At 34.9% G+C, this 70,170-nt stretch overlaps 1 protein-coding gene across 2 annotated transcripts; it reads left to right on the forward strand.

Moving 5' to 3' along the window:
• Nucleotides 1-17,599: 17,599 nt before the first annotated feature.
• Nucleotides 17,600-52,347, forward strand: LOC114282084 (protein DETOXIFICATION 12). 2 transcript variants are annotated; one of them, XM_082892496.1, is made up of 7 exons: nt 17,600-17,922; nt 44,327-44,871; nt 44,979-45,065; nt 48,655-48,711; nt 49,381-49,619; nt 50,230-50,435; nt 52,022-52,347. In XM_082892496.1, the coding sequence occupies exons 1-7, from the start codon at nt 17,680-17,682 to the stop codon at nt 52,082-52,084; spliced, it is 1,440 nt and encodes a 479-aa protein (XP_082748622.1). In that variant the 5' UTR covers nt 17,600-17,679; the 3' UTR covers nt 52,085-52,347. The 2 variants fall into 2 exon arrangements, with proteins under 2 accessions (XP_082748622.1, XP_082748623.1); XM_082892497.1 differs by lacking the exon at nt 44,979-45,065 and having other exon boundaries at nt 17,610-17,922.
• Nucleotides 52,348-70,170: the final 17,823 nt, after the last annotated feature.

Here is a 70,170-nt window from a genome sequence, read left to right on the forward strand (position 1 = left end):
TGCCATGCATATTGCATAGTGCTTGGGATAGGAGTTAGCCCAAGCAAGGGAAACGAGGGACGTTTCGTACTACGAGTGACGGAACGTGTCTCAATTCCCTGTCGCCGACACCCCGGATTACCCATGATGGAGTTTAGGCCTTGTTGTGTCCATATGTGCATTCATTTCATATTGAGTCGTGCAAATCGACTCCTCGGCCATCATACATCGAGATGCGTGATTGGTGGCACGAGGATCGAGGACTACACTCCCTAAAGATTAGTCATGCATACATATGTGAAAATACTGTGACATGCCCCTGTGTTGCTCTCTGTTGCAGCAAATCAGAAATCGGCAGCTTTCCGGAGCTTGGCACGCATCCCGAGAACAATTGCAAACAGAGGCGAACTGGGGCATCGCAATGGATTTCCGCGCAAGGCAACTCGAGCATGCATCATCCATTATTCGGAACAGAGCTGAGGCGATCCACGAATTTGCGTGCAATTTACTATTTTCCTATATTAATTTGCTAATTAATTAGGATTTTGTACTTATTCGGACTGTACTATTTATTCGGGACTGTATATTATTTATTCGGACCCTCCAAGCGAGGACACAACTATAATAAGTGTGCGTGTGTGTGATGTATGTCTTCCAACCCCACATCTTTCTCCCTTTTATTTACCTGCTTATGATTGTTAGATTAGGGTATGTTTCAATTAGCATACAGTATGATAGCATGTTTGCATTCATTTGTCTGTCTTGCATGCACCGGGCTCGGCGCATCATACTAACTGCATTTGTATCTCAATTCCAAGTTGAATACATGTTAGTTGTAGTATTTCACATGCCATCTTTAGAATAGCCGAGCCTATCTTAGTTGCATTTTGCATGTGTTTCATTAGGCATTTCTGTATAGTTAGGATCATGCATAGATTTCTAACATAGCTTTTGTTTTGGCTTGCAGTACTCGGTAAGTGTTTATGCTTTAGCATCCTTGCATGTGTGTGAGTGACTGCCATCATAGCATGCTTACCATGAGGCTATATGCTTATGTGATATAACTGCCTGAATGCCTGTGGGTGAAGGTTGGATTATTTGAATTGGAATAAATGCATTGATTGTGAGTTTTAAGCCCACTAGATAGTGGCAAAATCATGTTTTTCTAGGCCCACCCGAGGGTGGCAAATCCACATCTTAGCCTACTTGCGGGTAACACCATCAAACCACTTTCAAAAATAAACATCAAATGTTTTGTTCCAATTCAGACGATCCAGTCTATACTTGTATGTTGTGCGCATCACATAGTAAATCTAGACTAATAATCGGAATAAGAACGCATAATATTTTCAAAAATAGATATCATGGTTAGTAGAGGCCGATCTTTGATCGGGCGAGCGGGGGTGCTCACGAAGTGACCTTCCCCAATCGTACCCAAGTTCCTCAGCCGAGGCAACTTTGGTGATGACGGACACGTGACCTTAGGCAAACGAGTCAGGGTTTCCTAAATTTCCCCAAAATAAAACATTTAGGTGGCGACTCTGTATCTGGCAAAGCTGTCCATGTTTGGCACTTTTTTCAAAATCTGTTTTCTCAAAACAATTTGCCGGATTTGGACTCTTTGGTTCAGATTTAGAACCGTGACAATTTGAGAGTCCGAACATGTAGTGAGCCCAAACGAACAGAACGGGACTCACCCTCCCGGGACGTTCGGGGACGTCGACAGCAATGACGGGGAGAGTGGTCGTGCACACATATGTTGAAAATACTTTGCCATGCCCCTTTCTTATTCTCTGTTGTACTTAAATAAATCAATTCTGTTTGGGTACTAAACGACAAACAGAATACAAAAGAAATAAAAGAAAAGAAAGAGGATGTTTGATTACAAAAATCAAACTAGAAATAAAAATTAAATAAATAAAAATAGATTTTATTTTGTTACTAAAACAAAATTAAAATCTGATTTAAATAAACAAATAAAATAGAAAATAAATCAAACAACTTACTTGATTAATTTCTTCGAATAATAATCTGATCAAGTCTAGTGTTCGACACTGTGTCCTTAAGACAGATTCGTCATCTCCACGGTACTTTCAGAATGTAGACGTCTATCTCCTAGGATAAAATAATCAATCAACAAATAAACGCAGTACTACAATTTATTTGTTCAACGAACACACTTAGTGTATACACTCTTTCTGACAGAAAAATACTGGAATAAATGCAGTAAAATGCAGAGAAGAATTGCAGCAAGGATGGACGAAAATTGGAGTAAAGAAACAAATGAGAGACTTGTCTATTTATAGGAGAATTTATGGTTGTTGGGTTTGAATTAAACAGATGCAAAACCTGTTTGAACAGGTATGATACCTGTTCAGTTTTGAATAAACAGATACAAACCCGTTGGATTCAAATTTGAACAGATAAAAACCGTAGGTCTTGTTTGGGTGTAAGGAAAAACCGAAACAGTTTAATTCCGGAATTAATTTCAATTCTCAACAATTGGACAGATTTTATTTTAAAAAATAAAATTAAACCCAAATGTTTTTGGCCCAAAAAGATTAGTATTGGGCCAAACAAGCCCAACCCAACCTCACACCCGTGCCTAACTGGACGGACGGTGGTGCGTATGTGTGTGGTGATTTTTGGGTCCAATGGGTCTAGCCCACTTTGCCCATAACCTCTCCCTTCTACAAACTTGAGGTGTCCCTTGGGGCCCTCCCCAAGTTATAATTCCAAGCTATATAAACCCATTCAAAACTTTCCACCAAACCAATGTAGGACAAGCCAATTTCCAAACCTTAAGCAATTTTCACCAAAAACTCAATTTTCATGGAGCACACTTTGGCTTCAATTTCTCATTCACTCGATAATGGTTTTGAGCAACCAAATATACCACGTGAATCACAACGCGGCATAGAACGCGTTACCACTTTGACTTGTGAAAATCGACGCACGGATCTCACCTAAATAATATACCAAAGTTAGGAAAAAAATCTGATTTTACCCAGAATTTTCAAACAATTTCTAACAAATTTTTGACATGGGTCATTCATTCACCGGAAGTGTGTCGCACCGTTCATCTTACACGCCTCAACTCCACAACACATCTACGACGAACACGAACATGGATTTTCTTTTTTCACTTTTTTTTTTTTAAAAAAAAAATTAATGAATTTTTTGCAAAAAGATAAAATGTAAAAATTGGTAATAGGTAATTGATTTTCTTCATACACTTAAAAGAGTTTGTGAGTAATACGTATATTTTGATTGGTTGAGAATTGTAAGAGTGTGATCATTAAACTTCTTAGCTATGAGATTCATTTATTTAGATGAATCACATTTATGTATTGTTTACCTATTAAAAAAAGTGGGTTAACAAATTCATTTCTTAGTTTTAGTGTTAGAAATATGTCAACACTATCATTTTCGGGATAAATTTTGTAATAATTTGGATAAATTATACTTTGTCCCTTTATGTTTGGCCATTTTTCGATTTTGGCTCTTAAAGTTTGATTTTTTTTACTTTAACCCTTCATGTTTTAAGTTTTTTCTAGTTTACTTGTAAAACTAATTTATGTTCAAACTTAAACAGAAAGTGCCACAATAACTGGCATAACATAAAAAAAATATAATATTATATTAAAATTTGAGTTTGTGTTAGATGTGTGAATTATACATAATATTTTTATATCATATGACTGTCAATGTATCATTTTCTGTCTAATTTTTAACAGAAGTTAATTCTAGGAGTAAATTGAGAAAAACTTGAAATATATATGAAGGGCTAAAGTGAGAAAAATAAATTTTAAGGGTCAAAATGAGTGACCGAACATAAAAGAGGTAAAATGTAATTTATCCTAATAATTTTCATGTCATACTGACATTTTTTTGAACAATTACATCAATAATTTCTATAATTTACTATTATATATATATATATATGGTCTTTATCATTTGAATTGCATTAATTTTACACTATGTCAATTTAATTTAATTAATAACAACTCTTTAGAAATTAGATTGAATCAAAAGGCAAATGATACGAATTAGTTGGTTGGGAAATAGGCTATTTTGTAATTTTTTGACTTTTGACTAAACTATGAGGTGAAAAAAATTAGTATATTTGTGGTAACTTTTTTATTTTTTATGAAAAACGTTCAAAAAGTAAAGACACAGAAATCTTTGATTTTTTTAATAAATTTGTGGGGATTTTTTTTTAAGGTTCCTAGTATTAAGATTTTATAGCATAAAAAACACTCAATATTTTCATAATGTCTAAGGCCCCTCAACATCGATCCAGAGAAAATTCGTTCCAGAGAATTTCTCTGGACAAATCACAGAAAAAATTCCAAATTTCTCTGGACAACAATGAGGACTAGTGCTCTGCTTCAAAGAAAATTAGGTTGGTCTAGAGAAATTCTTTGGTTTGGACTGAATTTCCTCTGGGTTGAACTCCATTTTCTCTGGGTTGGTCTAGAGAAATTCTTTGGTTTTGGACTGGATTAGTGCTCTACTTCAGAGAAAATTGGGTTGGTCTAGAGAAATTCTCTGGTTTGGATTCAATTTTCTCTGAGTTGAACTCAATTTTCTCTGGGTAGTAGTTTTGGTCATATTGATCGTTTTTTAGTTCTCAAATTATAATTAGGACACTTCATAATAAAGTGTAGCATATTAGGTAGGGGTTAATTGTGATGATAGTGTTATTCATCGAACTTCCTATAATTGCTTAGTGGGATCTTTATGAAGTTAAATGGAGTAGGAAAAAATTGAAATACCGATTAGCTGTTACATTGAGAAATTGAAGACAATTAGTGGGTGAAAAATGAATACTTTCATATGATGTCAAACCTTTCTCACTTTATTATTTGCATTGTCAAAGTTGTATATGAACACATGTACAGACATTGTAATTAGAAATAATGCATTGCTATAAGGTTGAAGTTGTATCAGCTGATAAGGGAATGAGTTTTTATTTATTTATTTGTGATGAGCAATATTCTAATTAAAGCACAGAATATGAGGGGAAGGAAAAGAAGAGCAGAAATTATTTCTTTTATCTTTTAGATTCAAATCTAACAGTTCACACCTTTAAAATTCTATGCTATCATTAATTGCCATTGTGTTATGATGGGTCTGGTGTAAATTATGCATAGCTAACCATGGTAATAAGTAGATAGATGTGTGTCATGTGAGCAAAATATACTTGTTTGTGATACTTACAGTAAATGAATTAAAAAATTTATTTTAGTCTTGGTAACTAAATTTGGGAAAGAAATGTAGTAACTTGAACATGGAATGTGGAATCACACTTCATTATGCACTTTTTTTTTTCCTCAGACTACTGTTCCTAAATTCAAAATTATCACTTCCAAATGTTTGCAAAAGGTCCGAATTGGTGAACGGATATCATTAGTGAGGTATGTTATACTTTATAATATTTTGCTTACCCAGAGAAAATTAGTCCTAGAGAATTTTTCTGGACAAATCACAGAGAAAATTTTAAATTTCTCTGGACAACAATGAGGACTAGTGCTCTGCTTCAAAAAAAAAATTGCGTTGGTCTAGAGAAATTCTCTGGTTTGGACTGAATTTTCTCTAGGTTGAACTCAATTTTCTCTGGATTGGTCCAGAGAAATTCTTTGGTTTTGGACTGGACTAGTGCTCTGTTTCAGAGAAAATTGGATTGGTCCAGAGAATTTCTCTGGTTTGGATTGAATTTTCTTCGGGTTGAACTCAATTTTCTTTAAGTTGCTCCAGAGAAATTTTCTGGTTTGGTCTAGAGAAATTCTCTGATTTAGATTGAAATTTATCTATATCAATTTGAGAAACCTTAGACATTCTCTCCTTGGCATTTCATCAAACATCTTCTTTGCTAAATCCATGTCCCCAACTCTGTGCATGTTTTGCATATTTTCAAAACAAGGTTGTGCAGAATCAAAATCAAGTATTTTCTTTGATGAAATATGATCATTTTCAAATTTGAAAATTAATATAACAAAATTATTTTGAGGGACCAAAAGGACTGAGAGATTTGGAATTATTCATAAAGTGGTAAGAAAGCCCAAACCCTAGCTGGTTCTCGCTCCTCTTCACGCTCTTCTTCTCTCACTACCGCTGTTGTCTCCTCTCTTCCTCCTCCTCTTCTTCTGACGGTGCCAGGAAAGAAGGTGAGAACAATTTCAGATACTATTGCAAAGTTTGGTTCTTTCATTTATGTGGTTTCTATTCTGGATTTGTTTGTATATTTTGCTGAAGATCAAAAAGAGAGAAAGAGAGAGAGAGAGTCAAATTTTTCTGATCTAATATATGGGTGTGTGTTTAAGGACCTTAGATATCAAAAAATAATATTGTGGATCTCTTCCATTACTAAGAATGGGAGAGAGACCTTAGACTAAATTTTCCTAAATTTTTAGCTTTTTCACGTTTTTTAGTGATTTTTTTAACTTTCTATTTTTTTATGATTCTTTCCAAAATAAGCCCTAAAAATGTTTGAGAGGTGGGTGATTTTATTTACAAATAACAAATACCTCATATCCTAATATACAAGAATTATAATGCATATTATGTGCATAAGAAGAAATTTATTACTTGTAAATAGAAGTTTATTCACGAGTTAGAGGTCTAATTTGAAAAGTTTTATTTTCTTTAAATAAATTATTGCCTTTAGTTTCAGGGTACTTGGTCAAAGCACCCTTATAATAAAATTTTAATGTATTAAAGACGAATACAAAAAGTTTTCTTTAAAAAGTGCAGTACACATTATTATTACCAAAATATTATTAGTGACTAATTTAATATTTTAAAATTTAAAATGACAAAACTTTTGATCTAGATGTCGATTTTAATAAAATTAATATTTGTTAAATTCTCTCATCAAGATCTATCAAATAAGATCTAAGTTGACTATGAAATTCTTATAAAAAAATACCGTCGTAATTAATGTAAATAATAAAATTTTATTCTGTTTCATCAGTAAAATTTTAATCTGATTCACAGTAAAAATTTACTCTTGACGTTAGTTTGAATAGGGGAAAAAAAATTTAAAAGAATTTCATAATCACATACATGAATCTTATTTTATAGATTTTGACAAAATGACTCAAACTACTAATTTTATTAAAAATTGGTATATGGATCAAAAATCATATTATTTTAAAATATAAAAATAGTTATTAAGGGTAAGATTATCTATAAAAAAAATGAAAACAAATTTGTTTATCCTTAATGAAAGATGTGCTTCATTTCCAGGGGCTTAAAAATGAAAAAAATTTGGACGTTCCTTTTCACTTTAAAGGATCAATGAGGGACTTTTAGCCAAATATTCTTCAATTGGAACCTATAATTAATTAACAACCGTTACCAAGTGAACTAAATTAACATAATGTAAAAAATTAAAGAGTAAAATTAAAATTAAATTGATACAATAGGTAAAGAATTGAGTTTATCTCCAGTTAGGTTTGTTTTGGAAACATGGTTGAATGTAATTTTTTGATTTTTTTTTTGACTTTTTAGAGTCATATATCCTCTACTTTTTTGTATATTTTAAAAAACAAAAACAAAAACATAACTTTTAATTTACTTCCCAAAATAAGCCTAAAACTCAAAGAGATTGTAAGCTTCACAGTTCTTTTCCCAGCCTTTGAACTACAAAAGGTCTATAATTGTCATACTAGAAGGGATCATGAGAGAGGGCAAGAGTTTTGGCGGAGGGTGGTAGCCTGTGCTCTACAAGAGAAGGGATCTGGGCCATAATCGTAGGGCTTTCGCTAGTAATCTCATTACAATCTTTGTGGACAACTTGCCTGCTGAGATGGATCCGAAAAGGCTGTTTAGGATGTATTCGAAGTTCGGAGTTGTTCGCCATGTGTTTATACCCTACAAGAAGAGTAGAGTGGGGACGAAGTTTGGATTTGTAAGGTATGATTGTGAAGTCGCAGCGGGGTTAGCAATTCAGAAGACTAACGGAGTGTGGTGCGATAACAAGGAGCTGAAGGTCAAGCTCGCAGACTATGTCAAAAGCAGTGGTCGGAAAGCTGTTCTCACCAGCAATGCAGAGCCTTTGGGTGGTCAAATTAAGTCCCCTGAGGTTAATAGTAAGATTAATATCTTTAGGGAAGGCAAATCCTTTGCGGAGGTTGTAAAACAAGGAGGTGTTGAAGTCACTAGTTGCTTGAAGGTCTTGGCTTCAGATGAAGGCTGTGACTAGTTAGATAGTACTATGATTGTCCGTTTGAAGTCCTTGAATTTGGTGGGTAGTCTAGAAGCATTGGTGAAAAAATATAACCACAACATCAACATTAGGTTTGGGGGTGGTAACATTGTGCTTCTTTCTTTCGGGTCCAAGGTTGAACTTGATAAGGAATTCAGTTCGGTTGCTATGATTATACAGGATTTGTGCGAGGAAATTAGATCTTGGGGGGAGGACTTTGTATTAGAACCCTCTCGTCTCGTTTGGTTGCACTGCTTTGGTATCCCGTTTCATGTGTGGAATCCTAGTACGCTTCAAAGGATTGGAAACTTGTGGGGAGATATTATTAGAATCGATTCCTTGGATTCAAATTCTCTGGTTTGTGGGAGAATTCTAGTGCATACCAGAGTTATGGAGACCATTAATTCTAAGGTGTTAGTGGATTGTCATAACAAGCAGTTTGTTGTTTTTGTGAAAGAGGGGTTGTCAAGTTTGGATTTCGCGGAGGAGATTGGGCAGAAGTGGGGTCTCAGATCGATTGTCGATTGTCGGTCGAAATCTTCAGTTGCCGGCGGCAAAAGTAGGAAGGTGAAGAGTCAAGCAGAAGTAGTGGGCAATGATGAGGTAGTGCAGTCTCTATCCTCCTAGAAGGTAGTTGGAGTCCATGCATCTGGCATGCATGGGCATTGGGACTCGGTGTCGGCTGTTAATGAATCTAGCTCAAAACATGCTCTTCAACGGGAGGCTTGTGATCACGAAGGGAGAAGGTTTTTGAATTGTGATAGGCCTGATAAAGATATGGGTTTTGCTAGATCTCAGGTGGGCTTCATGAGGAGTTTTAGTAGATCTATTGGGCCCCAACCTGGGCTGAATTTAGAAGTCGTGTTGGGTGAACCTACTTTTGTTGGGCCTCATTTTGGCAAAAGGTGTACTATTACTGATATTGAGGAAGTGGCCCAGAATTTGCGGGTTGAGCCTCTTAATATTGGGGAAAATTTTAAGGTAAGGCTCATAGAGGAAGCTCTAGTTGGGTCGGTGGAAGAGGTTACATCTGGAAGCATTGGTAGTGCTAAGATCATGGCCAATCTGCAGACCAAATCAGAGATTAGGGATGTCAGGAAAAGATGCAAGAATTCAGCTCCAGTGAAAGTGTTCAAGGGCAGTTTGAAATATGCTAGGCAGAAGAGCCGTAATCAGTTGTCCACTTCTAAGAAGGGAGCCTCTCTAAAAGCTGCGATTGCGACATTTTCATTGGCTTCATCTTCTAAGTTGGGGTCTAGTAGTGGTCGAATTATTCTTAATGAAGCTCAAGCAACTGTGCAGTTGGGTAAAGCGTTGGGCATTGATTTGGATGATCAGAAGGATGCTATGCTTAACAGAATCGCTGATCTGGAACGGCAAGATGTGGCAAGAATCGAGCAAAGGAGGCACCAGCAAATCAGGTAAGTTTTTTGATTGTTTTGGGAGTGTTGGAGTATTTTATTATTTTACCATGCATCTTCTGTCCTGGAATATCCGAGGTTTGGGGAGGGAGATTAAAAGGAGGAAAATTAGGAAAGTCCTTAAGGATAAGAAAGTGGACATGGTGTTTTTTCAAGAAACCAAGAGAGATGTTATTAGCTCTGATATGGTGAGATCCATTTGGCCTTTTGATAGCTTTGAGTTTTTGGATGTTGGTGCGAATGGCTTTGCTGGTGGTCTTTTGTGCGTTTGAAATCCAGGAGTTTTCTCTCTTCATAGTAGTTGCTGTTCTAGGAATTTTATTGTGCTAGCTGGGAAGATTAATTCTGAATTTGAAGGCGTGTTAGTAAACCTCTATGCTCCTAATGATGTTGTTAAGAGAAGGGACTTATGGGATTTGGTCATCAGAATCAAGCCATTGTTTCCCAAACCTTGGTGCATTGGAGGTGATTTTAACGAGATTAGGTGTATGAGTGAGAGGGTTGGTTGTTCCAGGAGAAATGTGGGTATGCAGGACTTTAATGAGTTCATTGACAAGCTTGAAGCGGTGGAGCTATCAATGTTAGGGAGAAGGTTCACTTGGAGCAATTCCAGTGATAACGGTAAATGGAGTCGCATTGATAGGTTCATATTAGACTCTGATTGGCTTGCTGTTTTCAATTTTAAATGTTGGGGGCTGCCGAGGTCTGTGTTTGATCATTGTCTTATTATTATAAAGGAAGATAGTAGGGACTGGGGTCCTAAACCTTTCAGGTTCATGAATTATTGGGTTCTCCATTCTGGGTTTCTGTCTATGGTTAAAAAGGTTTGGCTTGAAGCTGAGGTTGATGGGTGGGCTGGGTTTAGACTATCCAAAAAGTTGGGTTTTTTAAAGAAGCATCTTAAGGAGTGGAATGTATCTGTTTTTGGTAACCTTACATCCCAACTAAAACTTGTTGAGGAGGAGTTCCATCAGCTGGACCTGCTAGCTGAGTCTAGAGAGTTGTTGGCAGCTGAGTTATCCAGAAAAGCAAAGTTAAGGGAGCTAATTTGGAAGTTAAGTAAGAGGGCAGAGTGGTTTTGGCTTCAAAAATCCAGGCAAGACTGGGCTCTCAGAGGTGATAAAAATACAAGGTATTTCCATTTGATGGTTAAATGTCGGCAGAACATTAATCTCATTAACTCAGTGGTAGTAAATGGAGTGGTGGTTAATGATCCACTAGCAGTTAAAAGCCAGGTCTGGAATCATTTTAAGAGTGCTTTTTCAGAATCATGGAAGGTTAGGCCAAAATTGGGAGGGGTTTTTCAAACCTTAGATGGTTCCCAAGTTCTTGATCTTGAAAAGGAGTTCTCAGAGTCAGAGGTTTGGAGTGCTCTGAAGGCCTGTGATGGGAACAAGGCCCCTGGGCCAGATGGTTTTAATCTTTTGGCTATTAGGAAGTGCTGGAAATTTATGAAAGGGGATATCATGCTATTTTTTAAAGAGTTTTTTGCTAATGGAAAGCTGGCCTCTGGCCTTATTTCTTCCTTCATTGCTCTCATCCCCAAGTCTGTGAACCCCATTGGCCTCAATGACTACAGACCAATTAGTCTTATTGGTTCCATGTACAAGATTCTTGCCAAAGTGTTATCTAGCAGGCTGAAACTTATTATTCCATCGATTATTAGCCCTTCCCAATCAGCTTTTATGAGGGGGAGATTCATTCTTGATGGGGTGCTTGTCGCAAATGAGGTGTTAGATTGGTGAAGGAGTAAAAAGAAGAAAGGGGTGATTATTAAAATCGATTTTGAGAAAGCATATGATTGTGTAAATTGGAATTTCTTATTTAATCTAATGGAAAGTTTTCATTTCGGGCTTAAATGGAGGAATTGGATCAAAAGCTGCGTTACCAAGGCTAGAATTTCTGTTTTAGTTAATGGAAGCCCTACAGATAAGTTTGTTCCTGAAAGGGGTTTAAGGCAAGGGGATCCTCTCTCCCCTTTTTTATTTAATATGGTTGTGGAAGGTCTGAATATTTTGATTTTGAGGGCTAGAGAGTTGGGAGTCTTCAAGGGGGCTGTTATCGGGAATGATTTGGTAAAAGTGTCACACGTTCAATTTGCAGATGACACCATCTTGTTCTGTGAGGCCAATCAGGAGGAAATTCTTTGTATCAAGAGGTTGCTTCGATGTTTTGAAGTTGTTTCTGGTCTAAAGATTAATTATAGTAAAAGTTCGGTTATTGGTGTTGGTGTGGAGGAGGTTTTTCTGGATCAGGTTGCTGATATCCTTAATTGTTCCAAAGGTGTGCTCCCTATTTCTTTTTTGGGCCTACCTCTTGGTGCTAGCCCTAGACTTAAATCAACTTGGGCCCCAATTGTCAGGAAGTTTAAAGTTAAGCTTGCCAGCTGGAAGAGAAGGCATTTGTCTTTTGGTGGCAGATTATCTTTGATTAAATCTGTCTTGAGTAACCTCCATGTCTATTACTTATCTTTGTTTAAGATCCCTGGAGGAGTTGCTAAAGACCTTGATCGCATTCAAGCCTCCTTTTTACGGGGGGCTTTTGACCTTAAGAAAAAGGTGCATTTGGTTAAGTGGTCTGAAGTTACTAAAGATTTTAGAGTTGGGGGTCTTGGCATTAGGAAAATTAGAGATGTGAATCTATGTCTTTTGGCTAAGTGGTGGTGGAGATTTGGATGTGTGGAGAAGGCTCTTTGGAAAGATATTATTTGCAGTAAGTACAAGTATGCCTCAAAGTCTTGGTTGCCTCCATCTGATTTTCAAACTTATGGCTCTAGAGTTTGGACTGACATACTGTCAGTAGTTGTATCCAGGCCTAATTTCTTTGATTTTTTGCATTCCCACATTAGTATTGCTTTAGGTGACGGTTATAGGTGCTCTTTTTGGAATGATTCATGGTCTGTTGTTGGTTGCTTGAAATTAGTTTTCCCCAGATTGTATTTGCTTTCTCAGGATAAAGAAGCATCTGTTTATGATATTTTCAATAGAAGATCTACTTCATCAGGGTGGATGTTGAATTTCAGAAGAAACCTTTACTCTTGGGAAGCTGCAAATTTATCTACTCTTGTTCATGTTCTTAACTCAGTCCCAGTATTAAGATCTGGGGTGGAAGATAGACTGGTGTGGACTTTTGGTACCTCAGGGGTCTATTCAGTGAAATCACCTTATGAGTGGCTTTCCTCAATTGACAGCTCAGGTCTAATGGCGCCTAGGTTGCTATGGAAGGGTATTTCTCCTCCAAAAATACAGTTCACCTGTTGGTTGGCTTGGAGAGGAAGATTAAAAACTTCGGTGTTTTTGCAGAGTTTGGGTGTTTTAGATCCCAATGGCTCCTTTCCGTGCTGCTTTTGTCATTCTAGTGCTGAAGATGTAAGTCATGTCCTTCTCCATTGTCAGTTTGCTTGGTGCATTTGGTCTGAAGTGGTTAAGTGGTGGAGCTTGGAGTGGGTTATGCCTCAGAGTATATCTCAGCTTTTGGATTGGTGGGGTGGTTTTAAATTTAAGAAAATGCTCAAGTGTATGTGGGATGCACTGCCATCTGTGGTCATGTGGTATGTGTGGAAGGCTAGGAATGAAATTAAATTTTCTGGTTCACAGGTAAACTGGTGTGGTGTCTGTGAATCCATTAAGATGCATATTGCTCTCGTGGTTAAGTACCATTCTAAGGGGGTGGTTTTCTCAGTAAATGAGTTGCTCTTTAATTTGAAATCTATCAGGGGGCTTTGAGTTGTGGTTGTTGCTGCCTTTCCTTTTGTTCTGGGATACAGTGGATGCTGCTGTCTAGTTGTTGTGTTGTTCTTCTTGGTGTCTGTTTGCTTCTTGTTTCTATTTTGGGTTGTGCTGGTTGGTCTCTCTCCAACTAGCTTTTGGCTTGTGTTAGCACATGATTGGGTGGCTTTCTTGTGCCAACTTAGTTGGGATGAGTATAGTTCACTATGATGCTAGTAGCACGGCCTTTTTGTTCCTTTATTGATGTCAGATGTAAGGATTTTTTCCTTGGTTCTAATTCAAAAAAGTTTTTTGTTGATCAAAAAAAAAAAAAAAAGGTCTATAATCTCAAAAAAATTAACCAGAAAAATACTCAAAATATTGTATCGCTGGTGTACATTTAGAGGATATATAGGATGATCTACATAAGTATATTTTTTTAATTTTTTATAAAAGATGTGCAAAAAATAAAATAAAATAGAGAGGTCATGTAATTCAAAAAATATAAAAATATAAAAAAAAATGTGTTAATATAGAGGATGCCAAATAGTGCCTTAAAATTGTTGTGGATCCATATTATAAGTAAATCTTGACTTTTGATTAAAAATTGTAAGTGATTTTCTAATTTATTTATCTATTTTTTTTATTTTTTTTTATTTTTTAAAGTTTGTTGACTGACTGACATAAGTCCAACTCATAAATAAATTAGAAGACGACTATAATTTGCCTTACTGTTTTTTAAATTAAGAGGTATCTTTATCTTTAGGAGTGTTTTGTTATAGAATGAATGCTTACAAAACGAAAGAAAATTTTAGGTTTAACTGATTTTCGAATATACCATAACAACCAGGGAGATGCTATAATATACACTTCAAAAAATGTGTATGTGGTTTGTTTTTGATAATTTTTTTTATAAAATTTCATAATTTAAATACAAAATGATATAACTTTTTTTATTATAAAAGTCATAATTTTTTTCATTATAAAATATCATAACAAAAATCATAAAATATCATAATATTATTATTCCTAATTTTAAAAGGCATGTCATAAATTTATTATTCATAATTTTACTAAAAAAAAATATCATAATACACACAAAAATAATTTTCTTATAATATCTTTGTAAATGGTGCCGGTCGTAGATTTCCCATCAACAATTAACAATAGAGGTATGTACTTTCTTGTCAAGGAATCACGCTACTATTCTATTTATTTAATTTTTTGAAAAATAATTTAGACTTCTGAAAAAAGAGTTCTAATAGAGTTTTAACTTGTCTTTTTTCTCCTCTTTTTTGTCTTTTACTTCACTATTTTTTTTTTTTTTAATTCATGGACAGCTCATTAGAGCTATACTGCAGCAGCTCTAATTAAAGCTCTGCAGCGGCTCCGTTATTTTTTATTTTTTATTTTTTATTTTGGATAAAAATTAATGATTAATTATTAGATTAATACTTTAAAAGAGTTGAAACTCACACTTATACACTTTGCAAGAAAATATTGCCCTCATATTTCTTTCTTAAAAGTAGAATCGAAAACCTCTCCTTAAGAGAGATTTGGTGACTAAAAAACTAGTCAACTAGATAAGAACCCGTTAGTTATATCTATCTATCTTTTATTATTTAAAAAAAAAAAAAAAAGAAGAAGAAACGTTTAGAAGTGTTTGTGTTTCATTTTTTTTAATTTTTTTTAAAAAACACTCTAATAATAGTTATGAATTTATTTTTATTTTTTTTAAATCTCTCAATTGTTGATATTTTTCTATTCATAAAAATACACCCACGCTCATCAAACTCTCAATAAACTCTCATCTCTTTGTCTTTCAGTCTCACTCCCAATTTTCAATTTTCAAAACACCCACCCTCCCTCACACACACACTCTCTCTCTCTCTCTCTCTCTCTCTCTCTCTCTGTCTTACTTCCCATCGCAACACCGGTACATCTCTCTCCGACGGTGATACATCTCTTTCCGACGACTCTCTCACAACCCAGCCATAGTGTTGCTTATCACCTCCTCCAGTTATCGCCACCGCACAATGCCATTTCCTCCAATCATCTCCACAGCTGCTGCTCATCACCACTGCCACCGCTCATCATCACCGTCGCCATGGATGGATCGACATCAGGCTACTACCAACGTTTCTGGAGAGCTCCTCACTCTCCTCCCTTCCTTTTTAACTCTCCATTCTTTCCTTACACACTGTCACGCTAACTTGGAGAGAGAGAAATCACATCCACATGTGTTGTGTGACTGTTTTAGAGAAAGAGAGAGAGAGAGAGACTGAGATTCAAGCGTCCGTACTCCATTAATGCTTCTCAGCAAAAAAGTGTGATCTGTTGCTTTTTCACATAGAGTCGTGTTTCAAAATTCACCTAATCAAGTGACGCTAGAGATTTTCTCAAAGCCTGAGCAGAAGTGGCTCTCTCACAGCATCGATGGAGGCATAACCATCGATTTTCTCGCTGGAGCCGCCTTGATACACTTGGCTTCGTTTGGCAAGAGCTAAACGGGGCTTTTTTGGCTATTTTAGCCACAAAAGACAAAATAGGCTATTTTAGTCACAAAAAACAAAATATCACATCCAACCCATAATCATTACATTCTCCTCTCACAAAAAAAGCCAAAAAAACCAAAAAGCCAAAAAGTCTTTCCCAAACCAAACTTTTTAGCCCAGGCTAAAATAGCCAAAAAAGCCAAAAAGTCAAAAAGCCAACCCACTTCCCAAACGGATTGTTAGAGGATCAGATCTGAGCTAAAATCGGCGATTCTCATTCTCGCATTGTTGGGGAATTGATGGACAACATGTGGTTCTGTGTTTCTAACCATCAAATTGATGTTTTTTTTTTTTTTTAAAAAACACAACACCTGAATCATATTTGTATCAGGGCCGGTCTTGAGATTTGTGGGGCCTAAGGCGAACTATGAAAATGGGCCCCCTCTAATATAGGCCAAGGTCGGCCCTGATTTGTATATGTATTTCTATATACATAGAGAGGGGGGGGGGGCCTTTTTTTCGAAGGTTACAAGAGTTGTATGGTTTTTGGGAATGGTTTGATTGTGGAGAGATGGAATGAGGTTTGCGTTTAGAGAGAGAAAGTTTTGGAGAGAGAGAGAGAATCAGACAATTTTGTAAAGAAACTTGTGCCTGCGGGAGACAGAAACGTAATGCCATGAAAAAGGTTTTATACATAGTTTGAATCACGCGTGTAACAAAACACTCACTGAGAAGAATCCTATACTTTTTAAGTGGATCCATTAAGTATTATTTATTAAAGAGTGTTTAAATAAAAAAAATGGTGTTTTTTTTAATTTAAATAAATAATTATAGTTTTTTTAATATATCTTTTTTATTTATAATAAAAATGTAGTCTCTAATTAAAAAGAGAAAGTGAGCCAAAAAAAGAGACCAATCTGAGACACAATAAATAATTGGAAAGATGAGTGTAAGATTGTTAAATTTTTTTATAATTAAATATGATGTAACTTATTTTTGGTTAGTTTGGTAGATTAAAATAATTATGAATTTGATATTATTTTAACTTATTTTGTCTTTTAATGTTATTTTAATCAAAAAATATTTAAATACATACGACTCACATTTTTTTTTTTTTTTGATAAATACACTAAAGTTTTTATATGACTCAATTCAACCACATTTTAAAATTTTAAAAATGTGTTAACACACCTTTGTTCAATTCGGTAGTAGTAACTATTTTAAATTCTATACTTTGTTAGATGGTGAAATTCTATAAAAAGTTCAATAAAAATTTCAAATACAAATTAATATTTTAATTTAAACTTTTAGCAATGAATTTGATAAATTATATTTTAACTTAAACGAACCGCTATCATACGATACTTGCTGAAGTCACGGCCGGCGGTGGTGTTGCCGTAAATGGTGGTGGAAGTCTTATGTATGGAGTTTTATATTGCAGTGAAATTATTGTCATCATGAACTGATTTATTATAATTGATTTCTATAACAGTGAAATTATTATCATTTTAAATTGATTTTTTTGTAAAGGATGTGATACCAATATTAATAATTTATATTAATTGATTCTTGTAAAATATATTTATCAATACTATTTACACCGTGCCTTCAAGCACGAGCGGACGTACGTTAGTTAATACATATCATACATGAATGTTTTGTTTATAAAATATAAATTTTAATTTTAATATAAATATATATATATATATAATAGATTAAAATGATATTTTTTTAAATTAAAATATAACTTTATGATAGTCTCAAGTGAATATGTGGATGAGAGGAGTCCATCTATGCCAAACTGCGTCTCTTTCTCTGTTGATAATTCCCATTCCAAAAGGAGCTGAGTGGGAGAGAGGAGAGAGATGGAAGAGGGATTGTTGTTATTGAAAGAGGAGAGAGAAGAGAGGAGAAGATGGGTATGGGGTGAGGTGGGGGAAGAGGTGAAGAGGTTGGGGTGGATAGCTGCACCGATGGTGGTGGTGACTTTATCACAGTACTTGTTGCAAGTTGTTAGTACCATGATGGTAGGCCACGTCGGTGAGCTCTCTCTCTCTAGCTCCGCTATCGCCGTCTCTCTCGCCGGCGTCTCCGGCTTCAGCCTTCTCGTAAGCTCCTCACTCTCTTACTTTATTCATGGTTATCAGAATCTTGATCCGGATCTTACGATCCTACGATCTTACGATCCATTTGAGTGTAATCGATCCGGATCGTGTAAAAAACTCTTTATAGTTAGGATCTTTCGATCTTGGTAGTGAGATCTTATAGGATCGTGGAATCCCGATCCGAATCCGATCCTATCCGATCTAATTTACAAGCCTTGTTTTGTATTGTATGACATATTTTGTTGTAAATTTTATATTTGTTGTCTAAATATCAATTTATGTTGTCAAAATAAATAATAAAAATTAAGTAGTATTGAATCAAATAGACTAAGAAAAACAAATTAGAAAACAAACATTCAAATATTGTGGTAATTTAAGAAAATTAAATAGTCGAAAAAACAAACTTAGCTTTAGCGGAGTCTAAGAAGGGTAAGATGATTGTAACTTTATCCCAATTTCTGGAGAAATTATTTTTGTGACTCGAATCCGCTCCACCAGGATGCTAACGGCAAATCTTATCATTCGACTAAGCTACTCTTTTGAGTTCTTAATCTATTTTCATATCCAATTTTGTTAAATATTTTTTCTTCACTTTTTATGCATTATTGTACATTGTAAAGTATTTTGTTATAGAATTCTTCTTCTTCTTCACCTTCTTTTTTGATAAAATACAGAACTTTTACCATCGAGTTTTCTATTGCATAATATTATATGTACATTTTACATGGAGTATTATATTTTTCACAATATCTTCACTTCTTTTTAATAAAATATAGGTTCATTTTGTGTATACTTAATAAGAAATATTTATTTAAATTAAATTATTATGTAATTTGTCTTTTTCGGTAGGATCTTACGATCATCGATCCGATTCTACGATCCGATCTTATAAACACCTCCAACGATCCAACGTAGGATCCCGATTTTAACAACCTTCCTTTTATTTATTTTTTATCATATGATAACATACTAAGAATTAAAATCTCAATGTTTCACTGTCTCAACTAATATGAATACTCATAATTAATTTATTTGTTTATAAATAATTATTACATAATTAATAATATATTGTCATATGATTAAGTGATTTAAAATGATGAAAATAAATAAATATATTTATATGTATAGCAGGCCCTATACATTATTTATTTACATTTTATTTTATTTCTTTTTCTATCACTCACTATATCTCTTTTTATGTGTGCATTTTTATATAATTTAATTAGTTAATTTGAGCTTATAATCAAATACAACTTTTGCATTACACTAATTTTTAATTCTGCCTCAAATAAAAATTAAGTTAAATTGGATTGTGAATTTTGTTAAGATTTTAATTCAGTAATGCCCCTTTTGAGTTAAGATTTTTGGCTCCGTCACTAATTTTATGATTCAGATTTATTCTACATATACATTTCATGCTACATAAACTTAATCTCTACCACAAAAACACCAATAGACAAATCTGGGTTGGTAAATCTGGCTTACTAATCATTTTGGTTATAGTAACGTTGGAGAATCCTATATTAGTTAATTACGCTTTTCACTAATACAATTTGATTTAAATTTTATTTTAATTTTTATAGTTTCAAATTGAATATAATTTAGTTCATACATTTTAAATATAATTTTAATTTAGTCATTCAATTCAAATTAGAGGTTAAAATTTAATACTTTTTATCAATTTTTGCTAAAATGTACATGTAGGTAAAATTAATAGAAATTTAGATGAAATAACTAAATTAAAACTAGACTTAAAGTATAGAGAAAAAATTATTCAAATTAAAATAATAGAAACTGAATTACAATTTTAATCAAACTATAAGAATGGAAAGTGTGTAAGTAACGTGGGCCACGTTTTTTTGTACGCACATAGGTCATGTTTGTTTGGGTGGACATGAGTTTGGAATTGGACTAATAGTCCAATAAAATTATTAATCCGGTGTTTGGTTAAACAATTGAAGTACGGATTAATTATTTTAAACTTGACTATTAATTAAGATAGGATACATAATCCAACAGATTCGTAGTCTTAGGACTATTAGTTATGAGAATGCTAATCCAGTCCGCCCAAACTATGTAGTCTTAGGACTATTAGCCATGAGAATGCTAATCCAGTCCGTCCAAACTATGTAGTCTTAGGACTATTAGCCATGAGAATACTAATCCAGTCCGCCCAAACAAACATGGTCATAGAGTCTACTATGCACACGTTTTTTTTTTGTTGTAGCTTTTGTTTTGTTTTTTTTGTTTTTGTCATTTATGTGTAGTTTGGAATAGTCTCCAACTACATCACGTAAATAACGTGGGCCAAACAAATTTTTTACCAACTAAAAAAATATAATCAGTATTTTACAAATAAAATAAAAAGATGTATTTGAAAATATAAAAAAATTATTTACAATATTGCCCACTTGTACATAATTTCTATTTTCTTATAAAAGTATCATCCTTAACACCACAAAAATCACAGAATAGGTGAATTTTATTCATTACAAAAAAAAAAAAATTAAAAATGTTAGAGACACCAAATATTTACATCACATAAACAACGTGGCCCAAACAAATTGTTTACCAACTAAAAAAAATTAAATCATTATTTTACAAATAAAATAAAAAAGTAAGATGTATTTGAAAATATATAAAAAAAAATTCTTACAACATTGCCCACTTGAACATAATTTTAATTTTCATATAAAAGTTTCATCCGTAACACCACAAAAATTACAAAATAGGTGAATTTTATTCATTACAAAATATTTTTTCAAAATATTGTGGACATCAAATAAATTATCACATATTCTATTGAACCTCTCATATTGTAGTGGGATTCACACAAATCACATGTGTGCAGGTTTTACATCCATGTGAAAGATTTGATAAAAAAATTAATAATTTATTTAAAATTTCTAACATAATTCAATATTTTTGTGGGACGAAGAGAGTTTATATTGTTACAAATATGTTTTGGAGTGAAAATCTAAAAAATTAAAAATAATAATAAAATATCACAAAAAACGTATCTGCCACGTCTGTTAGGCCTAGTTTGGGAAGACTAAATAAGTGTACTTTTTGACTTTTTATGAAATATGGATTGAGTTTGGGTTGGGTTTAAAGTGATGTGTTAAAGAAGTGATGTGACTTAAATAAGATGATGTGACTTAAATAAGATAGTGACTTTTTGACTTTTTATCTTTTTTTAATCTTCCCAAACTAGACCTTAGTATGCATGCCTTTCACATTAGTCAAAGTCCACAATAGTTGTGAATTCTACCAAAAACAAAAAACAAGAACAAACAAACAAACTAACCAAAATTCAGAATTGCCATTCCACATGAAGTGACGTTGCTCTGCACGTCTGGAACAATACATTGAATCTCACACTTTTCGATTTCCACCAATGGGCAAAATTGTAGGGTTTCTAATTTTTTTTTATATTATTTTTTAATACATTTTTTTTAAAAGCAAAATTAAAAAAATTATTTTAAATATATTAATTTTTTTAACTCATATTTTAATTAAATAATTAAAAAATTATTAAATTAACTTGTTTCCAACCGAGTCTTAATAAACAGACATGTAACAGTAGTTGTATGATGTTTTAGCGTCTTATGCATTTTCAAAATATATACATATATATATTTGAAAAAAAATAATTGATTAATGTAAGTTTGGAAATCCGCAAACCCATTTTATTCCCTAAAATGAAAAAAAAAACCTTTAATGTTGAAGGAAACTTCGGTAGCAAATGAAAACAAGTTCAGATGCAGGCACTGTTTGTTACAGTTTATTAATGTGGTTTGCAGTTTTTATTTTATTTTATTTTTATTAATTATTTAAAAGGATTTTGATAGAGACCCTCTCCAATCACCACCCCACCACCCCACACACACGTGGCGGATGGTGATTAGAAGAGAATGAAAAAAAAATAACAATTGACCAATCATTTTAAAAGGGGGTAAAAGGGTGTGGGGAAAAGAGGGTCTGGAACATTTTTCTATTTAAAAAATATGTGTTAGGGGTCTATTTTTTTTTATAACTAATGAGTAAGTTACAAACAACCTATTAAATTAATAATAAATTTCTAATTAAGAACTTCAAACTTATAATAAAATACATCAACCATAACCAAATTTTTATTAGTTTACTATTGTCTATTATTGAGACAATGATTAGACATTTTTGAAGAATTATGGAATATTATTTGCATGATATTCTCAACCGATCAAAAACATATATACACTGAGTTAGTCGTCATTTATTTTCAAACGAATGTGATTTAACATATTTCACTTGTAAAATTTTGAATTGATTTAAAACATCATTATATGATAGTGGTTGCATGGAGTTTTCATGTAGTTTTAGAGGACTTGACAAGATGGAGAAGGGGATGTCTTAGATATTTCTATTTCTATGTGTAGTATATGCATCAAGACTGTACGAGCACGGAATAATCTTCTTGTATAATCTTGTTGATGAAGTTTGCATTCTTCTAAACATCGTCGCTTTACTTCTTGAAAACACAAACGTGTGCTAGCCGGCGGGTGTGTGCCGGATACCTTTCCAATGCCTAAGTCAGCAAATAGACAATAGACAAAAAGTTCTGTGTTTTTTAGGGTAGAAATTGTGATACCTGTACATAGGTCCGCTTTTATAGATTCCGCTTGACACAATCTTAGTAGGACTTCAACTCTCTTTAGTAGAGTCCTCCTAGGAATCACAAAGATAATGCTTATCTTTTTACGCCCTCCTCACTGTTTAACCAAGTGAGATGGTTCAACCACGGTTTGGTAATAGCACAACCGAGCTAGCACTGCCTTGCCTTACACCAGTTTTAACCGCGCTCACTTAGCTCAGTGTTACCTTAGGCATCATCTAGCTCGGTTCTCCTTCAACATATATCTCGGTCCAGAGTACCCAGACAAAGCTACTAGCAGACATCTCTGACCGAACTGATGGGATCAAAGACAAAGCTATGCAGACCATTACCTCAGCCCATAGCTTGGTCCATTTCAACATCTGGACTTAGCTCGGCCCAAGTTCACACATAAATTACCCTCTCAATTGCCCTTTAATTCCATCGGCAATGCATGATTTGGGATTATTCCTCTCTAGCTGAGCTAAATGTTCAAGCCTCCAACCGAGCTCAAATATTACCGAGCTACCGATTTGCCCGGTCCAAGAACGTCTTGTTAGTTGCTCTGCACGTCGTTTCACTTCTCAAGCACGTCTGAATCGTTTTTCATTCCTCTGGACACATGGCTTGCTCCCACTAGTCAAGTACACCTGCTACAGCCGTTTTTTTACTATGAAAGTTTGAACAGTCCCGCCCATTCTCGTGTCTTTACAAAAAACCATTTTTTGAATCAAACACCCTTACTGTTCATCTTCTCTCCCTGGCCTCCTAAGTCTCCACATTCACTCATTCAATCTCAACCCAAGACCATAGCACCTGCTTCGCTCGTGTTTTTGCTGGCATTCCTGCTATTTGGTCTTTGACTTCTTGTTTAAATCTGTAAGTTGCTCAAGCCCCTTCTTCCTGTTTATTCTGCGAATATTATATATATATATATATATATTTATTTATTTATTTTAAAATGCATTACTTTAGCTCCACATACGTGTGTAATGACCACCAAGATTTTGAGAAAATAGCAGAAAACCCAAAAACCACGTGCTCAAACCCCAAAACATTTTAACTGGACTTTCAATCAGTCTAGACCACGAGCTTTTGATCTAAAATAATACTACGACCGAGCTAGGAACCTGTTTGCGGTAGGTTTGCGCATGACCGAACTAGGAACCTTTTTGCTCAATAACCGAGCTAAAACCATAAACCCTCCTACCTCACAGCCCAACTAAAAACGGGTTGTAACCCATTCACCCGATCTAGGGTTATGTTATTTTGCCTTTTTGCTTAGCCCAGTCCAGTCATCTGGGCATAACACTTTTTATCTCTACTTTGCAGACTTGACTAGGTTGGCCAGGCATACCTTTGTACCTAGTCCCCTTGGCGTCATTGCTCAACCGAGCCATCAAAGTCACCTCAGCACTGAGCTAGGCCGCCGTGCTAATTTTTATACAACCTTTAAGTTTAATGGGCAAATACAGATTCCTAGTAAACTCGCCCGGGGCCATTGTCGAATTCCAAAAAGACTACCATATCCCCGACGATGTCCACCTCTCCCTAGCCAAACTAGATACCATGACCTGGGAAAAATCGGACTTTGTGCCCTTCACCGTAATATCAATTGTAGAGGCAACCCAACTCTCCACAAATACCTATAGAATAATGAATGGCATCGCCGAGCTAAACCGCCGGCTCGGCCTCAACCTCGGATTGGCCGAGCTATTTAACCAATATTTGCTCGGCCAAAATAATAATGGTTGGGTGTACTATCTCAGGGTAAGAAGAGGCCAAGAGAAAATCATAAAAAATACACCAGACAGAGACTTAAACGATGACGATTTTTTTTAGGTTTCGGGCAACTTTGAAGATCAGGAAGCCCAGATACCGAGCTATAATATAAACTGGAATAAAGGTACTGCTGGTAAGAATACCTCGATTTAATTTTTCTTTGTTGTTCCCGGCTATAATTTTTCACCATGCTAACACAAGCGCTTTGTCTTTCTTTTTTGCAAACTTAAACCAACTTAAATCACAGTACACATACGCCAACCAAGATGCCTTTTACGCCGCGCTCCAATACCATCACCGTGATTGGGCCGAGCTACTGAACTTCAAACCGACCTACCGGTATAGCGAAAGGAGAAAGACCAAGGAAACTGATTTTCTTTTCGAACCATCACCAGAACCAGGCCCAAACCTACCCGAAATCACCCTCATTCCCCTAACTGAAGAATAAGAAGTGGCTAAGCACCGTGCTGTTCCCGCCCTAATCACCGAACAGACCACAGCTCCAACTGCCGAGCTGCAAACTGAGGCACCACAGGCTAGTCAGTCACCCGTGGTTGTGGTGGCCCTCCCCACAACCCGAGCTTCTTCATCTCGGCTAAGCAAACGGCCACGTACACAATGCCTGAGAGGCGAGGATGACACCGAGCCATCCGAGACTGAGCTTCAAGAAGCAACTCACTCCCAAGGTCACAACCGACCTAGCCCTTCAAATCCTCTCACACCGCCGGTGTAGGCACCGTCTGTCTCCTTTAGGGGTTGCGCAATAACGGCCTCTGACTCTGTTAGTGCCGAGAGGGATCATCTTCTGGCCTTTAATTTGGGGAAGAGCGTCTGCCTACCTGCTGAAATTGAGTGACATGAGGGCTTGATCGAGCTAAAGGCCATTCGCTCAGCATCTAAGTCGATGATACTCGTAAGCCCCAAAATCCCTGCAACTTAACAAATGATACCGTGATGGTCCCAATGCTTGGTTTTCCTATAACCGCTCTGAATGTTGCGCAGGCTCTGCAAAAGAGGCAAGTGGCTCATAAACAAGTGCTTGAGCTACAGAAGACGGTGTGGTCAGCTGTTGCTGAAGCAGATGCCAAGGCAGCCAAACTAAAAAAACTAAGGCCAAGCTGGCCGAGCTAAAAACTAAAAACGTAAGGCTAGCCGAACTGGTCAGCACGGCAGAGACTGACAAACAGAAAGCTTTAGCTGAGAAAAAAGACTGCTACCTGCGGGAGCTGGCGAAGTTGGAAAGGAAGAAGAATGCCGAGCTGGAGGAGGTAAAGAAAAAAATGCAAGGCACAGAGGACCGAGGTTTCAAGGAAGGAAAGGAGACCTATGTCCAACAGTGCGAAGCCGTCAAGGATATTTTCTTTAAGTGTGGTTGGAAGGCCATTGCTAAAAAGCTCGGTTATGGACATGACTCTGAGATTTTCCTGAATCTCCCTCCCCACTTCATACTGGGATACATGACCGACTATGCTAACGCGGTCCAACAAAAGTTCCTTGAAGAAGGGGAGGATGATGAGGTCCCTGTTCCACATAACGCCCCTCCTTCCAACACTCAGCTCGGCCGTCAATCTGTATCTCCAACTCCGGTGGACTCCAGCCAAGCCTTGCGTCCGGCAATTGACGAAGCGCCTGTGTGCGAGCCTAACCAGGGAGCAGATACTGTAACCGACTTACCAATGGGCGAAGTCCGGGTCGATTTGGACACCGACCTTGAAGATTTGTTTGCTTGATTTCTCTTCTTTTTTTCTTTTTCTTTTTTAAGAAAATGTAACCGGGCTGCACGCCCCTCCCCTTGTATTTACTTACTAATGAAATGAAAGAAACTTTCATTTTTGCAACTTTTTGTTCGGTTCACAGCCCACCTTTTGTAATCATCTTCCAATTAATGGAAAAAAATTTGTCTCTTTGCTCGATTACTGTGTTTCAATGTTTTGCATCATGTCAGACCGAACTAACTGGCTTAGCCTTACTTGATCATGCCAACCTTCTTTGGCCGAGATAGTCATCTCGGTCCAAGAGTTTGAAAAAATTTTGTTGGTTAAACCGACCAACCTTCTTCATCCTAGATCCTTATCTCAGCTGAACAAGAGAATTAAATGTTGGTCAAACTTGCCAACCTTCTTCATCCTAGATCCTTATCTCGGCTTGGTCAAACCTGCCAACCTTCTTCAGCCTAGATCCTTATCTCGATTGAAGAAGAAAAAGTGTTGGTCATACCTGCCAACCTTCTTCAGCCTAGATCCTTATGTCAGCTGAAGAATAAAAAGTGTTAGTCATACTTGCCAACCTTTTTCAGCTTAGATTCTTATCTCGACTGAAGAAGAGAACTAAATGTTGGTCAAACCTGCCAACGTTCTTCAGCTTAGATCCTTATCTCGGCTGAAGAAGAAAAAGTGTTGGTCATACTTGTCAACCTTTTTCATTGCCAACAGTTGGCAATAATTATGAACAACTTTTACAGTAGGAAAAATTGTGCTGGAAAAAACTACTTGCTTTATTCGAAAAAAGAAAAATTACAAGTGTTTTAAGGAAAAACTAAAAATAAAATAGTTTAAGATTAGTCATGTTCCATGGCCTGGGAATACCTTTGTTGTCCATATCTTCAAAGTGATATGCCCATTTTCCTGCTAAACCAATCATTTTGTATGGTCCTTCCAAGTTAGGTCCTAACTTGCCATCTCTAGGTACCAAAGTGTTGTTTATTACTTTGCGCAGTACCCAATCTCCAATCTTGAATTGCCTTGGGTGCACTGTTTTGTTATATTTTCTGGATAACTCTTGTTGGTATGAGACAATGTGAACTAATGCCCTTTCTCTTCTTTCCTTGGCAAGGTCGAGTTCCAAGGTTATAGCCTCACCATTCAAGTTTGGGTCAAAATTTTCGCTTTTAATAGTGAGGAGGCCTACTTCCAACGAGATTACCGCCTCCATGCCATAGGCCAAGGAAAAATGCGTTTCTCCAGTTGATCGTCGAGGTGTGGTACGATAAGCCCATAAAATATGAGGAAGTTCTTCAGCCCACTTACCTTTTGCTCTTTCAAACCTCTTCTTTAGACCGTCTAAGACAACTTTTTTGGAGGCTTCAGCCTGGCCATTAGCTTGGGGGTACACTGGTGTAGAGTTGTAGAATTCTATTTTGTATTCTTCGCAAAAGCCCTTGAAGATTTTGCCATCAAACTAAGTGTCGTTGTCGGATATTAGAGCCTTGGGTATGCCGAATCGAGTTATGATGTTCTGCCAGATGAATTTATTAACGTCTTTCTCTTTTATGGATACGAGTGCTTCTGCCTCCACCCACTTTGTGAAATAGTCTGTTACTGCAAGAAAGAACTTTCTTTTACGGGGCGCAGTTGGAAGTGGTCCTACTATGTTCAGTCCCCACATTACAAAGGGCCACATGCTGGTCAATGATAGAAGCTCTCTAGCTGGTTGATGTATTTGGTGTGCGAACTTCTGACATTTCTCGCACTTCTTGACATATTTCTTTAAATCTGTTTGCATGTATGGCCACCAATATCCTTGTGAAATTGCTCTGTATGCCAATGATCTTCCCCCTTGGTGGCTCCCGCAGACGCCTTCATGTATTTCGAACAAAAATGCCTCAACCTTACTGTGATGGACACACTTTAAGTAAGGTCCTGTGATGAAATTTTTTGTACAATGCTAGTGATGGAGAAAGCCAAAATCATTGTGATTTTGCTATAATTTTGTTGGCTTCTTTCTTTGCTTCAGACAAGGTGTCATCTTTTAAAAATACTATAATAGGGCCCATCTAGAAAGGGCCTAGCTCGGCACAACATGCTTCGGCTACTTTGGGTTCTTCAATACTTGGTCTAGATAGGAAGTCAATCAGCAATGAGTGTGGGATAGATGTATCTGCCATTAACGCAAAACCAGCCAGCTAATCCACCCTACTATTTTCCTTTCGGTCGATTTACTCTATCTGGACTACTTCGAACTTCATGATCTCCTTTTTGACCAACTCTTGGTACTTAGCCATCCTATCATCCTTTGCCTCATAGTCACCTGAAATCTGGTTGACTACTAACTGGGAGTCGCTATACACCATTAACTCGGTGGCCATCATGTGAAGTGCTGATTTTAATCCTGCTAGCAATGCTTCATACTCCGCCTCATTATTGGATGCTCGGAAGCCAAGGTTGACTGCATATTCAATTGTTAGGCCATCTGGCGAGATGAGGACTATGCCAAGTCTTGCACCGTGCCTGTTGGATGCTCCATCCACGAAGAGTTTCCACATCTCTCTGACAAATAGCTTCCAACAAGTGGAGGGATCGGATGATGTCTTGGGATTAGGGGTGTTACTGATGTCTTCTTCCAGGACAATGTCAATTATTGGGTTTAGATCTTCACTATTTGACTATCTCAAGTCTTTACTTTTTGGTGAGTCCTCGTTGGCAGTGTTGTGGTTTGTTCCTTCTTTCCTTTTCTCAAGCCTGAATGGCTTGTTATGCAGTTGGGCGTCCTGCTTTAGGGCTCTGCAATTCTTGCTTCACTTTTCCCCTTGCTTTCGGTTGCTCCAGTCAACTCGATCGGGCAAACATGATGACTTCCTGGTGTGAACTCGGCTACAAAGTCTACCAAAGCTTGAGTTTTTATTGCAGTTCTTGGTTGAAACTTAATATCGAACTGCCCCAACTCCACTGCCCATTTCAAGATTCGTCTAGAAAAATTCGCCCTCTCAAATAAAGCTTTTAACGGGAAAGCCGTTAAGACAATCACGGTGTGGGTATGGAAATAGTGTGACAACTTTCTTGAAGCCATCAAAGCTAAGACCAGCTTTTCCAATGGCAGGTACCTTATTTCAGTGCCTAGCAATGTCTTGCTAACATAAAAGATAGGTAGATGTCGTATTCCCTCTGCTCTGACCAACACTGCGTTAACTACATGCTGGGAAACTGCTAAGTACAAAAAGATCTCTTCTCCTGGTACTGGGGTTACTAACAACGGAGGAGAGGTCATGTAGTCTTTCAAGTTTTCCAGGGCGCGGTCGCACTCATCATCCCACTCAAACTTGGCCTTCAATGCCTGGAAGAATAGGTAATACCTGTCTGACGATCGACTTATGAATTGGTTGAGCGCGGCTGCTAGGCCAGTGAGATACTGTACCTCTTTGACCATGTTGGGCCTCTCTAGATCTTGGAAGGATTTGATCTGAGAGGGATCAACTTCTATACCCCGGTTAGTCACTAGGAAACCCAGGAATTTGCCTGACTCTATGCCGAATGCGCATTTAGATGCGTTTAGACGCAACTTGTGGGACTTCAAAATTTGAAACATTTCATCTAGGTTCCTGAGATGGTTCTTCTCATCTCTGGTTTTGACCACCACGTCATCTATGTAAGCCTCCATTGTTCTGCCTAACAATGGTTTGAATATTTTGGTGACCATTCGTTGGAATGTAGCCCTTGTGTTCTTTAGGCCAAATGGCATGACCTTGTAACAGTATAATCCTCTAGGTGTTGTAAATGACGTGACCTCTTGGTCCAGTTCATACATAACGATCTGATGGTAACCACGATACGCATCAAGGAAGCTAAGTCGGTTATGCCCTGCTGTCAGGTCCACCAGTTGGTCTATCTGTGGTAGGGAAAAACTGTCTTTTGGGCATGCTTTGTTAACTGTTTTGTAGTCCACGCAAATGCGCCATTTGCCGTTCTTTTTTGGCACTACTACAGTATTGGAGATCCACCTGGGATAGTGTACTTCTCTGATTGCTCCTACCTCCAGCAGGTTTCCCACTTCCTCCGCCACTATCTCTGCGTGGTGGAGTGCCAATCGACGAGTTCGCTGTATAATTGGTCTGGTAGCTGGATGGGCATTAAGTTGATGGCAGATGAAGTTAGGGTCAATGCCAGGCATGTTGTACGGTGTCCAAGCAAACACTTCGATGTTAGAGGTCAAAAATTCCATGACCTCTATTCTCTTAGTACTGGACAGAGACGAGCCGAGCAAAAAGAACTTCTCTGGGTTCTTTTCATCTATCCTTACATTTACTAAGTCTTCCACCGCCTTCTGTTCGGCTGCTTTGCCGACATCTACAAATAGTTCGTTGCTCTCTGGCTCCTCCACCACCTGTACAAACCCTTTTGCAGCCCGACTGCCGTTTACCATAATGAAGCACTGTTTCGACATGATTTGATCTCCTAAGACTTCTTTAATCACTCCTATTTTGTTGGGGAACCGTAATGTCTGATTATAGGTTGATGCCACTGAACGCATGGCGTGCAACCATGCTCTTCCTAAGATTTTGTTGTAGGTGGAAGGGACCTTCAATACCCAAAATTCCACCTGTTTCGTCATTGTTCCTACCTTAATTGGCAGAATTATCTTGCCAACTGGCCATTCTGGCATTGAGTTGAAACCAACGAGGGGAGATGTTGCGGGCGCCAAGTCTTTGTCCTCCAATTTTAGTTGCTTGAAGGTCTCGTAGTACATTATCCCGCACGAGCTTCCTTGGTCAATCAGAATCCGCTTGATGTCAAAATTCTTGACGCACAAAGTGACCACTAGCGCGTCATTGTGAGGGCAATGTAGCCTTGTTAGATCCCTATCTGAGAAGGATATGATGTTCGTTGCCTCCGTTTTTTCCCTTTTAACGTTAGGTTGTGCACTTAGTACCTCTCTCAAGTGCTCAGCTTTTTTAATCATCCCTCTGAGCTGATATACCTACTCAGGTTCGATAATCCCATGTATCACATTGATTACGCCTTGGGACGGACCTTTGATAAGCATCCCACTTGGCCTGCTGTGGTCCTGGGGGCCTGGCTGTGTTCCCTCTTCTATATACTGGTCTAGGTGTCTAGCGGCCACTAACTCCTCCAGATGTTGCTTCAATGGTATACAATTTTCAGTTCGGTGCCCATTTTCATCATGGAATGTGCAACAGTACCTCTCATCGTACCCTCTTTGTGCTTCTCCCAACTTGGTTGCCCGCCGAACGAAGGGTTCATTGCGTATCTCGCTAAGAATCCTGTAGATAGGTTTGTTGAATACTGTGGTAACGGCAGTGCGGACTTTCAACTTCCTTGTTTGGGGGTCCTCTCTGTTAGCTCGCCTGCCTCTCCAATTCTTGCTTGGTTATTTCATCGTGTTGACTTTCGCTGTAGTCTTTTTATCCGGCACCGCTGTTGTGCCAGATTTTGCTTTAGCTCAGGCGCTATCTTTTTCTACCCGAATATGTTGATGCACTCTCTCCATTAGGGCCTCCATTATGAGGGGTGGCACCATCGTCATTGAATCTCTCAACTTGTTACCGACCGGTAAACCGCGTTTGTACTGTGCGATGGCGAGGTTTGTAGGGCAATCCCCAATCTGATTGAAAGTTTCCCAATATCGACTGTTGTAAGACCTCAATATTTCCTTCTCACCCATGTCAATGGAGAGTAGCTGGTCAATCTCCACTGGTGTCTTGGTATTCGTTCTGAATCTAATCACAAATGTCTCTGCCAACTGCGCCCATGAGGCTATGCTGCCTTCTGGCAGCCTTTTAAACCATGTTAGACCTAGGTCACCAAGGCTGGAAGGAAACAAGATACATATTAGAGTCTCGTTCCGCCGATATACCGCCATAACCTGGCGAAAGTGGCTCAAGTGCATGTAGGGGTCTGATTTCTCCTCATAAGTAGTGAATTTGGGCTGGTGGAAGCCTGAGGGTAATGGTGTGTTCTTTATTGCCAGAATGAACGGCGAACTATGCAACCTTGCTAGCGCTTTGTCAGCTGGTTCATAGGCAAGGCGTGGCTCTAGCTTTCTAACCTCGACACTCCCATGCGTCCTAGGTGTCAATCGTTGTAGTACGGAGACTCTGCGGGGTCGTGCGCTCGTGTGTCTTCTCTCCTTCGATGTCACGACCCAAACCCGGCCCTATGGGTTTAGCACCGTAACCGGCCAGTAATCCGAGATTACCGAAGGCCTGCTTAACAGAAATACAGTAAAACAGAGTACAGGGCCTGGCGGAAGCCAATACAGTAATTAAACAATGTCCAATGAGCTGTGACAGTCTGTATGCAAAAGATTTTCCATGCATTCATACATAAACGGTACAGAACAGTATGAACAATATTCACATCCATTCAAACTAGGGACCCAACCCTACATAACAGTACAGAAAACATTCCGTCTGTACAAAACAGTACGGTCTATACAAAATTTACAGTCACACAGTACAGGGACCTAATCCCTGTATAACAGTACAGTAAACAGTCAGTCTATACAGAACAGTTAGACAGTACAGAAGACAGGCGGGGGAAACAACCAAAACACCCCCAAGCCATAGCATGGCAACTCGGAACCTCGCAGTGAGGCGCAAAGGCTGGCTTGACAAAACTGGAGTAACCCTGACGCTCCTAGCTCCGATCTGGTGCCTGTACACCTACATATATATATGAGCAGTGAGCTAAAGCCCAGTGAATAACATAAAGCGTAAAGGGGTTTAGAATGAATGTCCTTACAGTAATGAAAACAGTTCAATTCAATCAGTATTTCAGTTGTTCAGTACAATAAACAGTCATATGTGGTACATCCATTAGTATAACAGTAACAGTAGGTCTTAAAAGACCGAACAGTAATGATGGCCATCAGTCAGTAAACAGTAGTGGTTCCACGAGGGAACCGACAGAGATCTCTGTAACAGTAACAGTAACAGTAAACAGTAGGTACTAAGGATGCCACAGTACAGTTCAGAAATAAAAGACATACATTCATTCAGTAATACCAGTTCAGTAAACAGTTCAGTTCAGTATTCAAAAGATATCAGTTGAACATATCTTTACACAATTGTTACTCACAGAGTTTGGGCTACAGTATGCTAGAGCGTATCTCCTCAGTTGCCAACCCTACACAGTTCACAGGTTGAACACACACTAAGCTACACAGTTGGGAAAATATCATAACTTAATCCCTAATTTGCCTTGGTGTGTTCTACAACGATATCCTCATCTAGATATCTTAAACTAGGCCTAAGAATGCCTAGGATGGGATGAGGATGCAAAAATACACTTAGAAAATATTTCGCAAAGTTTGCTGAAAATAGGAGCCTCGCTCGAGCGAGACTTTCTACGCTCGAGCGTAAGTCCAAAATCAAAGGCTTCGCTCGAGCGAGGAATCCTTCGCTCGAGCGGTCTGCAAAACAGTAAAAGTACTGGATGCTGAAATTTTACGTGCAATCGTCGCTCGATGGTCGCTCGAGCGGAGCCCTGGACAAAGGTGCTCGCTCGAGCGGGGAATCCTTCGCTCGAGCGAGGAAGCCAAATCTGGAATTTCCAGATCTGCCTCCCAAGCTCAAACCAAGCATTCAACCACTCCAAACTCGACCTCTTGGGCCCAAATTCTGGAAAACATCATTAAATTTAATGTATAACAAGTTTCAAAGCTCAATTTATGAATTCAAGCCCCAAAGGTGAGTCAATTAAAACCACATTCAAACCCATTTTCAAGAACAACATTCAAACATGTCATGTATGAGTTTTAAACCAAATTAAAGCTCCAAAGCTTGATCAAATGAGCTCATTTCTTTTCAAACCAGTTGGAAACATGGTCTATAACAACAATATGAGCATGCATGCACTAATGTCCATGTAATCAACCTCAAAATGCAACAATACCAACATGCATGCAAGAAATGATCTTCAATCCATCATTAATGAACCAAATCATGACTTAGCTCTACAAATTAACATGAATCATGCAAGAATGAACTCAAGAACAGCAACAAGAAGATGGATGTCCTACCTTAGTCTTGTATTCAAGGTCTAGGAGCTCAAAGTAGCAATCACACTTCAATTCTCAAACAATTCCAAGCAATTTAAGATGAAAACCAACTCCTCAAGTCTCTCTCTCTCTAAGGTCGGTTGAGGCAAGAAGATGGCTGAGCAAATGTGTTTTGATTCAAGTATAAGGCTCAAGTGTGTGTATATGAGATAGTGGCAAAATGGTAAATATGGCAAACTCTTTCATTGGCTTATTTTAATCTAATTTAATCATACCTAATCAGTTTTCAGATAAATATACCATAAAATCACATTAATTATGAGGGTCACGGAACATCAATCGGTTTCTAATTCGGCCACCGATAAGGCCTTCAATTAGCAGTTTAAACATATAAACATGAACAGATAATCAGACAATCAAACAGATAGAATGAAATTAACTAACATATACTTAGTCAATTCAGTTTCAATTTCAGTCAGTCAGTTCAGTATTTCATTCAGTTCGATTATCAGTCAGTTATCAGTTCCGTTTAGCAGTAATCGGTGATTATCGGTAATCAATCAGTCCTTAATCAGTAAACAGTATGAGGGTTGTTACATTCGAGCCCTTTCCTCTAGCACTGTCAGTAGGTCCGCCAACCTTGGCAACTCTGTGTACCTAGACGTCGTTTGGTATGAGTGCGATGGCCTATAACTGCTTCTTTCCGTGTAGGACCTTTCAGTCCTCATTCTCTCAGACCTGGAGTAACGAATCCTGGAAGTCCTTGATTGTGTATTGTTTATCTTGAGGCTCCTACTTTTAGCTTGTGATGGTGTGACTTGTCTGTCACGATCTTCCGAGTGGTAAGAGAGAGTGTTGCCTCTGCGCCCTTCTTTCGTTGCCACTCCTTTACCCATTATCTGGCACTTCATAGTCTCCATGTCTGCCGCTATCCTCCTTATTAATTCATTTTGCTCCTTCACGTGATCCTCCAAACCCTGAGGATCCAACCTCCGCCTCTGCCTTTCAAGACTTTGGGAGCGACGAGGATTGGAGCCCCGTCTCTTCGATGTGTCCCTCTAGGAGTTCCGTCATTGGGGGTCTAACTCTGCCATGGGTGGGATAAAGGTAAGCCTTTACATCTCCCGCCCCCCTCCGAGGTTTGCCCATCAATAGCAGATTGCGGCAAATCTTCATTGTGTGCCATTGATTTCAACTAAAGAGGAAAATTTCATCAAAAGGTTTTGTTTTTTGTGTGTTTCCCATAGACGGCGCCAATTGTGCGAGCATAAAATAATCTTCTCGTGTAATCCTGTTGATCAAGTTTGCACTCTTCCAAACGTCGTCGCTTTATTTCCTGAAAACACAAACGTGTGCTAGTCGGCGGGTGTGTGCCGGATACCTCTCCAATGCCTAAGTCAGCAAATAGACAATAGACAAAAAGCTCTATGTTTTTTATAGTAGAAATTGTGATACCTGTACATAGGTCCTGTCATGAGCTTTTATAGATTCCACCTAACACGATCCTAGTAGGACTTCAACTCTCTTTAGTAGAGTCTTCCTAGGAATCACAAAGATAATGCTTATCTTTTTACACCCTCCTCACTGCTTAACCAAGTGAGATGGTTCAACCACGATCTGGTAGCAGCACAACCGAGCTAGCACTGCCTTGCCTTACACTAGTTTTAATCGTGCTCACTTAGCTCGGTGTTACCTTGGGCATCATCTAGCTCGGTTCTCCTTCGACCTATATCTCGGTCCAGAGCACCCAGACCAGGCTACTAGCAGACATCTCTGACCGAACTGACGGGATCAAGGACAAAGCTATACAGGCCATTACCTCGGCCCATAGCTCAGTCCATTTCATGTGATTTAATATATTTCACTTGTAAAATTTTGAATTGATTTAAAACATCATTATATGATAGTGGTTGCATGGAGTTTTCATGTAGTTTTAGAGGACTTGACAAGATGGAGTAGGGGATGTCTTAGACATTTCTATTTCTATGTGTAGTATATGCATCAAGACAATTCTAACTTTTTAGATTTAGGATTCGTTTGAAAACATGCTATTTTAGTATCTTTTAAATTTTTTATGAAAAGATATGTAGCAAAGTAGAAAGAATGATATGATAACTTATAGTGACTTTTTAACTAAAACTAAAGGTTACCAAACGAAACCTTAGACATGGAAAAAAAATTTAATGAGTAAAATTATATGTAAAAAATGAAGTGATTTTCATGGTATTATTTAAGGATGGAAATAGGTCGAGGATTTTTGAGTTTTACATGTGAATTCTTAATTTTAAATTTAATTATTTTTGATGATGTAATTTCAAAATTTTTAACCCAAAATCTTGGCAACTTTGACTTGTATATTTTTATAATTGGCCCTATTATTTTAATACCCTCCCAAATTTTTTTTTTTTATTAAAAACAAATTTAGTCAAATATAATTAGGTGGAGAAATTTTGCCATCCCTATTACTTAACAATGGAATTGATATTATTAATCATACAATAAAATTTTCCTTATCAATTTTTTAGTAAACCACCACTGTTATGAATGGATTTATTTAAGAAATTTTATTTTTTGTTTTTGGATCAATACTCTGTACCATATCTTTTAAAACACCAACAAAAAGTGGTGAACCGATTACTACCAAATTCAAGCACCATATAAATTTGGTTCAGAAATATTGAATGATTAATCTTGATTTAAAGTTGTTTGAAATGATTTAAATAAGTATATTTTTTTATAAAAAATTAAAAATATACAAAAAAATAAAAAAGGTGATGTGACTCAAAAAAATAAAAAAAATTAAAATAAAATATAAAAAGAGGGCTAATATTTAACATGCCAAACAATCTCTCCGACAATCCAACTACTAACATGAAAACAAAACACATACACATACAAAAAAAAATTGCCAAATAAATTACTTTTTTTACTTATACCAAAAAAAATTGCCAAATAAATTATTATTTTTACTTATTACAAAAAGACGTTCAAAAAGTATAAAGTAATGATATGACTCAAATAAGTCAAAAAACTAATAAGCTAGCTTACAAGTTACTTCTCAAAAGAGGCCTTCATATAAATGGATATAATCACTACAATATATAAGAGTTTTAGAGACCAAATGTTTTGGTCTCTAAAATGAAAATTTTGTTAGAAAAAATATTTAGGGACTAATTTCTATTGTCATGAGCATAGTTGCTAAAAGGTCGTTTCGAAAAGTAAAAAACAAAACTTTTAGCGACAAAATTTTGAAAATGTCACTGATAAATAGATTTTTATGAACAAAATAATTTGGTCATAAAATGATTTATTTTTTGAGACAAAAAATGATAAAAATTCATCACTTATGTCTAATTTTCGTTGTTAAAAATATAATAACGATATTTTTCATAATCAAAATATTTAGTCCTGAAAAAATAATTTTACCCTTAACTTTTAATTTCTAAAATCTTAATTTTTTGTAGTGAATTTTAGAGGATTTGTAAACGCAGCCCAATTTTCAAAATGCTATGTCCAAATTTACATTTTGTATGAGTGTTCCTATAGTTAATTGTTTTTAGTTGACCTTGTGACTGAATGACCATTTTTTCCTTTCATGCCTTGCATAGGTTTTTCTTGCCTCAATGAGAGTAGAGTTATGATGGGTTTTACTTCGTCCCTGCCCATTTATATTTACTAAATGTACGTATATGTATATAATATATATTTAATTTTTTTTTTCAATATGATAAAACTAAAATCTAAAATATTACATTTAACATTTAGTTTTACTTATTTATTTCTTATCTTATATTTTTTAAGTTTCATTAATTATAAATCACTTTCTATAATATACTATTATCTAATATTTTTATTTTTAAAATTATAAAATTAATCAATTCCTTATTCTACTCCTGATGTGATATAGGTTAAGGGGTGATTTGAGATGTTTTAAATAAGTGTACTTTTTAATTTTTTATTAAAAAAAAAGTGTGAAAAAGTAGAGAAAGTTGGCAGAAAAGTAGAAAAAGATATTTATAGATGTTAATTGATGTGACCCAAATAAGAGATGGTTTGGAAGGTTCTCAATAAGTATATTTTTTTACTTTTTATATAAAACAAATGTGTAGAAAAATAGAAAAAGTAAATAAAAAAATAGAGAGAAGATATTGATAAATTTTGATAGATATTGATTGATGTGATCCAAATAAATATATGTATATAAAAAATATATATATTTTTGTTAATACATACACTAAGACAATACAAACTCACCCCGTCGCCATCCCTTGCCTTGTACAAGTCTCAATGTCTAGATGAGAGATTCCATTTCATAAGAGACGTAGCAAAGGACAACTATATATTTCATTTTGTGTTTTATGACCAAGAAGTTAAAAAATCTTGATTAATCAAACATCTAAATAAACAAAGTTATCATTCAAATCAAAACCTTGGGAGCCAAGAAAATACACACTCAAACTATTGTCACATTTAGGGCTCGTTTGACAAGTGACTTTTTTAGTCAAAAAGTCATTAAAAAAATTAAAAAGCCGACAAATCATACTAAAAAGTCAAAAAATTTCCTTTCTTTCTACTTTTTGCACATCTTTTCGTAAAAAGTCAAAAAGTCATCATAAACATACTATTTTTTTTTATATCACATTTTAGTAAAAAAACTAAAAAATTACTAAAAAAGCCTACTCTAAAACGAGGCCAGAACAGCTGGTGTATATTTTTCTAAGAGCCTAGAAAGTCACTCTTTCAGTCTTTTGTGCCATTTTAGTCTTTTTAATGAGATTTTCACAGTAGGGTGTTGTGCAATTTGTTTGGCCCGACAGATAATTTATTTTAATAATATGAAGTACATCATGTCACAAAATAATTTACGTAAAAAATTAAATTGATAAAATATTGATAATTATATGATCAAATCATCTTTACTTTAAAAAATATGAATAATGAATATGATTTTCAAAATAAATCATTTATTTTTTGAAAGAAAAATATAATTATTAATTTTTATTAATATAACTTTTTATACAGATAATCTTCTAGATAGATCCTTCAGCCCAAATACACATTGCACCCAAATATTATAAATAAGCGGGAAGAAGTGAAAATAATTAAAGAAAGGGTAAATTACACTGACACCCCTTGGGATTTGGTCAAATTATATCTCACCTCCTGATATTCTGAAAATTATATTTCCACCCCTATAATTAATAGTCTCATTTCACAAAATTCCCTACTTATATAAAGGCAGCAACTTTTAATAGAAAAACAGAAAAAATTATAAAAAAAAAAAAGAGTAAAACAAAGAAAAGGAAAGGAAAAAAATTAGAGCAAGTAAAATAAAATAAAGTAAGAAAAGAGAGAGAGTACATGAGTTCAATATTTTTATTCTGTTTAAATAATTATAATGATATGAGAGTTAGTATAATTTTTTAAATATCAAAAGATAATATATATTAAATTCAAATTTTCAGGAATGTAAGTGTAATTTATCCTTTGAGAAATATGGATGTGTAAGTGAAAGGTATTGTACCATCCATCTTACATGTATCTAATCCACCACACATCCAAGATGAACACAGTGAACATGGGTTGTTTGTTTGTTTGTTTTTTTTTTTTTTTTTTTTTTGGGGGGGGGGGGGGAATTTTCAGACACACACAATATATATATATATATATATAGATAAATGTGGTAAGTTATTTTAGTGTTAAAATCGGGATTGAGAAGACTGTTGTGCACCATGCGCAACAACCACTGTTGCATGGTTAATGAAGTCTTTTTTGACTTTTATTCTGATGATCTGAACCGTTCACCTTTTAAAAGACATTGAGTATAATATACCTGTAAAAATTTAAGTTAATCGAAGATCGGTATCCTTTTCATCTAGACATATTTGTATCTACAAAATTGAATGGTAAATTTAATTTTAAGTATAAATATGAATACAAGCATTTCTTGATGAAAGAGATACCGAAATCCAATTAATTTGAATTTTTGGCTGCATATTTTACTTGATATCTTCTAAAAATTAAACGGTTTAGATTGTCGAAATGAGATCCGAAAAAGACCCCCATTGACTGCGCAATGCGCAGCAACCTCCCCAAATTGGTTAAAATTATGTCATCACTATGTTATCCTATAAATTACATCCATAGTTTGTATCATCTACCATTTTAGTTTTTGTAATTCTAATTGTATTAATTTTATTATAAATTTGTTTTTTTGTTCCTTTTCCTTTTGTAATTTGAATTGTATTAATTTTATTACAAATTTACTTACTCTTTCCCTTTGAAAAATGTTAGGGACTTCAAATACTTTGTCAATATTTCTACCAAATATCTCACATCTTACATTCTTGTGAAACTTTTAGTAAAGATATTGATAAAACATTTAGAATTCCTAACATTACTCTTTTATATGCGGACTATCCATGCACAATTTGTCCATCCTTGACTGAAAATATCTCTTAAAACACACCCTACAAGATTAGTTAAGAGTCTCCATGGAATTGAAGCTAGACAGATTTCTACCCCATAATAATTATAATGAAGAAGTTAAAAATCTTGATTAATGACATTAAAATAAACAAATTTATCATTCAGAATCTAGGAAGCCAAGGAAATACACCTTTTAAAACTATTGTCGAAGCAATTGGGCACATTTTCTCCAAACATTGTCACTCTTTCAGTCATTTGTCATGTAGTGTGCCCTTTTTTTAAAAATGAGAGAGCCAAACAAACATTGCACCCAAATGTTTTTAAGCTTGTCAATAAGGTGGGGTTTGAGGATTATGTTTTTAATAATATTTTATTTTTTTCATTTTAAAAGTTAATACATTTGTATAGCATTTGCTAACATTTATGTTTTTAATTTATGTTTACAAAAATTTTATAAATTGATTTTTATTTATTTTTAGAAAAACATAAACTATAAACGCGTTTATTTTGAACAAAATGTTTGAAAAATTTAAAAACATAAACTAAAAAATTATGTTTTTCAGGCCTAAAATATTTATATTTATTTTTTATTATTTATGACAATGGGATCATACAGATTATAATTGAAAAAAAAAATTAATTGGAAAAAAATTATTTGAAAAAAAAAAATTTATTTGGAAAAAAAATTAATTAAAAAAATTAATTGAAAAAAAAAACTTTTTTAGTCAAAATTTTAAATTTCTATCTAAAAACCAGCGTAAACTCAAAATTTACAAACAGTGACAACCATTTATAAAATAAAAAAAAATTATCAAACAAGTATTTATGATAGTTTTTAAAAATTTTATAATATAAACTGAAAACGAAATGGTTACCAAATTTGCCTTTACTAATTGTTAAAAATTAGTTAATTAATTATTTTTTGTTATGAAGAAAGTTTTGTGAGTATTTTTTTTTTTTTAGAAAAATTATCATATTATCTTGGGTGAATTACACCAACGGTCCCAATAGTTTAGGGTTTGTGTTACTTTGATCCCTAACTTTTCGATTGTGACATATTTGCCCCTGAATTTTAAATCTTGTTCCAAACAAGGACAATTGAAGATACCATTGAATTTTTCAAGGGCAAAACCGTCAATTTGATAAAATATAAATTAATTTGACAAAAATAAATGTCAAAAAATTATTTTTAAATTTTTAAAAATTATTTCTACCTACTAAAGATAAAATTATATAAAAATGATAAATCTTTTAGATATTTATTTATTTATTACCAAATTAATTTTTATTATGTGTTTTAATGATGATCATGTAAAATTAATTTTTTAAAATTAATTATGTAATTTTTATCAATTTTACATAATTTTAGTTTTGGTAGGTAGACATAATTTTTAAAAATTTAAAAATATTTTTTTGACATTTATTTTGGTCAAATTAGTTTATATTTTATCAAATTGATAATTTTGCCCTTGAAATTAAGCAATGATATCTTCAATTGTTCTTTTTTGAAACAAGATTCAAAATTCAGAGTCAAATGTGTCATAATTGAAAAGTCAATGATCAAAATGATACGAGTCTCAAACTATAGGGACTTTTAGTGTAATTTGCCCTATTATCTTTATAGTATTTTCATTTTGGAAGTCACATTACATCATCAAAGGTTATCAAAGTGCATATAGTAAATTGTCTTCAAACAATATTGTTAACATTTTCAACCCAAAAAAAAAAAAAAAAAAAGAAGTTACTTTTCAAAAAAGTTTAGGGTAGAAAAAAATCATTAGGGTAGAAAAAAATAATTTTAAAATGATGATAGTATAATTTTTTTTTTTTTTGGCATAAATTTATGTATGAACTACTTATACTTCTATTATTTTAAAATGATTTTGTCTACACACCACTTTTTTGAAATTCTCCCTAAATTTTTTACTTTTGACTTTTTTAAATAAAAAGCTAGTTATTAGAGATTCTCAAATAAGACTTTAGGAAGTGAAAGTAATTACAAAAATATAAAGATGTAAATAAGGTCTGTTTTGGTACAAGTGAGTATAATTATAATTTTCATTTGTACCAGAGCACATACTTACTTGATGCCTATATTTTGCAATTGTTTTCTCTACTTTTCAATTTAAAATTTCTGTAATTTTTTAAATGAATAGGCAGCATCCACAGTGGCCTCTTCTAACTGACACCTGTCCATGGATGAGGACATTTTGGTCCAGTGAACCAAGTATGCCTTACTTCACACAATGAAATACTATACAAAGAAAAGGGTGCAGTTTTCAGCTAGAATTGTTCAGGGGGTGTCTGGGAAGAAAAAAAAAAAGCCTAATTTAGTCTAAAATTCACAAAAAGACAAAATAGACTAAAATAGCTAATAAGACAAAATATCACATCAAACCCATAATCATTTCACTTTTTCTCTCACAAACATCGCATCCAACCATAAAAAAATCCAATCATCTTTCCAAACACAAAAATTTTAACCTACTAAAATAGCCAAAAATTAAAATAACCTACTAAAATAGCAACTCCCCAAACAAAGCCAATAAATAAGTGGGAATTGAGGATTTTAATTACAATTTGGTGGCAAGTTTTTTAAAGTTGAAACACCAACAAAAAGACGAAAGGAGCAAATTGATCTTTCAAATTTCTGATTTTATGTGTATGTAATTTTTTTTTTTAACTTCTCAACTTTATTATAATTTTGAAAAGGTTTCTATTAGTTTGTAATTCTTTTACCTAGTTTCCATTTAAATGTAATTTGCCCTTTTTTAAGCGAAGACTATTGTAAAGCTTTTTTTTTAAAATATATTTTGTTTGACAGGAATAGAGACTTGAATATGAAAGATATATATATATATATATATATATATATATGCTTTTTAGCCATCAAGTGGTATCTCTCACACTTCATACAACGATCAAAAATAAAATTTTAAATTTATTTCCATTTTTTATTTTCTTCTAACTAAACATAATATAATAATCAAATATAATATACCATACAAGAAAACAAGTGAATTCCACGTTATTACCTCTCCTACTCCCATTTTGACAAACAAACAAAACCTCAAAATACTTATCTTACATCGGTTGTACATATTTTTTGAAATATTTTCTGTTTTTTAGTCAATTTAAAATTACTTGACATACATCACAAACGTAATTGTCGATATTTTCACACATACAATAATTTGTGGCCATAGTAAAAGCTAGGAAAACGTTGTTAGTGATTGCTGACCCTGGCTGTGATGTTCATATAAGATGTTTATGAACTCCTTATTCTTTATTGAAAATGTCATAGGCCAACTTCATTTTACATGACTGAAGATTTCTTTAGATGGTTATTAGACCATTTTTTTATTTTTACAATTGGTATGAGAAAAATAGAGTAAGGAAAAATTGTTACTTCGTGCAACAGCGAGATTCAAACTTAAATATTACACCAGGTAAACAACTATCTCATCCGCAACTATTGAATACTTAGACCTCTAGACTAGTCCTTAGAATGACCACAAAAATATACAAACATAGACAACATATTTATATGGATATGACAAGAAAAGAAACAAATGATTCAAATTGAGTAACCTAATAGAGATTTTGGGATTGTTTGGAATGTGCTAGATTAGTCTACTTTTTTATTTTTTTTATAAAAAAAACATAAAATATGGGTTGAGTTTGAAGTGATGTGGTAGAGAGTTGATATAACTCAAATAAAATGATTGTGATCTAAGTAGAATAATTTGCTATTTTAGCGCATGCCAAATAAAGCCTTAATCTTGAATTGATATTGTAACTAATCAACTAGATTTTCAATTTGTCTTACAGTTAGGGATGGCTTGTGCTTTGGAAACTCTATGTGGGCAGGCATATGGAGCTCAACAATACCAAAAACTGGGAACTCAAACTTACACTGCTATTTTCTCCCTAGTCATATTTTGTCTTCCTCTCTCCATATTATGGATTTTTATGGGAAAAATACTCATTTTCATAGGCCAAGACCCTTTAATTTCACATGAAGCCGGTAAATTCATAACTTGGCTTGTTCCCGCCCTATTTGCTTATGCGATTCTTCAACCGCTTGTTCGATACTTCCAAATGCAAAGTTTGACACTTCCCATGCTTATAAGCTCATGTGCCACTCTTGCTTTCCACATACCTCTTTGTTGGGTTCTAGTGTTTAAGTCGGGATTGGATAACCTTGGAGGTGCATTAGCAATTGATATTTCGATTTGGTTGAACGTGATCTTCCTCATATTGTACATGAAGTACTCTTCTTCTTGTGAAAAAACTCGGGTCCCAATTTCGATGGAAGTGTTATGGGGAGTTGGCGAGTTCTTCAGTTTTGCCATTCCCTCCGCTGTTATGATTTGGTAATTTTATTTTATTTATTTTTTTCAATTATTTAAGTTATTTGTTTTTGTGAATTTGTTAAACAGAGTTATGAGGTTTTTCCTTTCCTAAATGGTGATGAATGCAGTCTTGAATCGTGGTCATTCGAGCTACTTATCTTGCTTTCTGGGCTTTTACCAAATCCACAGCTTGAAACTTCTGTATTGTCTGTATGGTATGTTCTTTATCACAATACTAGTTCAACTAAAAGATTAAACTGTTAAAGAGAATGACAAAGTTTGTCATTTATATCGTCAACATTTCTCAATATTCAAAAATATATATAGGAAGAAAAATGTTTGAGAGTCTCAAAAAATTTCACACAACTATGTCCGTAATGATGTGGTATATGATATGTGTCAACTTGTGATTTATTATATAACTGATGATGTAGGACTCAACTCTCTTATCATATCATTGTGAATGAATTTGTGAATTTAAAAGTGTGGGTCTCCAATATTACGGAATTGTGATATTGAGTTTGGTATAACTGTTAGATAATGTCTCAATGGGACCACATAATTAAATGTGGTGTTATCATTTATAAGAAGCTTACAATTTAAGTGATTCAATTTAGTTAATAGGCTTAAGGGTATATGTGTTATGGACCTAATGTGTAGATACTAGTTGTATAATTTCTATTTCTATGAGGGGCAGAAATAGAAATTAAAACATATTGGTTAAAGTTGGTTTTCATTCCTTCTGAACTTCCACAACCTTTTAGTTTTGAAAACCAATAAATAGAAATTAAAACCAATAATGGTTAAAGTTGGTTTTCATTCCTTTTGAACTTCCACAACCTTTGAGTTTTGAAAACCAATTACAACCTTTAAAAGGTTATGGTCCCTATTCCTTCCCAAGTGAAAAAATAAGAACACTGTAATTTTTCTTTCTAAATCCTCTCAAGAAGAAACATAAGGCACCAAAGGGGAAAGGATTAGAAGGCAATAACATAATCAATAACAAAGAGTTCATTGATAATCACGCTTCCGTTTAACCGTTCATCAATGGATTCAGGTATGTCATTTTGTCTTGATTTCTTGATAATACACATGGTAAATGATCCAAAGTGTAAGGTTTATATTCTGAAATTTATGTTTACAATTGGTATCAGAGCCAACATATCATGTGTCTTATCAGAATTGATATGCTTTATTCATTCTATTTAGTTTCCTAGAATCAGATTCTGAATTTTCTTATGGATGTAAATTCTGTTTTTTCCTGTTTTGTTCTCTGAAAATGGCAATCTGTTTTCTGGAATTGTAAAATGATTCGGTGGGCAGTTTTTTTTTTTTTTCTCTCAAATGGATGAACATCATGTATTTATATATATATAGATATATCTTGCGATTTGATCAGTTTAATTTTGAACATCATAAAAAAAAAAACTATTTGTTTTTGGACCCGTCAATTCTATTTATATATGTATATATATAATTGGAATTGCTGCAGATTATATAACATATACGGGGTCACAAATTTAGAAATCTTTAAATTTAATGTAATTTCATACAACGTCTACAGAAATTTAATTTTCTAACACTCTCAATATAAGTCAATTCAAACAAGATGTCACAAAAGTGATCTCTCTTGTCTAGATTGTTTTATATGGAATGTTTTGAAGTTCATGTCTGTGTATCTCATGCGGGTATTTATCGGTCCAAAGACATGATTAAGACTTGGCAGAATTACACACACATTTTGTGGTGATAAACATGTGCCAATTGTCAAGAAAACCTAATGTGAATAATAAATCCATCAAAAGATAGATTTGTTATTTGACATAACTTATTGTCAATGTTTGATCATTACAACAAGAATACCACTTACAGTTAATATCACTACCCAAAGGCTTGGTATTAATGTTGTGCTAGGTATCTTGAGATGTTGTCATTAAATTAATTTATTTAGAGATTATCTGTTTGGTATACTTTATTGGCTATGCCGAACGATCATGGGGTTACAAGTTTTATGATCCCACAAATAGGTCAATATTTGAGACGGGAATTGCAACATTTTTTGAGGATGTTGAGTTTGGGGGAGAAATCCAGTTAGAGACATTGTCTTTGAGGAGGAAGCAGGAGTAATCCCACTTACTACTACTACTTTTGACCAATCACAGGTTCCTATACCTGTCATTGCTCGAGAAGTAATTTCGGATCCTCAACCAGACAATGTTGTTCAAGATAATATAGTTCAAACCCCCATTCAAGATGAGGTAATTGTTCCTGAGGAACAAACTCTACAACCTCAACCTCAAGAATCTATGCCATTAAGGTGATCCACCAGAGAAAGGAGATTTGCATTTTCAGATGATTATATTGTATATCTCTAGGAACATGAGGTAGAAAATGGAATGTCGAAAGATGATCCAATCAACTTTCGTCAAGCCATGGAAAGTTCCAACTCTCATAAGTGGATAGAAGCCATGAATGAAGAATAGTCTTGAAATTCAAGAAATACATAAGATTCCTTATGCCTCGGCTGTAGGGAGTCTAATGTATGCTCAAGTATATCAAGTTCCTAGTTGTAAAAGAAAGAGTGCAGAGTGGACAGATTTTTATAGAGCACATTGGGACAAACTCCACGATAGCGGATCCACTTACGAAGGGACTACCACCCAAGGTCTTTCATGAGCACACTGCTCAGATGGGTGTTGTTCTATTTGAGAACATTCTGGTTTAGTGGGAGTTTGTATTTATATTACTGCTTTATGTCAGCCTTGAGTTTTATCTATGTAATTAGATTAATTTCTGCAGAAATGAAATATTCAGTTTATTACGCTCTGTTACGTATTGTGAAGTATTGATCTCAATAAAGTTAAGTAGGACCAGTTGGAAATAGGCATGTATGGATCACATCACATATAATTTCCATGCTACGCATCCATGATTGATCTATGTCATTTAGCTGTATTAGTATACGTGACCATTGGTGGGTCGAGTTACGATTGATGTAACGAAGACCGCTTTGATCCTATATTAATATAGTTAATGGATAAGATTGTTTGGATACCCTCAAGTTATGATAACAAATTTCTGAGCTCACTAAAGTTAAGCACATTTTTCAGGATACATATGTGGTCCAGTGGGAGATTGTTAGATAATGTCTCAATAGGACCACATAATTAAACGTGGTGTTATCATTTATAAGAAGCCTACAATTTAAGTGATTCAATTTAGTTAATAGGCTTAAGGGTATATGTGTTATGGACCTAATGTGTAGATACTAGTTGTATAATTTCTATTTCTATGAGGGGCAGAAATAGAAATTAAAACATATTGGTTAAAGTTGGTTTTCATTCCTTTTGAACTTCCACAACCTTTTAGTTTTGAAAACCAATAAATAGAAATTAAAACCAATAATGGTTAAAGTTGGTTTTCATTCTTTTTGAACTTCCACAACCTTTCAGTTTTGAAAACCAATTACAACCTTTAAAAGGTTATGGTCCCTATTCCTTCCCAAGTGGAAAAATAAGAACACTGCCATTTTTCTTTCTAAATCCTCTCAAGGAGAAACATAAGGCACCAAATGGGAAAGGATTAGAAGGCAATAACATAATCAATAACAAAGAGTTCATTGATAATCACGCTTCCGTTTAACCATTCATCAATGGATTCAGGTATGTCATTTTGTCTTGATTTCTTGATAATACACATGGTAAATGATCCAAAGTGTAAGGTTTATGTTCTGAAATTTATGTTACAATAACAACTCCAACAATTTATTTATTTACTATTTATTTTGGTTGTTTTTATGAGCAGTCTCAATACCGTTGCAACACTCTATGCAATACCCTATGGATTTGGTGCTGCCGTGAGGTTTGTTCATTTAATATGTTGCAAGTGACTGCTTTTTTTTTTTTTTTTTGTTATACATGTAATTATGTACAATTATGGCTATCTACGATGTATGGATATGAACACAGACACGAATATGGATATAGATACGAATACGGAAACAAACACAGACACGGACACAGACACAGACGCGAACATAAATGTAGATATAGGACACGGCAAATTAAAAAAAAAAATGAGAACATGGACATAGCAAAAACACAACAATAAAATATGTTTTCATATATTTTTATTTACTATTTAGAGTAATATTGCATTCACAAATAATCAATATTAACAAAAATTGACTCTAATTCTATATTTTATTTTTAAAAATAAATAAATTAACACTTATATCGTTTATATCTTTTATTATGAATGATTTATAAAGTATTTAAATCTAAGAAAAAAATAATAACATTCAATATTAATCAAAAGCACCAAAGAAAATGAGAAAAGAGACAAATTGACATGTTCTTAGGATGTCTCCGAAGTCTCTCTTATGTGTTCCGTAAAAATAAATTAATTGTCCTCGCCATGTACTCGTGTCCCCGAAGTGTCTATGTCCGACACAGATATGACACTTATTTTGAAGTGTCGGTATTTCATAGATATCTATGTAACTGCTCTTTATTTCTTTGATTTTTTTAGCACTAGAGTTTCAAATGAATTAGGAGCTGGGAATCCACAAGGGGCTCGTGTAGCTGTATTTGCCATGATGTTCCTTGCAGTCGCAGAGACTACAATAGTGAGTGCAACCCTCTTTGCCTGTAGGCGCGTCTTTGGCTACACCTTCAGCAACGAGAAAGAAGTTGTGGATTATTTCACGGCCATGGCTCCTCTGGTTTGCTTAACGGTTATCATGGATAGCGTACAAGGAGTCCTCTCAGGTTATATTTTTCCCCCTATCAATGTTTGGTATATATTTGAAATTTTGAAAAATGAAATCATGTCATATTTAAGAGTATAAATGAGTTGAGTCAAGCTTGCGTTTGTTTACATCGAGCTCAAGCTCAGCTCAAAGCTCAATGAAATTTTTTTTTGCCTACTATTTACATCATTTAAATATATAAATAATATATTTTTAGATTATTTTATATATAAATAATTACTTGATTATTTAAATAAATACTATCTTCATCCCAAATTCTTTGTTCGGCTAACTTGAAAATAATATATTTTTGTGTCAATCTTTTTCCACAAATTAAAAGTACTAAATGAGATCTTTCAATTAATGAAAAAAAAAAATTTAAAACTTTCGATACAAGAATACATTATTTATAAGTTTTAATTTATTTGCCGAACAAACAATTTGGGACGGAGCGAGTAATAAACAAGCCGAGCTTATTCGAACTCAAGCTTGGGTCATTTATTAAACAAGCCTAAAAGTTCGACTCATGTTCATTTATTTACTTAATGAATTGAGCAAAGTTGAGCCAAGCTTGTAAATAGCTCGGTTCATTTCTAATTGTTATTTTTTTAAAATATTTTTTTAAGCAGGTGTTGCTAGGGGGTGTGGGTGGCAACATATAGGGGCATATGTCAACCTTGGGGCATTTTATCTTTGTGGAATTCCTATTGCTGCCGTACTGGCTTTTTGGGTACAGTTAAGAGGAAAAGGCTTGTGGATTGGAATACAAGCTGGTGCTTTGGTTCAAGCAATCATGATGGCTATAATAACAAGAAGTACAAATTGGGATCAACAGGTCAAATTTCTCTCTCTTTTACCTCTTGAAGCTTTTTGTTTGCTCTAACCTGAAAATCCATTTGAATCTATCACACCATTGAAAGGAAAATTGAGGAAATTATGATAGAAAATTTGGGGTGTTACAATTTAATTTCTATTTGCAGAGTTTCACATTTTCTTTCCCTTTCCTCTTTTCTTTTAGCAATGGAATGTATCAGTAGCTATTGTGAATTGGATAAGAGGATTGGACCCAAAACCCATAACAGTAACAACTCAAAAACTTAGACACGGGACATGAGGGTACATTGACATGACAATTTAAAAAATGAAAAGAAAAGGGACAAAACATATGAGGGACACACACAAAATGTATAATTTTTTGAGTTTATTTACACCATTTATATGAAAATTTCATTTAAACATAATACAAAAATACAAAATAAGACTAATTTTTAAAGTGTAAAGGAGGGATTAATAAGTATGAACTTATTTTGTTTTTCTTTTTTTGATTAGCAAAAGAACTTTATCGAATAAGAATCAAAGATAAAACCTTACATCAAACATCAATAAAGAACAAAACCTAGTAGGTGCTATAAACCTAGTAGGATAAAACCTTATTTTGTTTTTCTTTTACTATTGATCTTAAGTTATTTTCTACAAACTTGTAATGTATTTGGTGCGTGTGTAAGTGATGCACACATGTACACTATCCAAAGTGTGTTTGGAATAATAATAATATAGCATGTGTGGATAGAGATGACCACGGGACGGGTTTGTCGTCTCCTTCCCTCGTCTCATATCGTACCAGAGGCGAGACAAATCGGGTTGGTAATGGGGGTAGGGCGGGAATGGGACGGGAGCAGGTTAATTTTGTAACTTTAAAAATAGAAATATTAATATTTTTTTAAAAAATAATATAATATGTTATAGATAGTGATTTATAATTAGTGAAAGTCACAAGATGTAAGATGAGAAAAAGAAAAAAAAAAAAGGAGTGAAAATGAAGACAAAGTGTAATATTTTGAGTTTTAATTTTATCATAAACAAAAACAAAATTAAATGATATATATAATAAACATATAAATATATTTAGTAAATATAAATGAGGTAGGGGTGGGGGAAACACAATTTGCCCCCGACCCACTTCCTCATTGAGGCGGAGAAAATCTGTATTGGGCGGGGGAGGGATGCAAGGGCAGAGCGAGGCTGGAGAAAATGGTGTCTGAAATGTCTTGAAAAGTATTCAACAAGTGTCAATGCCTATCACATTTTTAGAAGTGTTTGTACTTTTGAGCATGGCATCTTTTATAGGATCTTGGTTGGAGGATCAAGATCCATTTCATTACTAGTTCAAAATGGAAATCTTCATTTTAAAGCATGAGGTTGCAGACATAATCAAAATTTAAAATTCAAGGTTTTTTAAATTATCATGAGTTTTAACATATATATTTAGTTGTTTTAAGTTTAAAATATTAATTTGCTGAATTTTTTTTTTTCACAATTGTTGATTATGTAATGAAGAGGATCCGAATTCGATATTCAATGTGTTTTTGCTTCTTCATCCATTTTAGTAGGATTTCATTGGAGAAATTTTTCATGTTGCAGGCAACTCAAGCAAGAGAGAGGATATTTGATGGAAAATCTTCAACAGATGATGGATTAAAGTGAATGTTGATATACTGCTATTGATGAATTAGTAGTCTTTTATATCATTAAATTAAACGAACCGTCACCAAATTAAGAAATGAGATTTATAGCCCAATTCTTCAACAAAAAGAAAAAGGAAAAAAAAAGAAAAAGAAAATCTCTTTCGATATTTTGAACTTGGAGCTGCATTTGTTGTTTACCTTGAATTGTATAAGCTTATGTTGCATGTAAACAATTTCAGGTTATAGCAAATCCAACGCTTAATTATGTTCTTTTCCAAAGAATCTGCTTAATAGTTTGCCTAACATACAATGTCTATTTGGTATCACTTTATAAATTTGTTAGGTCTCTACGTGTTGCCAATTCCGTGAACAAACTTGGTTTTGAAAGTTGTAATTTTTCTTTATTTTTTGGCTTGATCGCTCGAGCGAAAATTTAACACTCTCAGAAGTTTTGCTTCTCTGCAAAAGTACTGGGAGTTGTGTTTTTACGCTCGAGCGATTTTCCATCGCTTGAGGGTAGATCCTTGTTCAGAAACACATGTTTAACTCAAACCGCTCGAGCAACCAATCTCGTGCTCAAGCGGTGATCGCGAATCTGACTGATATAAATCTGTGGTCAAGTTTGTTTTTAGAATACGGCTTCCAGATCTTCTTTTTGGGTTTTAGGGTTTTCTTCTGGAGTATCTTTGCTAGTTTATTCGATGTTTGTTTGAGTTTAACTGATGGTTTGATAAGTATACATCAAAGGATTGTTTGATTGTTCAACACGAGAGTGTTCTTCTTCGGTGGATTCCAAAGATTTGAGCATGGAGTCTTTGAAGGAGTTCAAAGCTGCTCATGGTCGTTTACTGAGATGAAGGCGTTGGTGAAAGAGACGTAGATTGTTGAAGACAACTTTACAGAGTTTGGGTAAATTGTTCGGTAAATTTGTGTTCTTTCTTTCTTCATAGTGGATTGATTAGTGACATTTCGTCCGTATTTTTTTTCAGAATTGGATTTGCTCCAATTGTGATTTTTTCATGTAAAAATCATTTGCGTCAATTTATTATCTGTGAAGTAACAATCTAAATCACTTTGCACGTATTAGATTATTTAGATTGTTAGTTTTGGCTGTTTGGAAATTGTTGCAATTAAAACTATTACGAATCACGAATCACATAGTTTTTCAAAATTAACTTTTATAATTATAGTTTTATAGATTATTAGTTTAAAAGATTTAAAATAAATTATAATTCTATATGGTGCAATTTTTCATAATTAGTTTTTTAAAAAAAAAATTGAACCCGTATGATTAAATAAGTTATCATATGGTGTTTTTGTTGTGTAAATATCCAAAATGCATTCAAAAGTTACAATTAAATTATAATTAAGGCTGGTAGATCGTTTGCATACCAAAATATACTAATTAGAAACTAAGTAATAACCATTACTCTGAAGTATAGCAGTTAAGAATGGATGTCGAATCACAGAGATTATGACAAGTTGCTTCTAACTTAGAGACTAATTTGTTCGTGGCTTGAACAGGAAATGATGTGCAATAAAATGAGAAAATTCTTAAGGTTTTGAATCCACTACTACCCTTATAATTAGGAGTCATTATATTTAAATTGTAGAAAATCATTGAATTAGATACTAAAATATACCTTGGTCGAGATACACCATTTAAAAAGATCTGTGTTTTAAAATCAGAAAATCATGAACTATCTTAGTTTAGCACGGATCATCACCACTAAACTACCATTAAATTGCGGATGATGCACAACTCGTTTTACTAAGCATGACGCATCTAACAATTTTAACATGCAAGGATTGAAAACAATTATATGACATGTATTCATGACTAGTTAACATATAATTTGATAAAAATATTATTTACGTAAAAATCTAAAATTATATATAACAGTACCCAAATCAATTAATATTCTATAAAATTAAATATAAATTATTCTAATATTTGATTAGAACTTCATTTCAATCCTAAAAACAAAACAAAAAAAAAAATTTAATTCCACATAAGTATAAAACTACCACTTCATAAACGAAACACTCCCACTCTTTCCTACTCTTCTTGGACTCTCTGCCTTCGCCTCTTTGAAGCCTTGAGGCCTCTATAAATCCTTCGCTGCTTTGAAGCCTTGCGGCCTCAATTTATAGACAGGTTTTGTAAAGCAAAAACAAATAAAATAATATCTATAATAATAATACTAATAATAATAATAATTAAAGTGGAAGAAGCCTTGAGGTCACATTGAGGGTGTTTGGCAATCAGAGGTTTAGGCTATTATAGCCTCTTTTGCAAAATTAGCCCAAAACATGGAACTGTAGCACCTTTTTTTTCTGATTTTCAAAAAAAAAAAAAAACTGCTGCCCGGACAGTGTAGGCACAGCCTACATTGTCACAGCCGGACAGTGTTACATCAACTGCAAAATTACCATTTTGCCCCTTTATATCAATTTTAAAAATAAAAAGTTAAAGATAAATCTGTCATTTTAAATTTAAACATCACTTCAACACACTTTCCAATACAACAACTCAACTAAAAATTCATCTCATCTTCCCAAACACAAAACTAAAATAAACTACTAAAATAGCCAAATAGCCTACTAAAATAGCCACTTCCCAAACGAGGCCATTACTTATTTATTTATTTTTATACACATCTTTTTGTAAAAAATCAAAAAGTATATTTAGATCATTCCAAACACTTTCTTATTTTTTTACAAAATTATTTTAAAAAAATAAAGAGAATGATTAGCTTTTTGTAATATTTTTTGATTGTTAAGCTAAACTATGATGTTCCGGTCCTCTATAATGAAAGTGGTGGAGTGATCATGAAGTAAAATTGTTTGGGAGTGAAATGTGTCCCACTTAAAAGGTGAATGGCTAAAATTGAGTGGCACCAACACAATGTCGTTTTAGTGAAGACAAAAAAGAAAAAATTCTTTTCTTCAAATCAAGAAATTAGAGAGAGAGAGAGAAAGAGACAAAGAGAGAGAAAAGCATGAAGATGAAGAAGAAGAAGAGAAGCCCTGTTTTGGCTACTGAAAAATAGCAAATAACGGAAAAAAATCTAAACTAGAAGTTAGGTTTTCAAATTTGCATTGATATGTGAAAAAGTAAAAATGATGTAACACATTAAAAAGAAAAGACCCTTTTTTTTTTGAAAAGACTTTTTTTGTTTTCTGGTTTTTCTTCAACAAATGAGATGTCCTTTCCATACACTATAAGATGATCTGGGTTCTTCTATTCGTACTGGCTTGTTCCCCTTTAATGTTGTGTTTAGTTGGGAGATTTAAAAAATAAAAGGAAAAAAGTGTGTGAAATTATGTAAAATATAAGTATATTTTATTCACATTTCACCTTTTTTTTTCATTTTTCTTTCTAAATCCTTTCCCAAATACCCTAACTAAACACAGCGTAAAAGACTTGTTTGACAGCTTGTACCGAGAGAAGGTTCTATAAAAAAAACTCTTCCCTAGGACTCCGGCAAGCGGCTTCTTGTCTTTACATTCATTCTATCTTAATGTTGTGTTTGGTTAGGGGATTTGAAGAGAGATTTGGAAAGAAAAATAAAAAATGTAGGTGAAATATGAATAAAAACATACTTACATTTCACCTAGTTTCACACACTTGTTCCCTTTCCCTTTCCCTTTCCCTTTCCCTTTCTCTTTTCCTTTCCAAATCCCTCCCCAAATCTCCTAACCAAACGCAGCGTAAGGGAAAAGAGGTCTAATCGTTTTTATAGATGTTCAAACGAGCAATCAATCTCCAAATTCGCATATAGACTCTAGTACTAATGAAGCCTGGGTCTTAGGCTACCTAGCCAAAGCCACCCTGGACTAGAAACAGTTATAAGCCTTGAATACTTGGCTCTTCCGCCATGTCTTTCCCAGTGAAGATATTAGTCGGCTCATCGTTTTGGTGTCACTCAATCTCAACCATTCACTCCTTAAGTGGAGAAATTATAGTTTGCTCCAAAGACAAATTCAAATAGTTCTCTAACATTCATTTTATTAGCTGAAATAGTGAGTCTCATCACTTTTTGTCTCGTATGAGGAGATAACATGACAACTGTCATGATTTGTGTGGTATGGAGCAATGCTCTTGGACCACTAAGCCTTCGTTTGGCATGTGGGTTTTTTTGGATTTTGACTAAATTAGCCGCAAAATATATATATATATATATATATATATATATATATATATATGTTTAAAAACTAATAACATAAAATGTCACATCCAAATTATAATCATTCAATTTTTTCTCCCATAAAAATCAAAAAAATTAAAAAAGTCAAACTAAATGAATTTTTTAATCCTAAACTAAAATAGCCAAAAATTCAAAAAGCCACACCCACTTCCCAAATGAAGCATTTGCCCTTAAGTAAGAGGACACGCACGTGTCACTCCCAAATGATTTCACTTCACGATCACTCCACCACTTTCAATTCAGAGGATCCTTGCCAGAAAATGTAATTGCATGCTATATTTGATTGCTGTTGTATGAATTACTGCATTTTCATTTGAGATTTTTGTTTGTTTTGTTAATTTTTAGAGTTTTATTTATATATGATTGGGAATTGATAAGCAAAAACTTGTATATGCTTTTTTTTTTATATAATATATTTAATATTGAATTTTATGGAAAAAGATTTATTCCTAATAGATCTATCAATCTCAAACCCAAATGAATATTTTATCTATGAGATTAACATTTTTCTTTTGAAAATATGTCAAGTAAGTTTGAATATTTAGCTAAAAATAAAGAGATTTGTTGGAAAATGGTAAGCTAAAATAAAGAGTGTTTTTTTCTTTTTATTTGTTTTGCTAGCTATTTTAGCTAGTAGTGTTGGGAGTTCCTATTACCAGAGAAAACTGTATCCAAAAAATAGGACAAGAAAAACTAGCTGATGAAGCCCTAATCTTCCTTCGAAGCCGACTCTGCAACCGTAATTTCATCTTCACTCCTCCATATGACTCTCCTGACATCAACTACAAGTCCAATCCCTCTCTCTGCATGCTTAAACCCTTTTGTTTGGTTGTTCAGAAATTTTTTAAAAAAAATGCTCATTTTCCTAGTAACCAAACAGGGTTTGCTCTGTTGTGGTTGCTGCGAAATAGCACACAATGGGAAAAAAATCTAACCTAGAAATTAGGGGGTTGTTTGGTATCCCCTATATTAGTACACTTTTTTTTAATATATTTTTATTTTTTTGAGTCACATCACTCTTTACTTTTCTGCACATCTTTTTACAAAAATTAAAAAAGTGTACTTATTTAGATCATTCTAAATGATCCCTTGATTTTCAAATTTGAATTGAAATCTGGAAAGTTAAAAATGATGTAACATATTGAAAAGAAAAGACTTTTTTTATTTTTAGTTTTTCTCAACAAGACGGTGTCGTTTTAGTGTCACTGAATCTCAACTATTTGTTGGGAAAATAATGATTTTTTAGTTACTTTAATGCAATATTAAAGTGGATGACAATCCTTAATTGAGGTGGAGTAAACTAGTTTTAGATTCTTTGTAGTGAGATCTTTACACCACAAAAAGAATGACAAAAAATCATTAAGGTTTGAATGAGAAATTGACTCATTAAATTGGTCTCATGAAAGAGGTGTTGGGAAATGTGTAAAAACCCTGTATCCCATATTGATTATAGATGAGAGCATTGATGGATATTTAAATCCCATTTTTTGCCTAAGGGTGTGAACCCTTTGAGGCATGCAAATTTTTCGAAGGCTTTGAGTTATGATGCTTCAAAGATAGACTTGGGCCAAAACTATGATCTAAGTTGGTTATGCAAAAATTGCCACACGAGCGCGTGCGTCGCCTGCCCAGACTGGGCCTGGTCCTGGTCCGTGATCCGTGGATCTTAGACCTTGGGACTTGGACTTGGGCTTAGGCATGTTGGAATGGATTGAGTGTTGGGGTTGGGCTTGGCCCATCCATCTTAATCTTTTTGGGCCAAGTCAAATGTGTGGGCTACAAGAATATATACACAAAACCTAGTGTATATAGCTAGTAACTCCTCTATTGATGATGGAATTAAACCCATCAGTTTTGCAGAATTAATGCATGTTTAATATAGAATTTATTTCTACATTTATGATGGGCCTTGATGGCAGGAGTTTTTTTCCCTCTCTTTCCATGTGTATAAAAGGAGGACCTCTCCTTCCTTTTCATAACTCGAGAATTTTGTTCTTGTCTTCAAAAGGTTTCCCCTATATTCTATTGTTCCTGTGACAGAGTGCTGCAAAGTTCTGTTCGTCGATGCATTGCATAGCTGGTCCAACCGTCGTATCCTGAGAGATAGACATCGAACAACCTCAAGCACCCAATGGGTGAGGCGACGAATCTGTTTTAAGGACACTGTTTGGTTTGCTTTCTTTTGCTAGTTTTATTTTATTATGAATTTTTGTAAAATCCACCATGTTCTTGTTCTAAAATTCTAATTGTTTGTTCAATATGAATCTATTTGTTTTATATTATCACACAAGTTGTACAACAAACTTAAAACATATTTTATTTATATTTTTTTTTTTCCATGAAATTGAGTGATTAGATTCATATAGAAATTCAGTTAGTATTCGTCATATTATATAATTGCCCAGTATTCGTCCTATTACAGAATTGCTCACTGTCCAATATGTGATTCTTGTCTAATTGACTTGTGTATATCCCTTCATATTGGTGCATGTATATATATATGTTACTGTGTATATTTGCATGTTAAGAAATTCAATTCCTTTATATGAATAGGACTGCACCAATTTATTTTATTTAATATGCAGATCCTTCCTTAATTTGTAAATTCATGATTCTATTTATACTTGCATATAGAAATTTATTCTTGCTTTCTTGCACGTGTTCATCCTGAATAATTCATGAGTATAGTTTGTGTGCCATAAAACAAACTATTGTTTGTCCAATTTATTGCACCCACAGTGCTATGTTAAGGGAGTAGTGTTTAATTTGTGTACAGAAATTGAATGCATTTAGTTTTAGGAAATCAAAATTATTATACATGAGATGTTGATTCATTTGCATGCGATTTGGCTCTAGTATAATTTTTATTTTTATAAACATGATTCTTAGTTAGTATCTTTGAATGATAATAGCTAACTGTTTCGTGATAATTACTATTGCATGCTTTGCATTACAATAAAAAATAAACAAAGAAACATATATACATGCTAGTTAGATACATGCTTGGAGTTGCTCACTATTTTGTATACTGGTTCATTGGCCTTTTGTTTTTTTAATTGTAAATTATGAAATGATATGTTTGATGGTTCAGTTGATTACAATAATTTATTTGTAGATCTAATAATATAATTTCCATGATTATGCAATTTTTTGGCATGAGTTTTTTTTTTTTTTTTTCTCTCCAAATTTTAGTTTTCTTACATGATTTAATCTCTAGAATTTTTTGCATGTTAATTGCTAGAATTATTACATGATTATTGTTTTGTAACAATTTTACATAACTCTTGGTTTTTAGTTTAATGTATTTAGAGTTAAAAAATGTTTGTAACTCATTAGTAATAAGTTCATATATAACTCTTGTCAATTAAAATAATTATGTACATGTTTAATGTGTAAGAAGTTCATATATAACTCTTGTCAATTAAAATAATTATGTACATGTTTAATGTGTAATAAGTTCATATATAACTCTTGCCAATTATAAATTTTATCTTGTAACTCATCTAGCATTTTAATTCATTAGTTAATTTTATTAGTAAATAGTTCGCTGGATAGTTTCAAGTTTCTTCATATTGTTTGGCTTGTATTTTCTTGTGATTTTCTGCTAACTTGCTTTATAGGAATACCTACGCGAAAGGGATTGGAAAAACAATACAAAACCAAATGAATAGTCTTTAGGATGTACAAATCAAAAGTTTGGACTACTAACATATTTGAACAGAAATACTTAAGCGTGGAAAGGCGTTTAGACTAAATAGAATCCTTATGGATTGGCCATTTTACCGATATACAAATTGAAGCAAATTTTTTTTTTGCTTGGACCATAGTTATGGTTTTTTACCAATATGTAAAAGCATTTTACTTGCTTGTATTGTTGTAACAATTTTTTACATTGCTTGTAATTTTTGGTAGCAATTTTTAAATTGCTTGTAAAGTTTGGAACTTGGTTTGGTTTTTTGTAATAGAAACCAAAAGGTTTAGCCTTGGCTAAAGAGTAGTTCTTATTTGTTCAAAAATGACAACTAAGACGGATTTGGTTTCAAACCTTTGGGGTGTGAGGAAATCTTTGGGTTTAATCATGTTATTTCCAAAGTATTGGAAAACCAAGTTTGGAGAAAGTCTTTGACTATAATTTAATTATTTTCAAAGTATTTTGGTTTATAATCTGATTATTTCCAAAGTGTTATGGTTTTGAGAAAGAAACCAAATTTTAGCATTAGCTAAAATATCTCTATTTTTATTCAGAAATCATGGGCTCAGTTTCGGAAATACTAGTTAATTTTTATGAGTGGTGTAATTTTGGTAGCAAATTTTATTTGCTTGAGAATTGGTTTGTTTAAACCTAGTTTATCCCTGAAAAAGTTAATTCTAAACTTGTTTCTCATGGACTAGGAGTCAACATGCTCTTGAAAGTTTTGTCTAAGGTTATCTAGGTCTAAAGTGAAACCGATGTAACCTCTCCAGTCTTCCTGGAAACTTTCCTAACCATGTTCAATTTTAGGGTAAGTGGTGAGATCAATTTAATTCAACTTTCCTGACCATGTTCAATTCTAGGGTAAGTGGTGAGATCAATTTTGAATTAAATTTTAGACTTTGGGATTTTCTAGTGTTAAGTTTAGTTTCTGGGAAAAAACAGAATAGTGAAATTCTGTTGTGATTTTCCAGAAATGGCTTCAAAAGGTAACAACAGGAAATGTTGTTCTACCTGACAACCTTAAGCCTTCCGAGGTTCTTAAAAGAAGATCTAGATAGATCAAGTGTGATTAAAGGAAATCATAAGATTGCTTGATAATATCTCTGAATTAATTAAAGGCAATTAGTATGTTATCATTGTGTCAATTATAGCATATTGGATTGCTATGTGACTTTGCTTGAAAGCAAAGATGAGACAACCCATTAGGGTGGGTGAATATATTTTTTGAATTTTTAAATTCCACATATATTCTTAAATTGGTGGCTCTTAGTGAGTACAAGATCACTGATCACAGAGATAGAAAACTGGTGGTTCCTAGGAGGTGTTAGACCACTGGCTACATAGTTATGAGATTGTGGTTCCTAGTAGTGAACAAATTACTGATCACATGTCAAGACATGATGGTTCCTAGTAGTGGAGAGGCTATTAATCATATGTCAAGACATGATGATTCCTAGTAATGAAAGAGTCTATTGATCCTATGTCAGGATGTTGTGATTCGTAGTAGTAAAGTGACTACTGATCACAGGTTAAAATATTGTGATTCCTAGTAGTAAAAAGTCTACTGACCACATGATGAAAAATTAGTGATCCCTAGTGATAAGACTATTGGCCATGTTATGAACTTCCAAATAGTGGACTATTGAACACTGGATTAATGTTTCCTAATAGTAGGACTATTGGCTTCAGAGTGATAGGTTGGACCAAATATGTTTAGGTGCCTAATTCGGTTGATGATATTTTCAGAATGTATTTACTGTGATGTAATTTTGAGAGTTTCATAATCATTGTGACACAAGGAATTGTTTAAAGTCCCTGTATGAGTTTTTGAAAAAGGCCAAAAGCCTTTGTATAAATTCTACAAATGTGGAGGTGTCATGCAAAAGGTGGTAATACCTAAACCCAAGAGGGTTAGGATAAGCCTAAAACTACGTTGACTTTGTATTCAACGGTTATGCGCAATATAGTAGTTCCTATCTATTTCTTATGTTTAAGTCTGCTATTCTAGATATACACAAGAATACTATCATGGAATCTAGAAATGCATCTTTTCTTTCAAAATGTATTTCCTTGTCATATCCAAGAAGGGGTTCTGGGTTCCGAGTTCCATGAAAGAGGTTGAAGGTAACAATGATCACATAGCTGATCAAACAGATGATAACTTAAATAATCAAATTGATGATCAAGTTAAAGATGTAGATGAGCCAAGGAGTAAGAGGGCTAGGACTGCAAAGTCCTTTGGTCCGGACTTCTTGACTTATACGTTAGAGGGAGAACCTCGAACTTTTTCATGAAGCTGTGATTTCACCTGAAAGTCCTTTGTAGAAATAAGTAATTAAGAGTAAGATTGACTCCATCTTACAGAACTATACTTGGGAGTTGGTTGATCTACCCCCACGCAGTAAAGCCTCAGTGAGAAGGCCTGGATTACTTTGATACGTATTCACCTGTCACAAGGATTACATCCATTCGCATGGTGATTGCGATAGCAGCTTTACATGGTCTAGAGATACATCAGATGGATGTAAAGACAGCTTTCTTAAATGGAGATTTAGATGAAAAAATCTACATGGAGCAACCCAAGGGGTTTTCAACTCCAGGACAAAAGAAGAAATTTTGTAAGCTTGTCAAATCATTGTATGGTTTGAAGTAGGCGCCTGAACAAGGCATGAGAAGTTTGACAACGCGATGTTGTCAAATGGGCTCAAAATCAATGAGTGTGACAAATGCGTATATGTTAAAGACACTGACAGAGGTCATGTCATTTTGTGTCTATACATAGATGGCATACTCATTGTTGCTAGCAATGATGGAATGATTAGAACTATCAAGAGATTATTAAACTCGAAGTTTGACATGAAAGATATGGGTCTTGCAAATGTTGTTTGGGGTATTAAGATTACCAGAACATCTAGTGGTATTGTACTTTCTCAGTCTCACTATGTTGAGAAGATACTTGAAAAATTTGGTAAATCAGATACAAGTGTGTCTAGAACACCGGTAGACGCAAGTCTACATTTGACCAAGAATAATGGTAAGAGTGTCTCTCAACTAGAATATTCTCGGGGCATTGGAAGTTTGATGTATCTGATGAGTTGTACAAGGTCGAATATAGTTTACTCTGTTAGCATGTTTAGTAGATACACGAGTAATCCAAATGCTACTCAAGGGAGGGACATTATGCGGGTGTTAGGTTATCTACACTACACCCGGGGTTATGAGCTGCATTATACTAGATACCCAGCAGTACTATAAGGGTATAGTGACACTAATTGGATATCTGATATAAAAGACTCTAAATCTACTAGTGGTTATGTGTTTACCCTCGGAGGGGCAGCCGTGTCTTGGAAATCTTCTAAGCAAACGTGTATATCAAGATTAACGATGAAATCTGGGTTTATTGCTTTGGATAAAGCAACTGAAGAAGTCGAATGACTTCACCAGTTCATTGAGGATATTTCACATTGGTCTAAACCTGTGCCAGCCATCTGTATTCATTGTGACAGCCAATCAGCTATTGGACGGGCACAGAGTAATATGTATAATGGAAAGTCTAGACATATTTGTCATAGACATAATTCCATACGACAACTACTCTCGAACGAAGTTGTCACTTTAGACTATATAAAGTCTATGGACAATATTGCGGATCCACTAACCAAAGAGTTAAATCGAGTGTTAGTAGAGAAGTCGTCAAAAGGAATGTGTTCAAGGCCTTTAGTGTAAGGTGTTACCAGAATGGAAACCCAACCTAGTTGACTGGAGATCCCAAGATCTAGGTTCAATGGGACAACTTAATTTCGTGTAACGGTGGTATGTCACTGAAGAGGTTAACACTCCAACCATTCCTTTTATCAGTGATACCTGAAAGTGTAAAGGTTAAGCTGAGCTTTTAATGACTCTACTGTGTTGAGCTGTTGAGTTGAGTATAACAGGATACTCAAGTAGAGTTACCTATGTGAGTGTGAAGTGGGGCCGCTTCTATAAGAATTGACAAGGCCTAATTCTTTAAACCACTCACTGAACTAAGCTAGTGTTCCAAGGCCAAACCGGACACAACAGTGAGAACAAAACGATGGTTGGAGTAATTCCTGTGTGAGGTTTGTTGTCTTGGTTTACATAAACGGTAGAATAGCTCAATACTTCATGTTCACTGGACATCCAGTAAATTCGATAGACTTCACTAGGAGGGGTTCAAAGCCGAAAGCTACCTTTTCCGATGCCGGGGTTATTTCGTTGCACTCTCTCCGAGTCTTTGTTGTTAAGCGTTGTCTGTTTGTTGTTATTCAGTCAGTTTTTATTCATATGGGGGATTGTTGAGAAAATAATGGTTTTTTGGTGACTTTAACGCAATATTAAAGTGGGTGCCAATCCTCAGTTGAGGTGGAGTAAAGTAAGTTTAGATTCTTTGTAATGAGATCTGTACACCACAAAAAAATGACCAAAAACCATTAAGGTTTGAATGAGAAATTGACTCATTAAGTTGGCCTCATGAAAGAGGTGTTGGGAAAAGTGTAAAAACCTTGTATCCCACATTTATTGTAGAGGAGAGCATTTATGGGTATTTAAATCCCATTTTTTGCCTAAGGGTGTGAGCCCTTTGGGGCATCCAAATTTTCGAAGGAAGGGAGTTATGGATGCTTCAAGGATGGACATGGGCTAAGACTACGGTTCAAGTTGGTTATGCAAAAATTGCCACACACGCGCGTGCACCGCCTGCCCAGACTGGACCGGGTCCTGGTCCTGGTCTGTGATCTATGGATCGTGGATCTTAGACCTTGGGAATTAGGCTTGGGTTTGGGCTTTGTAATAACCCTCGTCACTGTTTACCGAATGACCACTGATTACCATTAAACTGAAACTGATTATGACTGATAATTGAACTGAATAAACTACTGAACTGACTGACTGAAATTGAAACCGAATTGACTGAGTATATCTGTTTAATTGTAATTCTATATGTTGGGTTAATTGATTATCTGTTCGTGTCTTTGTGTTAAACTGCTAATTGAAGGCCTTATCGGCGGCCGAACCGAAAATCGATTAGTGTTTTATGATCATCGTAATTTATGTGATTTTATAGCATATTTATCTGAAAACTGATTAGGTATGATTAAATTAGATTCAATGGTACCAAATTACATGAATTGGACTTATTTACAATTAGACCACTTAGTGGCCACTACTTTGCACATTTTGAGACTTGTATACACATTGAATCAAAACATTTCATCGGTCCATTCTCCTTGTTCTTGCCGACTTGAGAGAGAGAGACAAGAGAGAGAGAGTTAGTTTCATCTCATTTGGCTTGGTTTGCTTGGAAATTGAGTAGATTGGAAGGACTCTTGCATAATTGTAGTTCTAGACTTGCCTTTCAAGCTTTAGGTAAGGAATTCAACCTTTTGATTGTGGAATTTAAGTTCATTCTTGCATGATTCATGCTTAATTGAAGAGTTGAGTCAAGTTTTGGTCTTAAAGTGTGGATTGAAGCTTAATTGTTGAATGCATGGCATACTCTTGCATTTTAGAGCTTGTTCTTCATGAATTTGCCACATGCATGTCCATGTTTTGATCATAAGCCATGATTTCATCTTGTTTTTGTAAGAATTGGCTCAATTGAGCTAGTATTTAAAGCTTTGAAATGGTTTAAGTTCATGCATGTTTGCATGTTTTTCATATTCCAGAAAATTGGTTTGAAATTGAGTTGTTTGAAACACCCTTGGGCTCTGATTTTACAAATTGAGCTTTGAATCATGTTAAAGTATGAGTTTTGATGTGTTTTCTGGAAAATTGGCCCAAGAGGATCGAAATTTATGGTTTAAAACTTGGTTTTGAGCTTGAGGTTCAAATATGGAATTTCCAGAATTTGGACTCACGCTCGAGCGGGGTGACTGGCGCTCAAGCGTGGAAATCGTGCTCCCAGCATTGTTGTTCTGTTTTGAAGTCCGCTCGAGTGGAAGAATTGACGCTCGAGCGGGTGTCAAGCGCCCAATCGAGCGTGATTTTCACCTATCCAGCACTTTTGACTGTTTTGCAGAACGCTCAAGCGGGTAAGTCTACGCTCGAGCGAAAACCTTTGTCTGCATGTCCGCTCGAGCGGAGTAACCTACGCTCGAGTGTGACCCCTGTTTTCTGAAAAGTCTGAAAATGCTCTCATTCTAGGAATTCTTAGGCCTAGTTTAAGACATCTTAAGGAGGATATAGATGTAGAAACACACCGAGGCAATTAGGGATTAAGTTATTATTTTCCCAACTGTGTAGCTTAGTGTGTGTTAATCTGTAACTGTGTAGGGTTGGCGACTGGGGACGCGCTCTAGCTTTACTGTAGCCCAGAACTCTGTGAGTAACAACTGTGTAAAGATATGTTCAAAATGATTATCTTCTGAACAATTGAACTGTACTGCTTTCTGAACTGATTACTGTTAACTGAATGAATGTATGTCCTATATTCTGAACTGTATTGTGGCATCCTTAGCACCTACTGTTTACTGATACTGCTACAGAGATCTCTGTCGGTTCCCTCGTTGCAACCACTACTGTTACTGACTGATGGCCATTATTTACTACTCGGTCTTTTTAGACCTACTGTTTACTGTACTGTTATGCTAATGGATGTACCATATATGACTGCACTGACTGAACGACTGAAATACTGATTTAATGAACTGTTTTCATTACTGTAAGGACATTCATTCTTAACCCCTTTACGCATTGTGTCATTCACTGGGCTTTAGCTCACTGCTCATATATATATGTAGGTGTACAGGCACCAGAATGTGACTAGAAGCGTCGGGGGTAAACTCCAGTTTTGTCAAGCCAACCACTGTGCCTCACTGCGAGGTTCCGAGCTTGCCATGCTATGGCTTAGGGGTCTTTTATCTCCCCCTTCTGTCTCTGTATCTGTTTTGTGAACTGTATAGACTGATAGCACTGTACTGTACTACTCTATAAGGGATTGAGTCCCTACTCTGAATGAATGTAAATATTGTACATACTGTTCTGTACTGTTTACGTATATATGTATGAAAAGTCTTTTGCATACTGACTGGCACAGCTCATTGGACACTGTTTATTTACTGTATTGGCTTCCGCCAGGCCCTGTACTCTGTTTTACTGTACTATTGTTAAGCAGGCCTTCGGTAATCTCGGATTACTGGCCGGTTACGGTGCTAAACCCATGGGGCCGGGTTTGGGTCGTGACAGGCTTGTTGGAATGGATTGAGTGTGGGGGTTAGGCTTGGCCCACCCATCTTAATCTTTTTGGGCCAAGTCAGATGTGTGGGCTGTAGGAACATATACACAAAACCTAGTGTGTATAGCTGGTAACTCCTCTATTGATGATGGAATTAAACCCATCAGTTTTGTAGAATTAATGCAGGTTTAATGCAAAATTTATTTTTGCAGTTATGATGGGCCTTGATGGTAGGAGTTTTTTCCTCTCTCCCTCCATATATATAAAAGGAGGCCCTCTCCTTCCTTTTCATAACCGGAGAATTTTGTTCTTGTTTTCAAAAGGTTTCTTCTATAGTATATTCTTCCTGTGAGAGAGTGCTGCAAAGTTCTGTTCGTCGAAGCTATTCAGTCGGTGCATTGCGTAGCTGGTCCAACCCTCGTATCCTGGGAAACAGACCTCGAACAACCTCAAACACCCAACCGGTGAGGCGACGAATCTGTTTTAAGGACACTGTCTAGTGTAGGTTTCGATTTGCTTCATTTTACTAGTTTTATTTTATTATGAATTTCTGTAAAATTCACCATACTCTTGTTCTGAAATTCTAATTGTTTGTTCAATATGAATCTATTTGTTTTATGTTATCACACAATTTGTATAACACCATTCACCCCTTAAATGAGAGGACACGTATCACTCCCAAACAATTTCATTTCATGATCAGTTCACCATTTTCACCCCAGAGGATCCTTGCCCAAAAATGTAATTGTACCTCACTGTGATATTTCACGCCATTTCATTTTCTTATCACAGTTTCTTCCTCATATAAATCTCTCTCTACCATTCTTTGCAACTCACTCACTCCTCTCTGCAAAACCCTAACCCCAAAATCCTTCTTTGTAATTTCATATTATTGTTGTTATTGTCCGTGAATTGATCTATCTTTTGGGCTTGAGATGTATAAATGTAGTCATACAAGGGTATATGTATGAAGGTAGATTGTGTGTCTTTTCTATAGATACATAGTTATATTATATATTCAATTTTTTTTATTCGTTGAGCTCCTTTTAGTGCTCTCCGTGATGTTTTGCCATGTGTGTTGTCCTTTTCTGTTATAATTGACAAGATTTCGTTTTAATTTGGGGGTTTTGATTTCTCACTTTAGAGCTCTCTTGGATCTCCTCTTGGATGACCTTATAAATGAGGCCCTTTCCTTATATAGCCATTTACCTTTTCAATAGATGGCTAAGATCATTTGGATCCAAGGTCTACAATCTCCCCTCTAGAACATTCTTTAGAAATATCTAGGACAACTACCCTCACTACTATATTATAGAATTTTGTACACTAGCATAGTATATGGTAGGCTTCTATACAATATTCTAGGATGTTCCACTCACCCAAACTCTTCTGGGTCCTTCAGGGTTCTTCTACCATGTTTTGGAATCTTCTAGGGCACCTCCCCTTCCACCACATTCTAAAGCCTTCCAACATGCTCCAGTATGTTCTTTCATCTTCTGAAACCTTCTAGTGTCTTCCATAAACCTCAAATGATGCTTCTCATGTCATAGAATTTCTCAAGACATAACAAGCAGCTCCAAATTCAAAAAAAGGTTCAGCAACTCTATTCGCATGAACTCTATTTGCACAAACGATCTACAAAATAAAATTAAAAGAGTATATTAGATATTTAAAAAAATTCAATACTCAATATATAAAGAGACTCACGATCACAACTGCGATATTGTTATCAACATCATCATGCTAATCAAGATCATCGTCATGAAGAGGTTCGTTAGGATCGTTAACAAAATCATTGAAATCAATTTCATTAGCAAAGTCAGCAAAATCATCGTCATCAAGTTAGTCAGGATTGTCAGCAAAATCAACATCATCAAAGTCATCAGAAGACGATGCCTAAAAATTGACACACACACAAAAGAAAAAGATAGAATAGAATTTGAAAATTAAAAAATTAAAAAAAAAAACACACAAATTTGAAATAAAAAAATATATATATGCACATTGAGACTGATTTCTGAGTCAACATCATCAACATGCTTGTTAGAGTCGGAGCTTGGCAAATCTTTTACATTAAAAGGAAGAACAAAAATTTAATTACAAGAAAATGAAAAATATGTATATATATAAGTCACCAAATAAGTACAGTAATGATTTCTAGATGAACTTCTGAATGGGAATCGTCGAAGTTAGGAGTTTCAATCAACCTCCTAACACCCAAACCTCCCTTACCTTAGGAAGACAAACCCTCTCCTATGCCACCAAGTGATAGTGAAAACCCTCCCTTCCACCACCCCACAGAAAGCCTCGCTGCAATTTCTCCAACTGCCTAGCAACCATCACCGGAATCACATGCAATGACATAAAATACGTTAGAATACTAGACAAAACACTCTAAGTCAATGTTATCTACCCTCCCTTGGATAAATATTGTCGCTTCCACCCTACAAACCTCCCCTATACTCTATCTACCACCCTATCCCACACCATTTTCATATTAAAAGTAGCCCCCCAAAGGAAGTCCCAAATAAGAAACAGGTAATGCAGCCACCTTGTAGCCCAATATAACTGCCAACACCGGAAGTCGCACCACCACACCCACATGAATCAGTTCTGACTTTGCGAAATTAACTTGAAGTATTGACACCGCCTCAAAACACAACAATACACACCATAAATGACCAATCTGAGCCGCATCCTCATCACAAAAAAATGAGTGCATCATTAGCATAAAAGAGATAAGACATCATCAAGGAAGCAGACCACGCCCCCACTTCAAAACCCGAGAGTAAACCCCCTTAAACCGCTCTGGATATCAACCAACTGAAAACCTTCATCACCAAAATATACAGTAATGGAGACAACGGATCCCCTTACCACAAGCCTCGCTATGTAGGATAGAAACCATTACCGACATCCGCACAGTGGAAATACAAAACCGAACCCATCGTCTCCATTTCTCCCCAAACCCATCCTTCGTAACACATACAATAGAAAAGTCCAATTTA

The sequence above is a fragment of the Camellia sinensis genome, chromosome 10 (genome assembly GCF_055761805.1).
Source record: "Camellia sinensis isolate YWXY chromosome 10, ASM5576180v1, whole genome shotgun sequence".
Taxonomy (NCBI): Eukaryota; Viridiplantae; Streptophyta; class Magnoliopsida; order Ericales; family Theaceae; genus Camellia; species Camellia sinensis.

What these genes read in the sequence shown, in the direction of transcription:
- LOC114282084 (XM_082892496.1), top strand. Translation starts at nt 17,680, where the DNA reads ATGGAAGAGGGATTGTTGTTATTGAAAGAGGAGAGAGAAGAGAGGAGA. An exon ending in GGATTTGGTGCTGCCGTGAG is followed by an intron (nt 48,712 to 49,380) that starts GTTTGTTCATTT and finishes TGATTTTTTTAG; the next exon opens with CACTAGAGTTTCAAATGAAT. An exon ending in GTACAAATTGGGATCAACAG is followed by an intron (nt 50,436 to 52,021) that starts GTCAAATTTCTC and finishes TTCATGTTGCAG; the next exon opens with GCAACTCAAGCAAGAGAGAG.